This window comes from the organism of the source record quoted next, unplaced genomic scaffold, assembly GCF_019419815.1.
Source record: "Pyrus x bretschneideri cultivar Hongxiangsu unplaced genomic scaffold, Pyrus_bretschneideri_v1 Contig6, whole genome shotgun sequence".
In the NCBI taxonomy this organism is placed as follows: domain Eukaryota; kingdom Viridiplantae; phylum Streptophyta; class Magnoliopsida; order Rosales; family Rosaceae; genus Pyrus; species Pyrus x bretschneideri.
This window is the reverse complement of record NW_025999798.1, coordinates 9163366-9232604: the sequence shown is the minus strand read 5'-3', so window position 1 is coordinate 9232604 and position 69239 is coordinate 9163366. Positions and strand designations below refer to the sequence as shown.

The window sequence follows — 69239 nt, the reverse complement described above, 5'->3', positions numbered from 1 at the left end:
GATTCACATTATGGGGTACATTCTGTAAAGGTTCCAGACTCGTAATTAGCGACATATGAATTGGTTAGCACTCGAGCTCTACTGTATACAATAATACGCATTTCTTTTGCAAGAAAAGAAGCATTAAACAGAGAAAAGTATAACTTTATTCTTTTATTTTGTGTGCTTAGCATGGAAACTTTATTCCATCGAAGTCTAAAGAGCTGCCGTACAGAAGTGATTATATTTTGTTTATTTACGTTTTTTAATTCTCGTAATCTCATTTGATTTATTAATCTAATTTAAAGGCGAAAAATAAACAGGATGTGTAGTAGAAAGAAAATGAATGCGGAAATCAAATAAAGGATTCTTTGGCCCTTCCATGAGGCAATCCCAATGAAGGAAAAGAATGTAAGCCATTTCTTTGAAAAGACGCATATTAAAATTCAGAATATATAGTTCTGTAAGCTGAGCTCTTTAAGGGTGACAACATCTAGTTCTTCTCCTTCCATCTCTGAAAAAACTTCAAAGGCCATGGCTAATGGAGGGGCAAAATCTGCAGCATCAATTCTCCTAATTGTTAATCTTGTTCTGTATTTCGTTGTGATTGTCATTGCTTCTTGGGCTGTCAACCATGGAATCCAAAGGTCTCGCGAAACCGGTAATTATCGATTGGCATAGTCTTTCAATTACGTGAAATCTTCTGGCATGATCATCACATCACATGTGATTGAATTGTGGCAATCACACTGAACAATTTCTCGTCAATTACAACTTAATTGTGGTAACTAACAACATTTAATGTGCATGCATGCAGCATCTGTTTTGTCGATTCCTGCTCGGATATTTCCAATATATTTTCCATTTGGGAATACGGCAACTGGGTTCTTTGTGGTCTTCTCCCTCATTGCTGGAGTTGTTGGATTTGGGACCTCACTCACTGGACTCCACAACGTTGTCCAATGGGACAGCCCCAGCTTGCACACAGCTGCTGCTGCTTCTCTTGCTACTTGTTCACTCACCCTTCTTGCCATGGGGTGAATACTTCTGCTTCTTTTTGTTCTTCAGTAAATTAGGAAAAAACAAACGGCCCGACAACAATAAGTTTTATATAAAAACACTTCAAGAGCCCGATTCGAGGGAGAAAAATCTTTTTCTATCTACTTGTTATGCTCTAATTGATTTTTAGTTGTGAAATTATTTTGGTGTTCCAAAGTTGGGTTTTGATTTAAAGTACGAAGTTTGAAGCATTTTCTTTAAGTGTTATGTTATCAAATGCTTAATTGTGAATTTTTTTTTGGTACACTTGATCTGTTTGGTCTCCAATTCATACTTGTATTTTACCCCACTTTTTCTGTTTCAGATTGGCATGTAAAGAGATTGATCTTGGTTGGACAGATTCCAACTTGGTAAGTTGCTGCTCTTACACACACACACACATATATATTTGAAATATAAAACCAATGTAAGCGTAATTACCGTACTTGGCGAGGAAAACTTCCCTCTCACCGGTTGTATATACAATTATGTGTAATAATTCTTTCATATGTGACTAGTCATGTGACAAGAAAGACCGATACAATCAGTTTCACTTGCACCAAAGATTTCCTTGTACTAGGCATTGTGGCACACTACATTTAGTACTGGCAGCCTTTTTGCATAGATGCATATACGTTATCTTTTCACACATGACCCTCACCTACTCGTCTTCACATGATTAATGGCTATAAGACGGAAGTTGTATACACAATACATTCGTCACATATAAGAATCTACCGATGGCTCGTATAGCTAGGGAAAGAGCAAGTAGTAATAGTGTTGAAATTTTTATTGCAGAAACAAAAGAAGCTTAACTAATTACATGACTAATCACGGTGTTATGTGTTGTATTAACAGCGTACGTTGGAGACAATAACAATACTTGTAACTGCAACGCAGTTGTTTTCGACGTGTGTCATCCATGTTGGGGTTGAAGATGTTATTGCTCAAGAAAGGAGCCGCACTGGAAGAGTTTAATCGTCCTAATTAGTGTCATCTTTCACACTAATACACTGCTTGAATGTTGATTATTCATGTATGAATTGTTGTTAAATACCAACTAATCTTGAGAAATAAGCGTCTTGCATCTCAACTCACGTGCAACTAGAATACAAAAGTGCAATTAAACTGCCAATTACCAGTTAATGGATCAGTCCAGATCAATTCAAATCCGACATTATTAATAAGAAATGGGTTGAGCTATCCTTTGTACTATCTTATGATATTTTCAATAAATATCTAATATTTTAGAAAAAATATGTGTATATAAAGAATAATGTTGTCACTTCTATGTTTAATGTATATTGATCATCGGTTGCCTTCAACGGAAATTATGGAAGTTTGCAATGGAGAGGGTATATACTCCATTCATATTAGTCGAAAACTAGAGAAAAATTTCTCAAAAAAAAAAAAAAAAAAAAAAATTAGAAATCTGCAATGGATTATAAATATCGTTGCTATTCATTGATATGCACATATGTATGATAAATGTATGCATTAGTTATGGCAAAATTTATGAAGTAAATTGATAAATATCGTCGCTATTCATTGATTTTCTTATATTTTGCAGATGTAAAGTGAAGTTTGCATTTCACCATCCATTTTCATATCGATCCTTAATTTTTCAGATATTTCAACAGAAATATCAACAATTCCGTAGCTCTACATGTAATGTACTGGTTTGTATTTGGGGTAGACCTAAAAATATCTTCATTTAATGGTTACTAGCCAATAAGCACACAATCTGTGTATGTGAACAATTTCATTTTATTTTTTGTTTTTTATTAAGGAGTGATTAGTTTTTAAAAATTTAAAAAGAGTATGAAAAAACGATGGTGGAACAATTTCTCTTAATAAGTGCATATTTTATCTTAATATTACATAATTATTGTTTTGTCATTCTTATGTAAATATTGTGAATCAAAAGTGAGGGTAAAATAGGAAAAATAGGGATATGATTCTTATTTTTTCAAAAGATACAAAATTACTATTTTGCCCTCCTTATGTATGTATTGTGCATCAAAAGTGAGGGTAAAATAGGAAAAGTGGCAAAAGTGAGGGCAAAATAGAAAAAAAAAATGATAAAAAGTTGACAAATGGGGTTCTCTTAATAATAGTATATATAGATATTAACCTCCTATGCTAAAAGAAAAAAAAAAGCAAAATTTAGTTGTTTGAAATTACATTTATGTTTCATATTTCTTATTCATGTTCTATTTTAATTAAATTGTTTAACTGATAATTTTATAAAATTTTGATTGACGTTATATTAATTAATAGAGATATATAGATATTAACCTCCGATGCTGCAAAATTCTCTCATAAGTTGAGATAAACCGTTAAATTCCCGCCACTTTGGAAATTAACCGACTGTACAGAAACATCCCTAAAATCCTCCCTCTCTCCCACACTCAGCTTCACCCATGAGCTTCGCTTACCGTGCCGTCACAACGGTAACATTCCCCTCTTTCCCGCTGAACCCTAATCCCAAAACCCTAATTGCCTCAAATTTCACTCACCCGAGCTCACTGAACAAAACCCTTATACAAGCAAAGCCGAGATTAAGCCTCCAAATTCGAGCTGCGGCGAGCGATAGCAGCCAAAGCCCGTGGTGGGTGAACGTTTTGCCGACCAAAGCTTTCGGAGCCGAGAAATTCCTCAGGTTGATTTCAGGCGCGACTGCTAGCCCCATCTGCCAGTACGTCTCGGAACCCACCACCTTCCTTCATTCTGTGGACCCCAGAATCAAATTGGTATGCTTAATTTTGATGGGTATTTCCTGGTTTTTTTATGATAAATGGTGGGTTTGGTCTAATTTGGTACCGTATATTTAGCTGAAAGGGATGAATTGATGTATGGGTTTTGGGTTTCGATGGCATTTAAAGTTCAAGTTTTTATTTTTGATTTTAGGTATTTCAGTTTGCTTCGTATTGAGTTTCTAGTGTTATGTGTTTGATATGTATATGTTGCGGAGCAATTTGATAAGACTGATAAAAAAATGTTCCCTTTTCTTCTTCTTCCTGATTTTAATTGTGTTACAACATAGAACTTTAATATGAAAGAATGTTGTTGTTCACTTGTCTTTTCTTTTTTCCGTACCAGAGAGAGGGTTAGGGAACATTAAATGGTTGTTTCCGTGTCCAAGTTTCGACTTCGCCTGTCAACATTCGAGGTTTAGGAAGAACCGATTTGTATAGTGTAAGAAATTGCAACGGCAGTGCCCTTTAAAATTTTAGATGAGAGGAGTAGAATTCCATGCATATGATACACCTGAAATCTCCAACTATTATTGAAAGGCGGCGACTCTCAAACCTTAAGAGATGACATTTCTATTGAATATACTAGCTATTAGCTAAGTCAAGTAGAAACATCATATGGAATGAGATTCTTTTAGATCAACCAAAATTTTGAGCACAATCAAATGATTTTAAAGCGGAGGCTGTTTATGTTGTTAAATGCACTTAACAATCAAATGGTAATGATATCATTTTGCATCCTGGGCCTCTGTCTTTTGTTAAAGCATATTTGTAAATAACACCTCACTGTTGGTAAAGTTTGCATGATAAATTTTTTTTGGGATAGGGCATATATGCGGTTATGTAACTTCTGTTTTATTACCTTTTTTCATTTTGACCATGCAGGTTTGGCTTTTGGCTCTAGTTGTTTTACCAGCAAGGTCACATATAATACTGCGCTTTGGATTAGTAGTATACTTGGCCGTTTTGTCAATATGGATTCTTCCAAGACACACATGGATGGTAAATAACTAAGCACCAGCCTATGAGTCAGGAGCTAGTTTTAATTGTACTAACTTCTTAGTCTTTAGTATTTTATTAACAAGGCCTTAGTGATGCATCTGGTATTTTGTTATTCCTTCTTCCTTTGTTGTGAATCGATAATCAAGATACTAATGCAGGATATTTTCTTGGTTACAGGACCAACTGGGAAGAGTGTCCTTGATTTCTGGAATTTTATTCATTATGCTGGGGCTGGGTTCAGATGGTGTACCACCGCTTGTTCAGTTGAGAACCCCACCTTCTGCAATGATGGGATTATCAAATCTTCCTGCATCCCTGGAAGGTTACTCATATTTAATTATGAAGCTAGGTCCAATACAGTTTACAAGGAAGGGGTTGTCTGTAGCGAGCACAGCTGCTTGCTTAACCTTTACTGTAAGTTGCTTCTATCTCTGCTCGGTGCACCTTTTGCCTCTTATTAAATAACAATATGTTTGGGTGCCCATTGAAATCACATTATAAGGGTGTGTTTGTATATGTAGGGACACAAATTTTGAGATTAAAGTGATGTAACCATACAATTGATGAAGAAGCTTTTATTTATACTGATAATTAGGCTTTGTATTTTTGTGAAAGGTCTTTCAAAGTGCGAGCCTTTGCCTTACAACCACAACCCCTGAAGAACTTGCATTTGCTTTGCGGTGGTTTATGCTCCCTTTGACACATCTTGGTGTGCCAGTGGCTGAAATTATTCTTACCCTCATGCTTTCATTGAGGTTCATCAATCTGGTTTTTGATGAGGTATGGGGATTGGTCAATAAGATTTGTGTTCAGTGATTCCAAAATTTTCAGATGATTTTCTTGACAGAGGATTAGTGATGATTTAGCTCTAAAATCTACTCAAACTGATATCTACTCCTTTGGAATATACTTCTAATGTGTTTGTAGGTTCGGAATGTTGCATTGGGGATTGTATCTCGTAGGATAAACTGGGAACAGCTGACAATGGTGGAAACAATTGATCGTAAGCATGCATCCAACATATGAATTTTTGTGTTGTTATTGTTGGTCTTCTCGTCCTTAGCTACAAATGAATCTGAGTTGTAGGGTCCTCAAAGCAGGAAGAGTTTCTGCTATCTAAATTTTATCATATTTGTGTGTTGTTCACACTGTATAACGCTTATAGCCCCCTTTGTTTATGGATATTGTCTAGTTTGGTCTAGTAAATATCTTTTCAGCTTGACTGAGTAATCTTAACAATCTGATTCCTTCATCTTTTATGAATTCTGTGCTATGTTAAAGATGTTTCGTTGCCTACATGTAGAACTACCTCATGCTCTATCACTTTAGTGTAACTGTCAGCTTAGATGATGAGGGACAAACTGATATTAAACATTTATCTATTTTAACACTGTCTTATCACCTTTTTCTTGATTGTCATTGGCGACTTTCCTTTTATGATTTGGTTCTTACTTTTCAGTTTTATTTGCCTACTTCCGTCGGATCTTCACAAATATTTTTAGCCATGCAGAGCAGATTTCACAGGTTTGTGCATTAACTCACAGAAGTAAGAGAGAAAAAGTAATTCTGGTTTTGCATGTTTCACCAATGTTATGGCTTTTACAGGCAATGATTGTCAGAGGTTTTAGAGGGGACAGCAATGCTCATAAGATTTACTTGTTATCAGATCCATCCATCGGGACTGCAGATATCATTTCCCTGTTATGCCTGGTTGGTGTAATAGGTGCTTCCGTATGGTTTGGCTACTTTCTAGTCTGATCTGCTGTGAAACTTTTCATCGGTAATCCCCCCTTTTATTTCTCCGCCTATTTGTTTGGGACAGGTAGTTTTAGCTTTGCGCTTGTGTCTCTGATTCGATCAATATGTCCTACAGGGGAAAAATATTGTTGATGATATAGTACCATATACCGACACGCATATGAGCCGGCTGTAATTTTGGTAGAACTGTATTATCAGTAGATAGAGTTCTGCAGTCTATGGAAGAAAATTCATCAACGTTCCTACAAAGAAGCGGTGAAGGTACTTCCTGGTTTCTGGAATGCCAATCAAGAATTTACAGAGTTCTTAAAAGGATCGGAGATACCTCAAGGGTTCTGGCTGTCCCAACTAAACGAAAATCAACATCAAACTAACAGTGTGTTGGATGGTTGAAACTTAAAACTTTGGGATTAGCTTACCAACAATGTTTCCTGATAAAGCCTTCTTATGCATTGCACCTTTTGGTTATACATGATAAAAGAAAACAATGCAAAATCTCACTGATTTGTGCTGCCGAGGATAGTTGTTTGATTTCAAAGTAATTATTATCAGATACTGATTAAAAGCGATTAGTGAATAATCAGAAATACTTAAGATAAAACATAATTTTGAGTCATCGATCGCAGGACGGCATGTCCTGATGATAGTCAAGGTGACAAACTATTGAACTAAGAATTATTCGATAACCAAAAGTTTTGTATAAATGATCATGAGTACAATCATGAATTATTACCTATTTATTTCTCGTCTTAGTATTTCTATCAACAAGTGCCTCCTTAGTGAGTCTTTCTTCGTAAGTAATTTAATTGTGTTGGTGTGTCATCAGCTCCTCTAGATCTACAATTTGTTAGAATCATTTTCTTCGTTGACAGTGTTCGCACAAAATTCGTGTTGGTAGGAGACTAGTTGGTTTGTTGCCAGTTACTTTTCGGACTCGAAGTTGCTTGTTATCAAAGAGTGTCCTCTTGTTCATTATGTTCAAAGCTTTGTACGTAGAAGTTTTTATCAAGAGTGACATTTCTCTAGCTATGGAGTGCCATCTCAATCTTCTGAGTTTGGATGTGAATGATTTTGCCCTCAAACTCACGGGCACGGTGGTAATTAGCTTTGCCAAGTTGGCCTTTTATTTTATATTAAAGTTTTTTTAAATTAAGGATTTCTCTAATGTTATCTCGAATGCACTCTTTGATATTTGTGTCAATTCTTAATTTTATATTAAAAATGTGAATAAATAGAATATCGTAAGAAAATTCTATTCGCACGCGTGTTAGAAAAACATTTTCACGCATGCATGTCAATAATTAGGTTTTTGAACCCAAAATATTTTAATGCCTATATAAACGCATATGATCTTACTTTTTATCATATTTTCATCTTTTGTCGTAGGAAAATCTTAGATTAGTTGCAATCAATATGGCTCCAACTTGGCGCACGTTAGTGAAAGTTGTGGTTGTTCTCGCCATCATCACCACGGTGGCTGCCAGAGGCAGAGATGACTGTGGAGGCAGCGGAGGTGAAGGTGCCAGCGGCGGAGGAGATGGCAGTACTGGTGGTGGTGTGCCTAGCACTGGTGCAGGAGTGGGTCGTTTGGTACGTAACAATGCCATGATACCTGCGTATGGTATTGTCTGGTGCATAGCGTTTCATTACTTGCTGAATGCGTTGTGGCGGTGCTAATCATACTGCGGCGGACATGGACATGTTCATGTGTTGTTTCAAAGACGGCTTCTTTAATTCCAACTGTTACAATTTATATTATCATAGCAAATGTAGAAATTAATAATACGTAGTCTTATATTCGTGACACGGCATTATAAGTTAAATACTGATGAACGATCACCCTTTAATATAATTCTGAAACGCCAACGGTCCGTTTGATTGGTAATAGAATGAAAATTGTATAACTAAAAATACAACCTGAAAAATTGTTAAAACAGCTGCACAAACCCTAACAGTAAAAGAAATAAAACCGGAAAGTACAAAAATAATTCAAATATGTTTTGACCCACTGACGTTGTGATACTTTTTAGATAGTTCTTGATATTTTTGTTCTTTCAAATTGGTCCCTGTTGTGTGTTGCAAGCAAGTTTTTTCTTTCCTTACATCCAGTTTTTGCTATTGCTCCCTGGAATTTGACTACAAGATCACCTTGTTCATGAAACTTAAAATTTGGCACTTAATTTTTGAAACTCGATTTTTATTTCATTTTGCCTAGTTTTTAATTAGATTTTTTCTTTTATAAAGTTTTATTGATTAATAAATTATTAACGGTTGTTTTGACCAAAATATCCTTCCCCTTGTTTCCACACGCCACATAAGCAATTTTTTTTCCATGTCAGCAAAAGCCACGAAATAGATGAAATCTAGGCATTGTCGAACAAAAATCAACTGGTATAAATTCACTCTCTTAAGATTCTCTCTGATAACACAATCTATGTACACTTATTCTCTTGCGACTACTTAAGTCTTATATTACTTACTAACTTGACATAAAGATCAACAAATTGACTCATGGGATCTGAGCATTGGATTTAAGTCAACGGAGGTTTTTTGTGTCGTGTCCAAGGCCCATGGCCCACTCAAAAGTGGGTAACGCTAGATATTTCAACGATGGGTCACACCGGTCTAGCGGCCCATTGACCCTTGGCACTCCGTTACCATTTATTTTTCTTTTATTTTAATATTATTAATTAATTTGGAGGGCAAAATCGTCAGAGTAAAAAAAAAGTCAAACTTTAAATTATGGTTGCGACGACGAATCAAACCTGGGGCTTTTATATAGTGGATGGCAAACACACACACACACACACACACATACCTTCAATCTTCCCACTCTCTCCGCTGCGATCCCCACTCCACTCTCCTTTACTGTTTTATTTGATCGATTTTTCGAGAAAAACCCTACAAGTTCACTTCAAAAGTTTGGATTTTTATATTTATTTTTCAAGATATTCGGTTAAATAATTTTCCTTTTGTAGTGTTTGCAGGCCTCTATTTTTGCCTTGAGCTTCAGTTCAATTGGTGTTTGAATTTCATTAATTTATTTGGGTTGTGGTGGTTGGATAAAACCGAGAATTGGGGAACAGAGCAGTGAGCCAAAGGTACCAATTTTTGTGTTTTCACTTTCATGCATGACTTATATAATTTTTTTTATGATTTTTTTTCGCGTGTTGTTATTAATTGAGATTTTGTATTTAAGTAGTGAAATTTGGTCTTATTATTTGTTCTTGAATTGTTTTTAGGGTTTCCGAAACGTAGATTTGATTTGAGTGTGGTGAATTTACTGTTTGTGGGGTATATCCGTATATGTAAGTATAAGAGACAAGGGGGTGTGTGTTTGTGTGAAGTCAGAACTAAGAGCTTGTTTTCTGGGGTTGGGGTTGGTGTTTCTGTAGAATCTGACTTTGGCGAGGTAGTGACCGGAGAATTGAGACTTCGAGTTGATTCGGGTCTTTTTCGCTTGGGCCCGTGTAGTTGCTTCTAATCCTGATGCTGCCCCTGTTGTTGCTCTTTCTGCTGCTGCTGATGCTGACGAGCGACTCACAGCTCATTGCCTCCGGTACCTGGAATTGATCATGAATCGGTCAGGAATTGATGTAGCTGTGCTGTGTGCACCAGCTGCTGATTGTCTGTCTATTTAATCTAACAATTTATATATGATCTTGTTTGTTCAAATTTTGAAAATAAAAAACAAAAAATAGTGCTTTCTTTCAAGGTTTCTTGTTTCTTTCTATTCAGATGCAGTTTTCACTTTCATTTCTTCCAATATTTATTGATCTTCATATGTACACACATATGTTCATGAGCTTTGTAGTTAAGTTCATGCGTCTTTAACAAGTCACATTCGTAATTTATTTTCTGTGTCATAGCTAGTCATGAGCTTTGTGTGGTAAATTCTTGTGTCATAACTCGGCCGCCTCAGGGTGTAGATATTAGAGCATTTGAATCATGTGCCTGTTTCTGTACCTAGTGTTAATCGAGAAACTGTTGGACCCAAATGTAATGGAATGTCTGTTGGGCATACGAGGTGATTAATTTACGTTTATCTATTAATTGTTGTTTTCTTTTCTTTCTTCCTAGTTTCTTATCTCTGAAATGTTTCTTCTCAAAAACATTGGTCGACCAGCAGCCAGAAAACCATGGAACAGAAGAGGTCTACTTTTCACCTGCAACATCAACATTCCAAATGGTCTACATCACCCTAGTCTAAATTTAGGGGCCAACAAACAATCGCCTGAGGAAGCAGAGGAGAAAAGCCTCTCCTAGAAGCTTACCATGGTGTTCAAGGTAAGAATACCCTTGCTGCTTGTTTATTCAAATATCATTGCAAAGGAAATGTGAGAGAAAACTAAGATAAATGGTCTTTGCGTTTTTAAGGAACTAATTAGGCTAAGCAACAAGCATTTTCCTTAATAATCTTGGCTTCTCTGGATGGTGTTCTAATTTCCACTCTATTTTTGGACTGGTTGATAATCTAATCCAACCAAGGGTGTTTTCTAATCTCAAGTGCTTTAGGTGTTGCAATAAGTTTCATTGTGTTGTTATCTTGGTTACCCATCCCCCCACCCCTCCTCCCGCCTTGCATGAGTTATTGATAAGATGGAAAGTTATTGTGTCTAGATTCTAGAAGCAGGTTTCAATCATGCTTGTTATGTTCGACTGTACTCAGATACCATTCGTTTGGGATTTGAATAGAGTTTTCTTTAACATCTCCATTTCCTGATTTAAGCTGCATTCAACTTTAAAGCTTCATTACGGTTTTCTTTATTTTTAAGGCTATACAAGAGGTTTTAAAGCATGACAATGTTTGTTTAACGTGCAACAAACATCGATATCGTTGAGAAGTTGGTGGATATTTACTTTTCTTCTGATTTAAGCTGCATGAGTTATGGTTTTGTTGCTTTCTGTTTCTTCTAATTTGGTTCCATTTTATTGTTTTGAGTGTTTGTATGCATATGACATATAAGCTCCGATTTGGATGAGTAATGCCGTGGAGTACGGTATACGAATAGAAAGGAGGGAGAGCCATAAAAAAATATTGAAAGCTCACCCCAAGTAGGATCATCCAAGTAAATCCGCAAGTTACCCAAGGACAGAAAGAATGTGAACTCTCTGCTATTCACTACTAACAAAACTAGAGGCACCGCCCTTCCTTAGATTGGTTGACCATTAAGTTCCTCACTCTTTTTGCATCATCCCAATTAATTCCAAGATTAATATCTCAAAGGTTACATCAAGAAGGCCAATGCAGAAACAAAAGCCAATTGCTTCTCTTCTCCTAAGCAAACTTTGCTTCTTGTTTGTGGGCGTGCTAGTGAGTTCATTCATGCTGACGTTTAATTGAAATAAAAAATTTACAGGACCTTTCTACTCCACAACGGTTGGAGGACTGAGAAGCTCTGACAATCCTGAAAGTAAGATCACCCCTGTGCACGCTACTGATGAAGAGTTCTGGGGTGCAACATTTAAAGGTGATATGAAGCGACTATCTTTTTCTTTTATTAAGGGAATAAGTGACTAATTTATAAACACTAGTCAATACTATGGTTTATTGGCATGCTATGCCTGTGGGATTATAGGCATAGGATCTACGTTAATGGTTGAGATGTGTAGTATCGCGTCGCTAATGTAGAGGCTCTGTAAAGTTCCTTTTGGAGATGCGCCTTTGATTTTCTGTTTGGGGGATTGGGTCTAGTTTTATTTTCTGTTTTGCTCTCAGTGCATAGTGTCAGAAAAGCAAAGCTTAGCAATGGAACTGGTAAAAGCCTTAGTAGGATACAGTTTCAAATCATCAGATAAAACACTGCAAAAACTGCTGGTGTTGAGTTTTTGCTGCGAGTTAACTGATGATGTGAGAGTTGAAAGGCTTAAGCTTCCCCTCTGAGGAAACTATATCGCAAGCAAATCTGAAAATAACGGATGGACTTGAAACTCCAAATCAGATGCAAAGAAAGCATCAGAGCTGTGACGTTTAGCAAACTGGTGAGAGAATTTGCTCGTACATATCTTTCGAAGATGAAGTCCATACAACTTGAGAAACATGTACCAGATCTCTAGGAACATTGATGTCATGGACTCATGTGTGGCGAATGGCGGCGGAGATGGTTTCTGGTGAGGGCCAGGGATTTTGTTGAATGCAGATTGTCAGCATTTTGCCACAAACTAGAAGTTTTTTTTCCTGATAGAGGTGCGCCGTCGTCTTCAAAGTCTAAATTTAAATCTGCATCCGTTTCGGTGCGGGAGGTTGTATGGTGTTGGATGCAAGGCATGCATCAGGAGCCATGTACATACCCCAACACTCAAGTGACTGTTTGATAAGAGAATTTGATCTGTACAGCTATGCTTTTGTCCATCTATTTGATCTGAATCATATCGATGATCTTCCTGAGCCTGTATTGGTTGAAATCCTGTTTTCGACTTCCTTGCAATAAAGTATAGCGTTGTGCGGGTGTGGAATCATGACTTTCCAGGGAAAGTAGATCGGTTACTTCAAAGGTCTGGTCATGGACCGAACGATTTCGTTGAGATTGACCATTTTTATTCCGCAAGACACAGGGACATGATCCAACAAGTCTTCAACCAGTTCGTTATATTATTCATGGAATTCCTACAATCGCGAAAGAAATCACACTCTAAAAATTATGCAATATATATATATCCATCTTTTGAGAGTCTTTCGGTTTAATATAGAATTTTATCCTAAAATGATTTTTCTTCGGACTGGTATGCAGCCCACAACAAATGCAACACAGAAAAGTATAAAATGTTTTACATCAAGCAATCATGCATGTGCGTGAGTTGTCTCTCCTTCCTGACAGTTGATCATCGTACATCACCTACTCGTTGATAATACCATAAATTGTCTAGTCAAAATGACCCGTGCCCAATTCTATTTCTATAATTTTCTTTTCTGACGTGGAATCAGTCCTTGTAATTTCAGAAAAAGAAAGTGGGAACATAGGAGTCTTTGACCGTCATACCCCGACGTGTTCTTTTACAGATAAACGGATTTGAACACCTCCACCTTCTGTTGTCGTGCGCAAATTTAGTTTCAACAGTTATACATATATATAAATATATTTATACAATATGTTTCTTATTTTTATATGTACCTGTTTTTTCATGGCAAAACATAATTTTCTCTATTGATTTTGAATTTTTTTTATCTTTCAATATTTTCAATCCCACAAATTATAGCTTTTATTTAAAATATCATAAATATACACAACTACAAACTCCAATTTTAAGTTTGAAAAAAAATAAAATAACTAATATGGAAATAAATTAATATTAAAAGCCAAAGACTTCGATCAAAATTGAAAACCAATAAGTTTCAGTTAAATAACATTAGTAGCTAGGAACTGTGCGTCCAAATCTTTCTATTTTTAATAGAAGGGGTATTTGTAATCTAAACTACCATATGACCGATATTTGTATGAAAGTAAAAAACACAAAATTAAGCCGTCTCTTTTTTACCACCGCCCCATGGCATTTAGCAAGTAATGAAACGCTGTGTACCAAACGATCGTATTGCTAATACCATACGCAGGCACCCTGGCATTCTTATTAGATGAGCTACGCGGCGTGCTACGTTGACTGCCGCTATGTCCACTGCTGCGGCCAGTACTACCACCTCCACTGCCGCTACCACCACCACCTCCACTGCCGCCACGACCACCAACTCCACTGCCGCCTCTGCCAGGGACTACCACGGCTCCGCCTTTAGCAGGGACGACTGCGGCAGCCGCTGTGACTGTGGTGATGAAAACGAGCACAGCCACAACTTTCACTAACGTGCGCGAAGTTGGGGCCATAAGAATTGTAACTAATCTCAAATTTTCCTATGATAAAAGATGAAAATACGATCATGAGATATGCGTTTATATAGGCATCAAAATTTCTTGCGGTAAAAGGTAACCAAATTTTTCACAAAAAAAAAAAGGAAACCTAATTATTAACCCTCATGCGTAAATATGCGCGTTTTAAACAAGCGTGTGAATACAATTTTCTTACGATATTTATTACCTTTGATTATCTTGGGGTTTATTTTATGTTTATTGTTAGGGTTACATTGTCGGATTGGAGGTCAAAGAGGAAAGAAATCCTAATTAGGGGATACTGAAATAAGGCCTCATTTGGCAGCTCCTATAAGGAATTTGATAGGATTAATAATACGGACTCGAGTGTTTAGTGCGCTTATGTATAAAATAGTCGCCGAATTAATAAACGGTCCAAACTGTTTTATACGGTCAGATGCGGTAGTGGCAGTGTCAATAATTCAGACTCGGGTGTTTTCAGTATTGGTTATGGTTGATTATTAAGGAATCCTAGGCAGATGCGGTAAGGCGGTGTTAATTAGTTGTGACGACGTGGTGTGGACGGGAGTGAGCTACTTGCTGCATGGAGGGCTGTCTTATTTGTTCAGGAGTTATATGCAGGTGGTGTGGACGTGGTGTTTGAAGGGGCCTCTCTTATTAGTATTACACTTGCTGCTATGAATCGTCAAGAAGATGACAACGATATTCGAGCTTTTATTCAAGCGTTCTCCCAGCCAAAATTTAACCACGTTCGTAAGGAGGCAAACCAGGTTGCACAGAGGCTGTTGCTTGTGCAGGAATTGGGCGGCAACAGGAGGTGTCTTGGTTCGAGGAACCACCGGATCTAGACAGACATTTTGGTCGAGGATAGCTCCATTTGATTTGAATTTGCTAATTGATTGTATTTTCATTGAGGATAGTTAACTTTTTAAGTTGCTTGTGCGGGGGTTTTTATCGAGGCTCATTGTTGTGCACCCCATTCTCAAATCTGTACGTATTCCTTTTCGTATCGATGAATATCGTACATCTAACAAAATTTATTGCGATGACAAACAAATAGACAGAGACTCTGGTGAATTGAATTGAAGAGATTGAATCCATTTGTTTTAAGACCATGTGTTCAGAGAAGATGATTTGTTTAATTTCAAAACGTGGTTTCTTTACACGCATGACTACAACATAAACTGGGGACGCTTTTATTTAATGATCGATTTTGATACAATAATATACATTTATGAATAAGCAATCTGTTTGCCATGTCAGCATAAATCACAGAGTAGACGGAATTTAGACATTGTGGAATGAAAATCGAGTTTCAAGGGGTTAAGTTGCAAAATTTGATCCAGTGGGTAAAGCGAGATTGAAGTCAAATTCCAGGGGAAATAGCAAAAAAAAAAACGCCTGAATTGACATTAGACTTTCATACATTCCCAGTGAAGCTTCAATTACAGCAAATAAATAAATTTCTAACCACGGAGTAACCAATGGACTTGACAGCAAATACAGTGGAAGTCAAAGTCTCCAGGAAAATATGGCATTACATTAACTGGGAACAAAATATTTACATGACTCTGATCCACGCATCAACAGCAAATTATCCAAGGCAAATCAAGGACTAGCCACTTCTGCAGCTCAAAGACTTCAAAATCTATCCATACAGAGAAACCGAGATGACTGACTATTGTTCCCCACACGCTTACCTCTGCCAACAGAGTTTCCGTCCACCCTCTCGCATAATTTCATAGGCGAGCTTGTGCTTTTCGAGAGATGTTGCCCCAGCCTCTATGTATTTACACGCTGCTTCTCTCAAACTCCACACCATCAAGGTCTTCAGTTCTCGAGGATTTCCACCCAATTCAGATTCACAAGGAATACCATATTCTGCATTTCTAGTCCAACGGCGTAAGATATAGCAGGGGGGAACTTCTTTTATGTCCAAGATTTGGAAAACTCTCAACACATGCCTACATAATATACCTTCAAATTCAAACATTTGACAGCTACAGCTCACTTCGGGAATGGATGCACCGACAGTGACTACATATTTCTCGTCGTCATTCCCGCACTTGCGGACCAAATACCTGATGATAGCCCCTTCATCATAAATCTTAAATCCTAGATAACTATAGGATTGTAGAAGTTCTTTCTGAAATACACGGAATGTGTTCAGTGTATAAAGTCTTCTGCATTGTTCTTCAAATGGTTCTTTTGTCTGCAAGTAGGCTTTCAAGTTAAAAGAGTTAAAATCCTCTTTTATTTCTTCTTCAAGCCGTCGCTCGAGGCCTCTTTCATATTGTGAAACAAACTCCTTAAGTGAAGTTTGGGCATTGAAACGTGCACCAAAGAATGATTCTATACTTTCATTGAAGGGGATGCCAGCAAAGAATGTAGCTCGTAAGTATAACGGAACCCAACTCCTGCGCTTTTCATACATTGCTTTCAGCCAAGCGTTATCCTTCAACCCATACCTGCTGAGGAGTGCATTCCATGCGGTTTCAAATTCATCGGCTGTTTGACACTGATAAACGCACTTTTCATATTCATATTTAAAAGAACTATTCATTACACTTAGATGCTCACTTTCTTTTGCCTTGATCTGCCACAATGAGAAACGATGATGGGTTCCTGGAAAAACTTGCATGATGGCTTGCTGGATCATATCATCTTGGTCGGCTATTACTGACAGAGGATGACGCCCTGACATTGCCCTAAGCCATGTTTGAAACAACCAAGTAAAAGATTTCTCAGATTCATCGGCAACCAGGGCACAACCAAGAAGCACTGGTTGCTTGTGGTGGTTGATTCCAATGAAAGTGACAAATGGCACCAGATAAATACTTTTCCGATATGAGGTGTCGAAAATAATGGCATCACCAAACTGGCTGCATGAAAACCTAGACCTCCCATCAGCCCAGAAAATACTCATGCAACTACCATTATCAACTTCTACTGCATAGAAGAATCCTGTATCTTCGGCCTGTCTGGTTTGACAATAGTCAAACAGCACACTGTACCAATCGCTTCCAATGTGATTTTCTCTTCGTCTTTTGACAAGGTTTCCACAGTTTATGTCAACAATATCTTCAATTTCCAGCCCTCCAATCTCCTCTTCTATGAACTTTTTTGAAGAAAATAGATTTTTCTTTTGAACTTCCAGGTGAGACTCAAACTCATGGTTATGATTTTTATCAAAACGGTCCACTACCCACCTTCCAGAATCTTGTCTCTTAATCCTCATATATGCCCCACAACCAACTCTTGATGGATGCTGAAACCCTTCCTTTGAGCACACAAATCTCCGAGATGTAATTGACCCATCAAGCTTTGAACGAAACAATTGACCAATCCTGATTCTAAATCCTGCATTCTCAGCATACGCATGATAAAATTGGTATGCTTCATTGGCCGAATTGAACTGTAGACCTGCAGATAGATCAATTTCTGACTTAATTTCCTCTCCACCCCGTTTTAAGCGCTTGGCACTTATAACTGCAGATGGGCAATGTGGTTTATCCTCAATTGCCTTAATCAATTTGACTTTTGGCCTATGAGACACTTCAACAACAGTATTTGTCGGCATGGAACCCTTCTTCTGCAAAATCAGGGTATGATTTTCCTCTGTAGATGATTCAAGACCATGATTGTGATCCTTCAGGAAAAGGTCTACAACCCATTTCCCAGAATCGCGTCTCTGCACCCTGATTAATGCTGGACAGCCTGTCCGTGAACTAATCTGAAATCCTTCCTTGGAGCACACAAATCTTCGAGAAGAAACTGACCCATCTGTTCTCGAGCGATACAACTGACCAGTTCGAACTTTAAACCCCATCCGTGCTGCATAGAAAGTGTAAAAATCACGGGCAACATCTGCTGAATCAAACTCTAACCCCACATATGGTTCCGGTACACCAGACTCTCCTTCATCCTCTGCATCGACAGCATTCATCGGAGGCATCATTCCTAAAGGATATGCCTCTATAACTAAGTTGTTCCCACTGTCTTCAATCTTAGAATCGGTATCTAAGCTGCGTGTCACACAAAATAAAACGACATGAAAAATCACTACAAACTACAGCCTTAGCCACAACAACTTGATTAACAATCTGAAACGACATTAACTGATCCTCGAAAGCAAACTTACACAAAAACTAATCAATTAACACGGTCAGCAACTCAGCAGTCATGAATGTGAACATTGATTAGCAAAATAATAAAATAAAAACATAATTATCAAATCAATAAAAACAATTTCTCAGCAACCAAACACAGCATTATCCACTTAAAAAAAACTAAAGAAAAATATCCAACAAAAAAATCAAAAACACTCAATTCACAAATACAAAATGCATAACAAAGAATTAAGCTTGATTGGGTAGGACATAAATCAAATTGGGGAAAAATCGTACTTTGGGTTTAAGTTCCAAATTACCTTCTGATATTTGTGAAGTGGGTGGAGCTGGATTCCATGCCCATTTCGGAAGATTAACAACACTGCGAGTGGCGAGCGATGATTTCGAAGCTCAAGACGCCATTTGGGGGATTTCGTTTGCGTATTTTGGCGGGAAAATTGATTGGGGAAAAATTCAGAGGGCGCCCTTCAGAAATCTGACGAATTTGTGAAATGAATGAAATGTCAAGTGTATTGGGTTTTGGATCTCTCTACTCTGCTGGCGTTCTTGTGCTCCTTATTTCAGGGTTTGACCTAACTCGATTGTAATTTGGAGCCCATTAGTGCATCCACTGAAATCATCGTCATCCAATTTTTTATTGTTATAGGATTATTTTATCTTTTTGTTTTTGGGAATTTGCATGATCTCTGTGTTTTTTTCCCAGATCCATTTGTTTTTATTTTTCATAAAAATTAAAAGACAAAAGGAGACGCGGATAAATTATAAAAATCACATGTTTGATTTACATGAATGACAAATTTGATATTTAACTAAAACTGACATGTTGTTTAATTTTACTCAAATCTTCAACCCCACAGTATTCTTTATTTATTAAAAAACGTGAACGAACTTTGTGATGCTGGTAAATCTCCTTGGAGTTGAAGTTAAATGGTTCGTTCAATTGCTAATTGAATCCGTAGAAGAGGGTGTGACTGCCTGTGTCATGTACCTTGTGAAATCCGTGGTTAAGGTGCCAAACTAAGGTTTTTCTCATAAAGAGTACATTGAATGAGAGTTTTAATTATTATATTAAGTTATCACGAGTGCGTGGAAATATTAACAGAATGTCAACGACTATATTGGGGGATTAGGATTATCTCCCCTCCTCTTCCCATCCACTCCTCTCACATTCTCTTATTTTGTATTTCTCTTACCATAAAAAATAAATATAAGATATTGACGTGACTTAACCGTGATCATTCAAATAGGAGAAAAGGTAAGGAAAAGAAAAAAAAGAGGAAAGAGAATCCTACTCCATATTGGGGATAGCCAAAACAAGTATCAACATCCTTTTATGTGGACGCATGGATAAGCTAACACTAGTGATTTCGATGTCAACTTTTGACCCGACACCAACTTCCTATTTAGCTTCACATCAAACACCAGCCTTTATTTAGCAATTGTACCGGTATATGCTCTTCGTCATTTACACTACGAATTTCACCACTTCATGACGTTTAAGATAATTCACTTACAATTAAATAATCATGTTTTGATAAACTTTAGATTCTTTTTTGTGATGTACGATATTGCGATGAGTTTCATTATCTTAGATAATAACTTATTCACTCTATCATAGATGGCGTGTTACCGCAATAGCAGAATAAAATCATCGTGCTTATGCACCCTTGTGTGGTTCAATCCCACTAATTCTATTTCCCAACAACTAACTATACAAAGTTTCTCCCAAAGTTACGGGGCTATTTTGCTGAGTACCAAAGGACCGGGAATGACGCCTCTGGTGTACCAGTTATTGTGCCCACGGTAAATGTTGGGTAGCCAAGTACGAAGCAAATAACTGCTGAAAGCATCTAAGTAGTAACCCCACCCCAAGATGAGTGCTTTCTTATTCCGACTTCCCTAAAACCTTTACTACGTACTAGGGTTGGGCATTAAAAAAAATGACTGAACCGCCCGAACCGCACCGATGGGTTGGTTTGGTTTGGTTTGGTTTTTTTTTTTTTTTTTTTTTAATTTTCGATGGTTAAACCGAACCGCACCGATCTTAATCAGTTTGGCAAGCAATTTTTAAAATTATTCGGATGCGGTTAACCGAACCGACCCGCATATACTTACTTTATTTACGAGTTATTGTGGATACACCACATGAAAATAAAACCAAGTAGTTTAAAAGTCCCCTTCCCTTTCATTCAAAAAGCAAAAAGCAAAAAGAAAGGCAACCTTTATGTGCCTAAAAAGCAAATAGGAATGAAATTATGAAAGGAAAACAAGGTCACCATTTGGAGAAGGTAGTAGTTGTTCTTTGGTGCTCTCCTTGAGCTATATCATTTGTGTTTTTCTTTGAGCAATCACTCATATTAGTACTACGTTCTGTAGCATTTGGGAAATGAATTTGTTATGTATTTTCGTCTTCACACAAACCGAAAACAGACCCAAACTAACCCGCCACTGTCGGTTAACCGACCTTCTCAGTTTTAGACCTAGCTTGGTCTGTTTCGATTTGCAATTTGGCCCAACCGGCTAGGTCGGTTTGGTTTCAATTTTGGCCCAAAACTAACCCAAACCAACCCGTGTACACCTCTACTACGTACTATTGAAGAATTTTCTCATTTTGTCGTATTCTATTTTTATAATTTGGTTTTCAATCCTATGGCTTGAAAATCCCCCACCCAAATATATCGTGTCATAGTTTGTCAATGACATTTATCGGTTTTACCAAAGAAAGAATAGAGCAGTGGCCTTCAGATTGTAGCATTTAAAAGTCTAGTAGTATTCATTTTCACTTGTAAATGAATATTTAATATTATGAATTAACTTCGTTCATGACTCAATGGATAAGGGAGTTCTTCCTCATGATACTTAGTTTTTAATTCACGAAATTTTGTATTAATGATCAAAACCGTTCAAATACTTTGTAAAGGTCATATCTAACAAAATTAATAAAATATGAAATCATTTAGTCATTCAACTATATGAAAATAAATGAGTAAAAACATTATGAACTATCTATTTATTTGTCACATTTGATTGATTATATTGACATGTAGCACCCAATCATTGTCCATATAGGTGCCACATCATTAGTCAACGACTGATTTAACATTAACCTTAACAGATGTATGAAAGTGTCCCTAAATTATGACTTCAGGTATCGTTATGGGATGAAAAAAATTTGATGTACCAAATGTTAAAAACCAAGAAACTTGAGGGTAGTAAACTAAGATTAGGTATTATGAACTGTCTATTTATTTGTTATAGGTAATTGATTAAAAGACCATATAGATTTTATCCAACTTTATGCATGCACTACAAGTCAACAAATATTGTATTTTATGAACTAATAATTTCCAAGGACCAAGACTTTAAATTACTAAGTCATGAAGTCAATAGGAAACTTTAATTGTTGTATAATTAAAAATGTGGCTACGTTTTGGTCACCTGTTGAATTGCCTCTAATAGTTACTTGTAGGCCCACCTTTGTTTGTAGCGTGTTTGAGATGAAATGGAAAATGCATTGGAGAAGAAGAACCATTGGTTATTTTGTTGTACAAAGATTTCCACAAGTATTGAATAGTCTATTTTCAATTTTGTCCATTCATTTCGTATCATTCATGATTGAGTACTATTGAAAAAATTTCTCATTTTGCGGTATTCTTTTTTTATAATTTGGTTTTCAATCATGGCTTGAAAATCCCCCACGCAAATATACCGTGTCATAGATTGTAAGTGACATTTATCGATTTTACCAAAGAAAGAATACAAAGAAACATGAGAAAGGGGCAAAGGAAAGAAATTTTGTTGCGAGTGGAAAATAAATGGAAAAAGTTCAAATTTATGTGGCTGCAAGATCCGTTTCTAACAAGATCCGTTTCTAATGGCTAATATTGTCCACACAGGTGTTATGAAAGTTTGCATGAGCATACACAGGTAAAGTTAATAGACTTATTAAATGTGAAAAGACTCTGTGATAGCACCAAATTTCAACCCACCTATAGAGGTAGGTTCAAAAAATCAAAAAAAAAAAAAAAAAAAAAAAACCTAACCGAATGAAACCAAACCCACTCATACCCACTTGCACAGTTGAACGGTTGAACGAAAAAACTCGGGATATTGACTTTTCAAAACTAGACTTAACAGGGGCAAAGGCAATGCACTCTTGATTAATTGTGTTTCTGCCTCTTGATTGTAGTTGTTTTTTAAGATGGGGGAATTATTGTGCTTTTGGCATTTTACTATTAATCATCATCCTACCTGTGAATATTTTTCACATAGGGATGCTAACATGACGATGAGGTGCACAGAGGACGAAATTGCAAGCCAACTGGAGAAGTAGAACCCGGATTCGACTGAAATAATTAAGTAAGTCTACTTCTCGTACCGTGTTTGAGACGAAATAACATCCAAATTTAGCTGAGATGACTAAGAACCCAAAGAAATTCGCCATCATGTAAAATCAATATGACTGTGAATACAAGTCCACCATACCTTGTAGCAGATATTTTTGCTCCTCAATTTTTTTCTCTTTAAATTTGCAGAGGCATTTTCTAGTCTATAAATCTGATGCAAATTTGTATGTTGAGATGTAAACTACTTCCACGTGCATGCTTTGGTTGTGCTCCAGCTTAGGCATTGAGTACTCTGTGAACCAAGTGTCACAAAATTTGGATGATCAAAATTCGAAAATGTTCTCTTGGTTATTGGGTAACCAAGAAATATATGGTCATTCACTATTGGATTTGATATTAATTACGGAGAAAAAATGGATCTCATTTTAGGTTAACACAAACCACAAATCACCCACAATAACAAACGGATAATGCTAGAGAGACCAAATTTTTTAACCAAATTTATCAACCAAATGACATGATTGTTAATTATTAGTTAAGTGTTGATTAACATGCTTATCTCTGATCAATGAAATGTCATTTGGTTTCAAATTTGGTTAAAATTTAAATAAAGTTACATTTACCACCTAGTTTTACCATCACTCTAATAGAGGTAAGGCCCGCCAACGCATATGAGTTCCATCTCTAACAAAAGATGGTACAACTAAGTGGCAAAAATAGTGTTTTTGTTAAAAATTTGGTCTCCCTAACATTATCTATAACAAAAACAAATGAGAAATTTTAAGACTTGCTTTTATAAAAAGCAGACCTAAGCGTTTAATGAATATTTTTTATTCTTATAATACCCTCATTAAGGAAAACTGACCTTATTTATCATTCTACGTATATTTTCGACCTCAGAGAACAAAGAACGCCACCACCTACCACTACAACGACTAATCTTATATCACCACCACCATTACCACCACCACAATTGTCACTACAACTGCTGCTACCTCTACACCCTAACCACCACACCCTATTATTGTCACAACCACCAAACCCCCACATTTGCCTCTGCCATCACCGCCACTACCCCCACCACTGCTGTCGTTGCCACCAACCCCACAACTATGCCTAGCTTGTCATTATATACAGTGGCATCATTTTTTTCATTAAATTAACTTCCTCAAGATACTTTTCAATTCAAGAAAGTTCGTATTTATAATCGAAACCGTTCATATTATAAAATACTTTGTAAGGATTATATCTAAAAAAATTAATAAAATATGAAAGCATTAAGTCATTCAACTATATAAAAACAAATGAGTAAAAGCATTATGAACTGTCTATTTATTTGCCACAGTTGATTGACTAAACGATTTTATAGATTTTGTCCAACTTTATGCATGCACTACAAGTAAATCACACACATGCCAAAGGGCTAAGGCAAGCAACATTTAAAACAAGTAATAAATCCTGAGTATATAGATTTTATCCAACTTTATGCAGGCACTACATGTCAACAAAGATTTGTATTTTCTCAACTAATAATTCCAAGGACCAAGACTTAAAATTACTAAGTCATGAAGTCAATACATTCCCACTTAAATTGTGTAAACTTTAATTTATGTATAAAGATGTGGCTGTGTTTTGGTCACCTATTGAATTGTCTCTAATGGTTACTTATAGGCCTACCTTTCTTTGTAGCATGTTTGAGATGAAATGACAGATGAGTTGGAGAAAGTGGTGGCAGATTGGATCTGGGAGTTTCTGAAAGTGGCGCCCCGGTTGGCCCAGATTGAAAGTGGTCCTCAGGGGATTTGGATCCTCTCCTGAGCTAATGGAGAGGATCCTCCTGACCAATCATCGTGGGCCGTTGCATAAAAATCCAACGGCTACAAACAGGGGGGGTCCCTTTAAAGTTATAATGATTATAGCCGTTGGATAAAAATCCAACAGCCCACAATGATTGATCAGGAGGATCCCCTCCATTAGTCCAAGGGCCAAAATGAATTGGTAAGTCGGATTCGAGTACCCCCCACCCCCCAATGTCTTGGGGTCCTGGGAAAGCATAGGAGTTGAGAAGAGTAAACATTTCTAACCAAAAACAAAAGAGATAAGAAAAAACCTATTCAAAACAAAATAAATTATTGAGCGTAGGGCCCATATTTATTATTTTCAAGTTTTATTTTTTAATTTTTTTAATTTTTTAATATTCATGTGGGGCCTATAGTGACACGTTACGCTTAGTTATTATCTAAGTGGACGTCATGTCATTGATCAACGGTTGATTTAACATTAACTTAACAGATGTATGAAAGTATCCCTGAATTATGACTTCAAGTACCATTTTGGAATGAAAAAAAATTCAATGTACCAAATGTTAAAAACCAAAAAACTTGAGGGTTATAAACTAAGATTAAGTAATATAATATGTTTATTTATTTACTACAGCTAATTAATTAAATGACCACATAAATTTTATCCAACTTTATGCATGCACTACAAGTCAACAAGTATTGTAGAGAAATGCCATGTAGACTTACCTTCATCCACAGTAGGCTCACTATATCACATGGAAACATTGAAATTAAGAAGCAACAGATTTATAGGAGAGTTGCCTTCATCCTTCAAGAATTGCATCACTAATTTGTTATTCAAGAATTCCACCAATTAAGAAGCAATGGTAACTAAATGTTATTTTATTTTTTCTTTCTGAAAATGAGCAATATGCATGCATCTCTTTGTAAAGTCTCCCTTATTAATTTGGTTGTTTTTTTCAAAACTTAATTATGAGTGCTTGTTTATTTTTATCTTTAGCGTCTTTTGAGACATCGATGACTTCACTAGAAGAGCTTCCACATGCCATTATCTATACAAGTTTTCAAGTATTAGGTTGTCATATCAAGAACTTTACTATTAAATCTCCTTCGCAGATGATTTCTTAGTGTAAATTGTTTGTAAGAAATTTACTGCTACATTTACTTTATCAAGACCTTTCTGCAGTATAAGTTATGAACCATGATATTTACTAAATAAATTCAGTTAATTCTAAACTACATATGACTGTTTTGTTCGTCACAAATTTTAGTTCAAATGATTGGTTGCACTCCTGTGCAAAATCCTGTCAAATTTACTAAAGGGTTAACTTTTATTTATTTATTTATTTATCCAAGTAGTAATTTATATCTATGTCTAACAACGATGCCACGACATTTAACAAACTAATTACTATTTATTTCATCATAAATAATACATTGACAATCCTATATGCTTTTTGTACACAAATTACAGAAAATTTCATGAAAAATAATTGAAGATATATAGAGGTTGTGAAGGGTGAAAGTGGGGTGAGGAGAGAATTTAATAGAAAAATTAGTATATGGGCACACAAAGTGTGTGAAATTTTTTATTTTTGTTTTTAAAATTGAAGGAGAGATAAATGGGGAGAGAGTGAGAGAGTGAGAGAGTGAGAGAGGTTCAATTTTTAATTTTTTTTAATTAAAGGTGTTAAAATCACATATAGGTGAGACTTAAACAAAAAACAACAAAATTTTGTTTTGTGAAATTACGTATGTAAATACACCAGTAAATATTAAATAAACTGACACCAAACGAACCCCTGGTACCAACAAACTCATTAGCAATTTAGCATTACTATGGCTTCCCTGTTTACCGAGTCTTGGTCTAAAGTTGTCATTATCTTCCTACTGATTCTCCCATTTTTGGTTTCAAGATCGTGCGCCGGGCGCATTGTGGTTTACTGGGGCCAAAATGGAGGGAGGGCGCACTAACAGCAACATGTAACACAGGAAGATACCGGATTGTAAACATAGCATTCCTCTCACAGTTTGGCAATGGCCAAACCCCTCAAATCAACTTAGCCGGCCACTGTGATCCGGCGTCTAACGGCTGTCAAAAAGTGAGCACCGGCATCAGAATCTGCCAGAACCAAGGCATTAAGGTCCTGCTTTCGATTGGTGGCAGCTTGGGGAGTTACACGCTATCATCTGTAGATGATGCTAGAGGTGTAGCGGACTACATATGGAATAACTTCTTAGGGGGGCAATCAAACTCGAGGCCTCTAGGAGACGCCGTATTGGATGGCGTGGACTTCGATATCGAGAGAGGTGAGATTCACTAAGCTGCACTTGCTAGGAGGCTGTCTGAGTATAGCCAGAGAGGCAGAAAAGTGTCCTTAAGTGCAGCACCGCAATGTCCGTTTCCTGACCAGAAACTCAATGGTGCACTAACCACTGGCCTATTTGACTATGTTTGGGTTCAATTCTACAATAATCCAGTGTGAATTCACCTCTAGCAATCCAGATGCCTTCAAGAACTCATGGAACAAATGGACCTCCTCAATACACGCTGATCAGTTCTTCGTGGGCCTCCCTGCTGCGTGGGCCCGCTGCTGGCACTGGCTACGTGCCTTCAAATGATCTGATAAACCAAGTTTTGCCTTTTGTTAAGAAATCTGCGAAGTATGGAGGTGTCATGTTGTATGATAAGTTCAATGATGACAAGAGTGGCTATGGTTCAAAGTTTCAAGGGAGCGTGTGATTTAAGCCCCAACTAAAAAATGGCTTAAAAAGTAAGTAAAATAGATAAGTCGTGCTTTTTCATCAGTTTATCGTTTCCTTTGATAATAAAGTGAATGCTTTACACACACACACACACACACAGGCTGTTCAAATCTTTAAGTTTATGATGTCTAATAAATTCTTATTTATGTTGAAATCCCAAGTTTATAATTCAAATTTTATGAATTAGAAATTCAAGAGCTAGTAAGGAAAACTGTACATGGCAAAATTGCCGGGATCACCTTTGACACATGCATTCAAGATAACTTATACTTATGGGAGGGGAATCAGTAATCCAATGTATTGTATAAATGTAGAGGCTCGGAATCCGCTTTATTTATTTATTTATTTTTATTTATTTATCAATGGTTAGGTGGGGTTTTGATAGAGTAGGGAGAAAGAGGGTGGAGGAGCATCGAACCTGAGTGAGAAGGGTCACATGAGTGCTTAATTTTCACTATAACACTAATCCTCATTGTCTTGCTGTTCTTTTTGAAATGCCATATTATGAATCCAAATAGGAATCTGTAACGTAAATCCAACAACTTTATATGTGAAACTTGACAAAACAAGATTAGAAATCTATTGTTGCCTAAATTCAAAGATTTTTTTGGCTTAAATGTTCTAAAAAAACTAAGAAAATGTCGACAAAATAAGCACAAAAATTTCTAATGAAAATAAAGTTTTGTCACTTAGTACAATAATCTAGTCGTATTTCTCTTCACTTGTAAGAGAAACCTCCCACTCAAAATAGAGTTTTTCCGCTTAATATTACGGTCTTGTTGTATATAACAATTGAAGACCTAGATGCTAACTATCCCTAATCATGTACAACTGTGACCGATATTAGCGTGAGACCGTTAGCAAGGGCCTCTTTAAGTTGTGCATCATTTCTGAATAATTATCTCCTTTTGAATTTTGAGTATGGTCTCCTTGGAGTGTTGTTTACTTGTGTCCTGCACTTACTTGAAGCAGATGAAAGATTAGGACGAAAATCACACACATGCCAAAGGGCTAAGGCAAACAACATTTAAAAAGAACAAAAACTGTGAAAACAAATATAATGTGTTCTGAACTTCTAATTCCAAGAGCCAACAAAGGTTGGTTCTGTTGGTAAGATCTTTGTTTTGTGTTTCGTCCCATCAAGGTTCGAGTCTCATTGTCAGCAATCCTCGTTGGTGCACGATTGGTAAATTCTTATGTAAATCCATACCGGTAGTAGCTGACAGTTACGTGCCACGTGTAAGTCTTTCTAGCTCGAGATTGTAGGTATGTCTTGATGCTGGTGGTGAGAGTAACCAATCTCATCGAAATTTTTGACGATTGAATCCAAGGACCAAGAATTTAAATTACTAATTCAAGTCAATACATTCCCACTTGAATTTTGGCAACTTTATCTTGGATAAAGAGTGGCTATGTTTTGGTTCAAGAAAGTTGATGCTCCACCATAAAACCAGTTGGCAATATGAGGAGTAGGCAACCTCTTATAAGCCTTTACAAGGTTTTTCCTTTCACCAATTTGTAGATGAATTGGTGAAAGAGAACCCAAATTTAGGGACTCTCTCAGTTTTAATAATAATAAAAAAAAATTCTTACTTTCTTTAAACTTTATATAAAATATTGAGTTGGAAATTTGAGAAATGTTATAGATAAAAGTGGACGCACATTAATCAAAATTTGAAGTGTTAAAAAAATATAAAATTTGAGCGCTTAAATTTATTTTTTCTCATGAATATATATCATTGTAAGAATAATAAAAAACATAGAAACAATTTTCCGTTGAAAAGATAAGTCAATCCCGAGGAAAAGAAAGCAATAATATTAACACTTATGCACTCCACTCTCAAGCATTGATTCTTCCGGTTCCAAATTCCCACAAGTAACCTCCCCAATTCAACGAAATTCATATTTGCACTGAAAAAAAATTCCACAAGTAATCTCCACAATTCAACGAAATTCTTATTTGCACTCAAAGAAACAAAAAAAGTGAAAATTTTGAAATAATAAAAACCCAGATGAAATCTTGCCCATTTTTGAGTTTAATCACCACACATCAACAAAATCAAGGAACAGGTAAGCCAAAACTCAAATAATGTCTCCTATCGTGATTTGAGTTTGATCTGCCACCTTTGGTTTTCTGTTTGAAATCTGCTTGATACTAATTGTAGGTGGGGATGGAAAAAGAGTACCGTTTGAAATTTGCTTGATATTGATCAGAGGTGGGGATGGAGAAAGAGGGAGGAAAAGAATTTCTTAAGAAGTTGGTGATGTGTAGAGCAGATGGCGAGATGGCTTGGAGAAAAGCTGTGAGTTTTTGTTTCCGTGAATCCAACTAAATAATACCAAGGTTTTGAACGAGATAAACAAGTGGGTGTAAGGGAGACAAAATAGGTGTGGCCGGATTAATAATCCGATGCTTATTTAGCATGAAAGCTCACCAAACACCTGTGCCTTTTAAAAGTTATAATACTTTTAACTGTTGAATTAAATTTCAAAGACTCGAATTAGATGATTAAGTGAATTTGATGGAAGAGATCCGAAGAGGATCCCTTCCCTGCCACTTGACCTAATAAAATGTTAACGCATTTTTAACCATTTAATTAAGTCTCTATTAAATTATGTTATTTTAATCATTATCATGGTCATAAATCAAAGACGCGTCTTCGAATCCATCGACCATAAAATGCAGCGTCACAGTCCAAAAAAGACCCGCCACTAACTCTATCAAAACCGCCAGAAAGACCAATAGAATCATCCACCAACAAAAAGAAACATACACCCATCATTCCACAACAACGCTTTCCCCTCTCCCTCCCAATTTTCCCGAGAAAATTCCTCTGGTAGAGAAAGTTCTCGAGGAAGAGCGAGAAAATCATGAACAAGATGCACGGGTACACGGAGGTGGGTACGAATAGCGGCAAGGTGGCGGAGGTAGACATAGAGTCGGGGGAGTTGTTGTACCCAGGTCTGAGCAAAGGCGAGAACCAGCTCCGATGGGGATTCATCCGCAAGGTGTACGGAATCCTGGCCGCCCAGATGGTTTTGACCACTCTGGTCTCCTTCGTCACCGTACTCTACGCTCCGATCAACGATCTCCTCAAGGGCAGCCCTGGAATTCTCCTCTTCTTCGCCATCCTTCCCCTAATCTGTACGTAACCCTAAACTCAAAACCTCTAGTTTTTTGCATTAGTTATGGTAATTGTTTTTATACATATTGATTTTAGATCTGAGATTTGGATTTTGGATTCAAAGATGGAGGCTTTTTCGTTGATTTGGGGTTTTGTTGGGTGATTATTTGGTACTAGATTTAAAAGTGCTTCAGATTTGAGTATTCTGTGGGCGATCTTGGTCTTTTTAAATGGTGGTCGAATTTGGTTATTGTTTGGTTTATCTAGTTTCTTATCTGTGATGCGGTTACACTGTTACAAATACTTGGAAAATTTGAGATTTTATCGTGTCGGTGATATGATCGTATTGATGTGTAACTCGAAAAATGCCTGCTTTCTAAGGAAGATTTGCGCTCGTTGTATTGAATTAATCAGTGAACCAATTGCTTGTTGGGTGTTTCACATGTAAGTTCTTGATAACATTACATTTGGGGGAAATATTTCTTTAGAGACGTTACATTAGAAGGGGGACCGAAGGAATTTCCCGACTAAGAATGAATTAGAGCGTTTCGAGTGGATAGGTGAGGGGTTTTTTTGAGTTCTTGAAGTGATTTCCTCTAAAACGTATAGTTTCGATGTCCACTTATGGGTCCTGTTTTCATCATTATTTTGCTTCATCTTATTAACCTGTGAATGTTGCTGCAGTGTTGTGGCCCCTGCATGTGTATCAGCAGAAGCATCCCCTCAATTTTGTCTTCCTCGGACTTTTCACTCTGAGTTTGAGTGTCACAGTTGGCGTGGCCGTTGCGAATACAGACGGTTAGTTTTAGTTCCCTACATTTTGAATGTTTTACTGATATCTTGCAATCTGGAAAAGATTGTAGGGTTTATTTCGGTTGCTGATTTTTCATCTGATTATGTTTGTGGTTTCAGGAGCAATTGTGCTTGAAGCCTTAATTCTAACTTCGGCTGTGGTTGCATCCTTGACTGCATACACCTTCTGGGCTTCGAGGAAGGGCAAGGACTTCAGCTTCCTCGGACCAGTCTTGTTCACTGGCCTCATTGTCCTCCTCCTAACTGGTTTCATGCAGGTCGGATTGTCTTTCTATTACTTTGTTTGGCCGACTCTTTGAGTCTAATTAGTCAAATACATGCGTATACTATACCCAAAACACTTGAAATATCGATCTGACTTGGTGATCTTGTGCCCTTGTGTAGATGTTCTTCCCTCTTGGCCCTACAACTAATGCCGTATATGGTGCCATTGGCGCTATCATTTTCTCTGGGTACATTGTCTATGACACCGACAACCTGATCAAGCGCTTCACATACGATGAGTACATTTGGGCCTCCATCACTCTTTATCTTGACATTCTGAACCTGTTCCTGACTATATTGCGGATGCTGAGGGAAAGCAACAATTAGTCATGCCGAGTACTGACTACCGACTCAACTCTCTGCAGTCTGGTTTTGGCTCATTGTGGACATAGTCTATAGTCCAAGCCTGAACATAATCATTGTGGATGTAGAGTATATGTTTCCTTTTTACTCTTTAAACAGTTCGAATACCAAGCGATTCGTTTTCATTTATGCGATTCATTTTCCATTTTATGGATTTGGTTGCTCGACTTGTTCGAACACCGGATTTTCTTATTTCGCTAGACATGTTTGTGTTTTGATCAGAAGAGAAATTATGACACGCCATATCGAATTAGGTATCAAATTAGGGTGCAAGGAACTCCATTGAACATATAGCAAAGGAAACCCGGGTTTCTAATTTAAGTGAACCACAAGATGTGACATAAATGTGAATGTAAATCACTTATACTTCAAGGTAACAGCTAAGTAAGAGAACATATTTACGTTGTGTAACAACCAAATAAACAATTATCTTCACATACCATTTGCGATTTTCTTGCGACCACAGTTTCATTGTGATTTTATAGCGCCATCTTCTTCATCATCATCGATATCCCAGCTCAAATCCTCCTCCTCCTCCTCTGCTGCGCTAAGCCGCTTGTGCAAATCAGCTCCGTTCGATCTGCTCCCCGTTGCATCCCCTTTGTTCTCGTCTATGCTTCCTAAATCTTCAATCTCATCCCACCCAAGATCCTCTTCCTCAGGCATTGAGGGCTGGCTCGAAACAATCGATACATCACTCTCTTTGCAAGAATCACCACCATCCGTCTTCCCCTCCGACACTCCATCAAATTTGGATTCCGCCTTATCCCCACCATCACTACTTACTGATTCCCTTGCAGCAACTTCAACACTCTCAACATCATCACCCTCCCTTGCAGCAACCTCACAAGAAGCTTCCTTTTGCTTCTCCAACTCTACATTCCCACTCGAACCCACCTTCGAATCTGACCCATTACCCTCTTCCTTCCCTACATCTTCTTCATCATCATCATCATCATCAAAATCCCAACTCAAATCCTCCTCATCACCTGAAATTGCACGATTCACGAGCTTAGTTCTCGCCTCCTCGACTTCCTTCAGCTTATGCACCCTATAAAAGTACCTAGCCCAGAAGCTCTCATTGTCAACCTTACCAGGCACAATCTCCCCATGAATCTCACCAATCACTCCATTTTCCCTCATCAAATTCTCGACTTCCTCCGCCTTCTCGTCCAGCACAAACCCTAATTTCCAGCTACCATAGCTCTCCAAATCCTCCGGTTCCTCCAAATAAGTACTCAAATTACTCTGAACCGCACGCACCTGAGCTTCAAACCTACTGTACTTTCTCATATCACTACCACTGCTACTTAATCTCTTATCATCACCACTAATCTCACGATTATCACTAACATTATCATACAAATTATCAGATTCAACATCATCATCAGCTAAGATTGCGTCCCTACCGTGAGAGATGATCTCCGCCGTCGATTTCCAGACGGTGCTTCCGATATCATCGATCGCCTGCCCCACCGTCTCCAGCGACTCCTGAGCCACCGACGCGCCGACCTCGAGCGAACCAGGAAGATCCTTGACGGCGCGCGAAGCCACCTCTCGAATCACCGCCGTCTCCTTCTTCAACCCGGACCCGAACTCCTTGAGATCGCGGCGGTAGTTCTGGATGACAGACTCGGACTTCGTCGCCAGCGTCGTGATCAGACCTCCGAAGCTCCACGCCCCGGCGCCGTAATTCAGACGCGGACTGCGGTCCGGTTCCCAGTCCGGGTTCGGGTCGACGCCGTCGTTTTGGGAGTCCGGGTGCAGATCGTCGGAGGGAAGGGGGTCGTCGGAGAAGACCGACTTGAAGAAATCCATGAGTGAGAGGAGGAGAGGTTGGGACTTTCGAGATTTGCGGGAATTTTCTGGGATTTGGGGGGATAGAGATTTTCTGAAATCGGATTCGGAGTCGGAGATGAACCGGGACTCTGTATCCGTATCGAGTAAATACTCTTTACAATAATAGCGACGAGGTAGCGTAATCGTAACTTTTAATATTTCGAAAGGAAAATGTGAATTAAATATCCCTTTAAATGCTAAATTAGATTTTTTTTTTTTTTTTTTTTTTTTTAATTCTTCTACACAAGATGTATCTGGTACCATGTATGACGCACCAAAATTGCAAAATAAGTAAACAATTTTAAATACAGTATCCATCGGAATATTCTCACTAGGCAATCATTAACTAAATCAGTTGATCAAGACTGTATTTCTTTACTTAAGTCCGGTCTCTCTTTGTAAACAGAGTTGTTTAAAGGGGTGTTTTGATATAGTTAAAAAAATAACTTGGAAAGATGAGTTAGGGTTTAAGGCTAGACAAATCATTTATGAACAAAACGTTGGACTTATCACGCCCAACTTGTTTATTTAACAAATTGATTGCGCCAACATTTTGGTTTTTTTAAAGGGAGTTTTAATGATACACTTTAGGTACGGTTCATTTTAACGAAAAATGACATTTTATTCTAAAAAGTCACTCTTGCTACAATTCACTTACAACACATTTTTGTCATTTTGATTGAATTCAAAGTTTTCAAGCTCTTTTCATTATTATTATTTTTTTTTTAAAAAAAAGATGACCCTAAACGAGGATAAATAAGGTCCTTATCTGTCATTTTACAAATAACAAACTTGTAATTGAAAATTTCTTTAAAAAGTAAATGGGAAGATAAGATACTAGTAGAAATAAAAGCACTCGTATCTTATTAAGTGTCAGACCAAGTCCTAATTTGATCATAAAAATTCTAATCATTATATACCAAATTAACTTTTATTCTCTATTTGTTTATATAAATAATATAGAGAGAGGGAGACTTGACTCTTTGTGTAAAGGTAAGGGTATTATTCTTCGTTTGTAAGTGAAAATGAAAGCCCGTATCTTGTAAATAGCAGCATTTGATACCAAATTATTATAGCCACCAAAAATAGTCAACTAACATCTCCAAGTCAATCATGAGTTGAGGAAACAAATGCTTCTAAGAATCAAATTCCAAAAGATTATGGGCAACTTCTGAGCAAACTAGTTTGAAAATTCTTCTCTCAATCATTACCATGTAGAACTCTCCAATCTGTAGGAGTTTGATCAATCAAGCAAACACAAAACCTTTATAAGATGGCAAACCCACAGACGAACAAATATACAAGACACAAGTGCTCATGAGCACTGAAAAACAACCATTTTTACATAATTTTTCGGAAATTTTACGACATGTATCAAAACAATTTTCTTCTCTTTTTGTAGTTCAACAAAGATTACAAGGGCATACAGTTGTTGATACACACGACTCCGGACGGCATTATACTCCATTCAAACTATTTTCCCTTTTCTTTGGCACATGGCGTTTTGTCGGACGATAATTGCAGAAAATCGGATATCAGAACAAGCACGACAAGCAGATGTGAGAGGTATTCTACAGATTAACTAGCTGATATACTCTTTCGATTTCCTTGATGATCAGCTCCTTTTCCTCTTCGAATTGCTCGTCTTCATCGCCTGTAATGAGACTATAAATCAGCGGGGATAAATATGACATTAAAGTTAAAAATATTTTTAGAAGCACCATCATTCTTTCACAAGCCAATTCCTGCAAAGAGTTGAATGGCCAGAAAAGTAGAAAGTTAAGAACCTTTTCCAGCAGAAAGATTCTGAAGCAAGTCCGTCAACTTTTCATGGTTTTTAGCCAGGATTAGTTTTACTTCCCGTGGCTTATTAGGATTCGCAACAAAGACCTGCATTTAGAACACAAATATAGAATAATCAGTATTAAACGAAATGCAAAAAATTGAGAAACATGAATGGGAATCGAAGTAATCTCAGACTTTTATTTATGAAGTTGACAAACTTGAAGTTATGGATCAATATCAGACGGCCGGTCAACATTCCCATCCTACAAAGTCGATTAATTCGTAGGCTATATGCATCTTTACATTGTTCCAACCCACATCCCTCACTGCATGAAGTTCAAAAAGCAGCGTACAAAATGCACTGCATATTCTAATCACATTCATACAAACACACACACATCCAGGGAGCAGGAGAGGAAAAATGAGCAGGGGACGCACCTTGAAGATGTGGAAGGCAGAGATTTGGATGTTTTTACTTGAATCCTGCTCATATTAAAAAAGATATTAAACAGCATGCTAAATGCACGAAGTAACAATATTTACGCACACTTCAACGCAGAACCCATAATTTGTTCCTCATAGTCCTAGATAGAAATAGCAATAGTAAATTCAATACCTTAAGCAACGTCATCATGACTTTCAAGTACCGAACTTCTAAGATGTAGCGCTTCATTATATGTGAATTTGGAGTCTCCAAGAGGAATTCAGAGAGAAGCTAAAATCCATATACAATTTATCCTTTAGTGCATCTCATGGACCAAAAGAATAATAGACAGAAGCTGCAAAGTTAGATAACCAGAACCAACCTTCAAAGATTGCCTCCTGGTCACATAATTTGGAGATGTCAAGAGATTCTCATATAGATCAAAGAACTGGAACAACAATTTCTTACCAGATAAGCTCAAAATAATATACACTACAATCTACCAATACACTAGTGAAAACGCATCTTAGTCGAGCAGATATCGTAGGTGAAAAAAATATTCAATCAACATAAACATATGACAAAGTCACACCGCTACAATTGCCGCTGACTATATTTGTACAGAAAAGTATAATAAGATAAAGATTGAGCAAACCTCATCATAGCGAGCAGTCAAAAATTCAGATACTACCGTTCCATGTTTAGTAAGTAGATCCTGCCAAATTCAGGGACATATTATGAAAGAACAGATAGGACCATAAAAGCTCAGCAATGTATACAAGGGTCCAACATCCTTGAAGATTGTGGTTCTGACCTTAAAGGTAGAGAACGCATCAGAAGCAACATCAAAGTTAGGCAGCTCCACAAATTTAAAAAACAACTCAAAGCTCGCAGACTCCAGTATGTATCTGAAAAATACTACACAAATCAAACGTGTGAATAAAAGAAACTTGCTTGCTATTTTGAAGGAAAATAGAAATATTTAAAGATAAAAAGAACGAACAAAAGAGGGTAGCAGCTCTATTGCACCCACATATTAGTTAATCCAAAAATTTCCTGTTTTGCGATCGTTAACAATCTTCTAATGAAAAGTAACAGAGCAGCTCCTTTTCCAAAATAAGATCTACTTTAGACTCATCGACCTGCAATAACCATTAGGGGAAAAAATGGTGAAAAGTTTAAATGTCTTACTTTGCAAGTGCAGGGAATCTAATGCAATCCCTCAACATACTTCCACAATTCAAAGCAATTTCCTTGTTATCATAGCTGCTTGAAAAAGAAACCAATAAGTGTCGTGCAATTATTAATTTACCAGTTGAAAAAGTATGACGACAAGTATAATTTATAAAACATTAGGGACAATGTCCCATTAGTCATAGCTGATGGTGAAATTTACACCTAGCTACGTGCACGAGTCTGTCGTTCACTTACTTAAACTTTAAGTAAAGAAACTGCAAGACGACATCAGCAGAATTTAGACAAGACAACTCTGGTCGTGCAAAATGTTTTATAAACAAATTTTAAAACAGTCGAATTATGAATGGAAAAATACATGCACTCGTGAAACAGAATTATGAATGCAAAATGTTTATTGCATAGATAGAGAACATGATGTCTGCAGTCAAAATATGACATGACAGTAAACAAAGAGACCTTGCCAATTCACAATATAATAATTGATGATTGATTAGCAAACTGGCTGTAGTATTCTTGCGGGTATGTTGCTTTAGAGTCATCATGATTATACCATTGACGTAGTTCTAGTATCCTAACACTTCAGATATACTTCTAGTATCCAACACTTCAGATATACTTCTAGTATCCAACACTTCATATGCCTTCTTCCACCAAATGTCTCACAAGAGCATCATCATTATTATCCTGTCACTACACAACAATATGATATAGTTGCTATACAGGTCACATGTTTTCATTCTGATATACTTCCCTCAAATAAACCCTATCTTTAACAGACACACTGGATTCGAATTCTCCTAAAAGTGAAGGAGAAAGGGAAAGATCAAATTAAACTTACACACACCTCAAACATGGGAAACAACATGTTAGGAAAAGACCAAGGAAAGAATATATATTTTACACAGAAGTACTTAAAAAAACATTAAATAAACTTACCACACGACAAGAAAGTCTAATAATTCCAAATGATTCTCCATGTATTCTGCACAGCAATAAGTCGATTCAACCTTTTGCTTCATCAATATGGACCAACAATGGACCAAATCCTTTCTTGCCTGAAATGAAAACAATTTATCATTGCGTGTAACCAATGCTTCATATGCCAGACATTACGACACAAATGACCGTAACTTACTTCCCATCCCAGTATAGGTAACTTGTGAATTAGAAGATCAAAAACACCCTCCTTACAAATCTCGAGCGCAAGCTGCGAAACTTGATCCATATTTGGTTCGGTCTCCCCATCTCCGGAAAGCAAGCATTTCATTGTTGTGAAATTCTTTTCAACTTCTTCCAAAGCCTATAATAAAGTAGAGCAGCATCATACTAAAAGAACTAGCAAATCATTAATCAAAGAAATATATCACGGCATTAATCTTCGTAATGCAACTGTATATCTAGCAATTAAGCTTCGTAATGCCAAGTGCCAACGAAATTGGGGAAACAAAAGCTAGTAACTTTGCTTACTCACGCGCGATATTCGACTCGAAAAGCACTTCTACACTTGCAAATTTGCTTGTACTAATCAAATTTCTTGGATTTAGGTCCATATAAATCAACCCGATTAACAGTTTCCCATTGATAAATGCAATGCTGCAGGCACACACACCCACAAAGCAAAACCAAGCAAAGATCTTGCCCCCAAATGTATAACCAAATTACAAATGCAAGTTTGGGATTTTGGAACAAGAACAATTAATCAAAAGCCCTAGAAATTGAGAGAGGGGACCTTTTCGAGGGCTTTGACTTCGACGACGGTCTGGGTGTCGAGGGCTGAGAGGCTGTCGTTGATGGCCTTGGCCACCTCCTGTGGGGTTTTGGGCCTCGACGGCTTGAAGAACGAGAACGACATGATCGACGGTGTCGTTCAATTCTCCTCTCTCAATCTCTCGAAGAAGAATTCAGGGAAATACAGCGGAGCTTTCGTCAATGGCGATTGAGAAAAGCCAGTCTCTTTTGGCTCAGTGCGAATCTCAACTTTTTATTTTCGCGACGTAAACAAAAAAATTATTTATGTTTTTGCTTTTATGAGATAAAACGCGGGTATGTAAAAATGAAAGTGAAATAATATGTACCTACTTTGGCCAAAAATAAAAAAATATAAATAAATAAATAAAGTAAAATAAAATAAAGAAAAAGGTAAAACAAAAATACAGTTGACATTTCTTACTTATATCATGATTGAATAATGTCTTTAATGGGACAAATATTGAGCATTTATTGTTTACCTAAACCTGAGGTGTCGAGAGTACAAGAAAGTTTCACGGTAAGAAAATCTTCATAGTGTTATAAAAGGGTTAAAGTTTGAGAGATAACCTTTTTAAGTGGTAGGTGCAAGGTAGATGTAAAATGCCACACTAAAATTATAGCACAGGCAGATAACAAATAAAAGGCAGAGGAATAGATGATGTTACTGATATTTTTCTCTAGTTTTCTTTCTTCTTCTTATTTTCTTTGTAACTTACAAACATGCGGAGTGCTCTATTTATAGAGCGTCTCCAAACTGATGCAGTTAATGCATCCTGAAATTTAAAACGTATCATCTGACATTACAATTCACTTTCCAATTTCACTTTGCATGAGCATTGAAAACTTTGCTCATGCAGAAGACTTTTGCTTTGTGGGCATTCATTGTCATCAGACATTAGACTTTTCAACACTCCCCCTTGGATGCCCACATATCAACATGAGTTGCCTCGTTAAAACCTTGCTTGGAAAAACCCAGTGGGAAAAAACCATAGCGAAAGAAAAAGAGTACAACTTTTCTTGGATCGTTGATATAGTGTCAAGTATGCTTATGTTGCCTCGTTAAAACCTTGATAGGAAAAACCCAGTGGGAAAAATCCTAATCGAAGGAAAAATAGTACAACAAGCATGTATCATGGATACTCCCCCTGATATGTATCTCCCCCTGATTCCGCATTCTCCAAATTTAGTTGTTTGGTAAGTCGACGTAATCCGATGCCTTGCACTAACTTCTGAAATGTGCACTTTGGTAAAGATTTGGTGAACAAGTCTGCCAGATTTTCATTTGAACGGATTTGTCTGACTTCAATAACTTTAGCCTTCTGAAGCTCATGTGCACTGAAAAACTTTGGAGATATGTGTTTAGTCTTATCGCCCTTGATAAATCCTTCCTTCATTTGGGCAACACAGGCTGCATTATCTTCATGGATGACAGTTGGATTGTCTGTCTTCGAAGTTAGACCACATGAATTTCGGATATGATGGATCATTGATCTTAACCAAGAACATTCACGACTTGCTTCATGTAAAACAAGTATTTCTGAATGATTTAAAGATGTAGCAACTAATGTTTGCTTGGTTGAGCGCCATGAGATTGCTGTATCTCCATTCTTAAACACATATCCAGTTTGTGAGCGTGCTTTATGCGGATCAGAGAGGAAACCAGCATCTGCATATCCAACAAGGACCTGGTCATCTGTGGAGTTCTTTGAGTAGAAGAGACCCATGTCTGTTGTCCCACGAAGGTATCGCAATACATCTTTGATACCCTTCCAATGGCGAATTGTTGGAGCAGAGCTATACCTTGCTAACAAATTAACTGAAAAAGCTATATCTGGTCTAGTACATTGTGCTAAATACAACAAAGCACCTACTGCACTCAGATATGGTACTTCTGGACCAAGGACCAGCTCATCATCTTCTTTTGGACGAAATGGATCTTTCTTAATGTTCAAAGAACGAACGACCATTGGCGTGTTTAGTGGATAAGCCTTGTCCATACCAAATCGCTTCAGAATTTTTTCAATGTAAGCTGATTGGTGGATCAAAATTCCACTAGCACAATGCTCGATCTGCAGGCCGAGACAATATTTTGTTTTTCCAAGGTCTTTCATTTCAAATTCGATTTTCAGATATTCAGCAGTTTTATTGAGCTCTTCAGGAGTCCCAACTAGATTCATATCATCAACATATACTGCCACTATAGCGAATCCAGAATTGGATTTCTTAATGAACACACAAGGGCAAATAACATTGTTGATATACCCTTCTTTGATCAAATACTCACTGAGACGATTATACCACATTCGTCCAGATTGCTTCAGACCATACAATGATCGCTTTAATTTGATCGAGAGCATACCTCGTGGTTTATTACTTGTTTCAGGCAACTTAAGTCCTTCAGGGACTTTCATATAGATGTCAGTATCTAATTCTCCATATAGATAGGCAGTGATGACATCCATAAGTCGCATGTCAAGTCTTTCTGAAACCACTAAACTTATTAAGTAACGGAACGTAATTGCGTCCATTACAGGAGAGTATGTCTCCTCATAATCAATTTCAGGTCTTTGAGAAAAACCTTGTGCAACGAGTCGTGCTTTGTATCTTGCGATCTCGTTTTTCTCATTGCGTTTCCTTGTGAATACCCATTTGTAACCCACGGGGTTTACACTAGGCGGGGTTTGGACTACTGGTCCAAAAACATTCCGCTTTTCCAAGGAATTTAATTCTGCCTGGATTGCATCTTTCCACTTAGGCCAATCCTGTCTCTGTTTGCATTCATCAACAGAACGGGGCTCAATATCATCACTTAAGATGATTTCAGTGGCTACTGCAAATGCAAACATATCATCGATGATTATTTCATTTCGATCCCACAATTCATTTGTACATGCATAATTTATGGAGATTTCTTTGCTTTCATGTACTTCTGTCTCTTCAGGGACAGATGTCTCATCAAGGACATTTTCTTTTTCTGGAAGTCCAGAATGATGAATTGTGGATGTATCATTCATTTTCTCTTCCTGAATGATTTCATTTGGATTCAGTTGTGCCCTCGACTTTCTCTTTCGAGGAGCTGAATCTTTTGAACCTTGGGGTCTACCACGCTTCAGGCGTGCACCAGATGAATCATTTGCTGCCACTTTATTTTGTCCAACAGGGACATCAATTTTTGCAGGTGCATTTGCAGCTGGTATATGTGATTTTGTCACTTTCATAGCATCATTAAATGCATCTGGCATTTGATTAGCAATGCTTTGAAGATGAACGATCCTTCTCACTTCATTTTCACATTGAATGTTGTGAGGATCAAAATGAGACAAGGTGGGAACAACCCATGTCAGCTCTTTCCGTTCTTTTGGAACGGTCTTTTCTCCCCCTAACGACGGGAAAATTGTCTCATCAAAGTGACAATCAGCAAAATGAGCTGTAAACATATCACCTGTCAAGGGTTCCAAATATCTAATGATAGATGGTGAATCAAAACCCACGTAAATTCCCAGTCTACGCTGAGGTCCCATTTTAGTGCGTTGCAGCGGTGCAATAGGCACATAAACAGCACAACCAAAAACTCGTAAATGGGAAATGTTTGGCTGATGTCCAAACACGAGTTGTACTGAAGAGTATTGATGGTTGGCTACAGATCTTAATCGAACCAATGATGCAGCATGTAAGATGGCATGTCCCCATGCAGAGACTGGCAATTTGGTTTTCATAAGCAGAGTGCGAGCTATTAACTGAAGCCGCTTGATCAATGCTTCTGCTAAACCATTTTGAGTATGGACATGAGGAACAGGGTGTTCAACATCAATGCCCAATGTCATGCAATAATCATCAAAGGTTTGAGACGTAAATTCACCAGCATTATCAAGTCGGATTGACTTAATGGGATAATCTGGGAACTGTGCTCATAACTTAATTATTTGAGCAAGAAGTCTCGCAAAGGCTACATTCCGAGTAGACAAGAGACAAACATGTGACCATCGGGTAGATGCATCAACCAAAACCATAAAATATCGAAATGGTCCACATAATGGTTGAATAGGCCCACAAATATCCCCTTGAATTCTTTGCAGAAATGATGGGGATTCAGCATCAACCTTTAGTTGAGATGGTCTAATTACCAACTTCCCTTGAGAACAAGCTTTGCAAGGGTTATCATTTAAGGCAGCAATGTGTCTGCTCACTAATGGATGTCCATTAGAGTTGGTAATGATTCTACGCATCATGGTAGATCCTGGATGACCAAGACAGTCATGCCAAAGCATGTAAACCTTTGAATCAATGAACTTCTGGTTCATGACAGTATGTGATTCAATTGTCCTTATGTATGTATAATATAATCCACTCGACATACCATGCAACTTCTCCAATATACGCTTCTGGGTATCATTGGAGGTAATGCATAGATACTCCACATTTTCTGCACTTTTTGTTTCAATGTGGTATCCATTTAGACGTATGTCTTTGAAACTCAACAAATTTTGAGTAAATCGAGTAGCATACAATGCATTCTGTATGGACAATATTGTTCCATTTGGTAACATAATCTGGGCTTTCCCTGAACCTTGAATTACATCTGAAGGTCCTGATATTGTTGTTACCCCTACTCTTGTAGGTATTAATCTTGAGAAATACTTTCGATCACGAAGTATTGTATGTGTGGTTGCACTGTCTGCAAGACAAATATCTCCGTCATTTCTCATGGTCTGAGAATAATCACAATTTTTATCCATGCTCTCTGAGTAAGAGAATCAGAATTAAAAGCAAGTTATAACAAGAAATTTACATGCCACTTTTATTGAATCTGAAAATACTACAAGTTCAGCATAATAAAAGTACATTAATGATTCAATCGGACCGATATACTTCATTTCCCCTTTCCACAATATAGTCTGAAACATCTAGATGAGTTGTGTTCAACTGCCCCGATAAGTCAAACACTGGATCAGGTATATCCATTGGTCTAGCCTGGTCGAGAAAGTTGGTCTCGACACCCTTCTCCTTGAGGGAGGCTTGATACAGATCCACTAGATGTTTTGGGGTACGACAAGTACGCGCCCAATGCCCATTGCCACCACACCTATGGCAGGCTCCTTCAGGGTTTCTAGGAGCATTATTCATATGAGCTTTGCCTTTGTGGTGACTCGCATTTTTGAAGCTCGGGCCTGAATTATGCCTCGAAACCTGGTTGTGAAACTGAACTCCATGGTTCTTGCCTTTCCTATTCCATCGATCTCGCTTGTGGCCACGTCCTCGTTTATGATTATCACCACCAGAGGATGTGGCGTTCACTTCAAGGGAAGCAGCATTCACTTCTGGGAATGGTGCAGATCCAGTAGGTCGGGAATGATGGTTTTTCATTAGGAGCTCATCATTCTGTTCAGCTACTAAGAGCACAGATATCAGCTGGTTGTACTCAGTGTAGCCTCGCGCTCTATACTGCTGCTGCAGGAGCACGTTGGATGCATGAAATGTGCTGAGAGTCTTTTCCAGCATATGCTCCTCAGTAATAATATCCCCACAGAGCTTCATCTGAGAGGTAATTCTGAACAATGCAGAATTGTATTCTGCCACTGACTTGAAATCTTGGATCCTCAGATGAGTCCACTCATAGCGGGCCCTTGGAAGAATCACCGTTGTCTGGTGATTGTATCTGTTTCTCAAGGCATTCCAGAGAGCTAACGGATCTTCAACCGTTAAGTACTTGCTCTTTAGCGCCTCATCAAGATGGCGGCGAATGAAAATCATGGCCTTTGCCCGATCTTGAGAGGATGAGTTGTTCTCTTCCCTGATGGTATCTCCAAGATTCCCTGCTTCCAGATGGATCTTGGTATCCAGTACCCAGGTCAGGTAATTCTTCCTGGTAATATCCAGGGCAGCAAATTCAAGCTTCGCCAAGTTCGCCATTTTATTTTCTGAAAGAAAATGAGATGTGTAAGAACTTGCAATAATATGTATTCCTGAAGGAATATGATGTTAGAACTTCTGGTTCTTACAAATTTTTCATTTTCATTTTGATCTTCAGGCCAAAATGATAAGCACTCGAAACTTCTGGCTCGAGATTTTCAGGGTGAATGAGAAGGGCGATCGTATCGCACCATTCTCATTGAAATAATGTAATATAGAATGGGCGATTATTCTGCACCACTCAAGTAACAGGAAAATTAAATATGCAGAGCAGCGTGGGCGATTATACCGCACCACATAAAATTGCAATGAAATTAAACACCAGGTAAATTCAAATATGCAGGGTAGGGTGTGCGATTATACCGCTCCACCTAAAAATTGCAGTAAAATTAAATCTGCAGTCCAAGATAGGCGATGATACCGCACCGTCTTGGATCGCAGTAAGAATAAATTTGCAGTTCAAGATGGGCGATTGTACCGCACCATCTTGGATTGCAGTAGAATTAACATAAATAAATACTGAGTTAGTAATCAATCTCTACACCAAACAAGTAATCAAAGATGTATATAACCGTTAGTTGGAGAACTAAGAGCAGGCATGGAGCAAACAACTCGTCGCGAGGGTACACGGCGTAGTTGAGGCAGAGGAAGAAGATGAACAGTAAAAACCTTAAAGGAAACATTTTTTCTTTCTTTCGTTCTTTCGGCGAAGGGAGATGAGAGAATAATTATATATAGAGACTCGTGCTGATAACGTGTTATAAAAGGGTTAAAGTTTGAGAGATAACCTTTTTAAGTGGTAGGTGCAAGGTAGATGTAAAATGTCACACTAAAATTATAGCACAGGCAGATAACAAATAAAAGGCAGAGGAATAGATGATGTTACTGATATTTTTCTCTAGTTTTCTTTCTTCTTCTTATTTTCTTTGTAACTTACAAACATGCGGAGTGCTCTATTTATAGAGCGCCTCCAAACTGATGCAGTTAATGCATCCTGAAATTTAAAACGTATCATCTGACATTACAATTCACTTTCCAATTTCACTTTGCATGGGCATTGAAAACTTTGCCCATGCAGAAGGCTTTTGCTTTGTGGGCATTCATTGCCATCAGACATTAGACTTTTCAACACATAGATCATTTTCAAATTATTAAGGTTAGCCTATCACAACATGTTTAGAAGTGATTAAGAGATGATTGAGACTTCTCATTCGAAGTAAATTTGGTTCCCTAAAAATTACTCTCGGTTTCCTGTATTTGTGTTATGAAATTCTTATATCATGTCATGTTCGAAGTTATCACTTTCAAAAATAGTAAATGTCAAAAAACGATCGATTTGTTAACGAATAATAACCCAACCCGTTTGGTAATTTACACTAGAGATATGAGATATAGCTTGATTTAAGTTTTTTTTTTTTTTTTTTAATCCTTCTCTAAATTAAAAATTCGTTTTTTTTTTTTTTTTTAAGTACATTGATATCTTTGTAGTAAAAAAAGGAGAGATTCGGTTAAGTCACACAATAAACAACTTAATTTAGTATCGAATTCACTCAGAAAAAAAAACCTAAAAATATACTGAAATTGACAGGCCACTCAAACAAGGGAAAGCAAAGTATGTTTCAGGTGGAGGCTAAGGAAGAACGAAAGTACGAAAATGGGCCAAAACAAAAGTAGAAAGTACGAAATCTTGTGTTGGAATCCCGGCAGTTATGTCGAACAATCAGGGGCATTATCGACAAAGAAGCTCGCATCTTGACCGCCGACTCCACCGATCCCCTCCACAAACCGCTTTTCATTGATTTATCTATCCATTTCGATCGCCAAAACCTGCTCTCTCCCCCCATCAGCTCATCAGCTCACCTCAAGAATCTCGAATCCCTATGCGATGCGAGGCCACGATCGGATCAACACGTGTCTCCCCGACGAGCTGATCGTCGAGGTCTTCCGGTGGCTCGACTCCAAGACCAGCCGCGACGCCTGCTCCCTTGTCTGCAAGCGCTGGCTCGCCCTAGAGCGCCTCAGCCGCAGCACCCTCCGCATCGGCGCCACCGGCAGCCCCGACCTCGTCGTCGACCTCCTCGCCCGCCGATTCCGCAACGTCCACACCGTACACATTGACGAGCGCCTCAACATTTCGCTCCCTACTCACCCTGTAACCACTCAACCAATTCGATCGATCCCCAGTTCGATACAAATCGGGTTTTTATAATTCGTCGAAACAAACAGGGCCTTAACGATTTTTCTTTTGTTTTTTTGAAGGGGAGGAGGCGCGGGACGGATATTGCGGCGGTTTTGTCGGTGAGGCTGCATTCTGCCAATGGCTCCGACGACGGCGTGCTTGATTCGAACAGCTTATCGGACGCCGGTATGACTGCTATCGGAGACGGATTCCCCAAGCTCGAAAAGTTGAGCTTAATCTGGTGCTCCCATGTCTCCAGTATCGGTCTAATTTCGCTTGCTGATAAGTGTAAAATGTTGAAATCATTGGATTTGCAGGTGAGTTTTTGCGTAATTGGCTTTTAATCTCGTCTATTATTGCTTTGTTAAGGTTAAATTTTAATGCTTGAAGTCTACAATTCTTCGTTTGAATACTTAAGTGGAAATTATTGGTACATTCCTACATGGAGTTTCTTTTGAGGTGCTGTCTTGCAGTCTTGCTTTCGTTAAAGATACCATCTTTTCCGTGAGCATTGGAAATAAATGTTATCCTGCACTCCTTGTAAAAACATAGGAGAGAAATTGCACTTTAGCGGTGTGCGATGACTTTTTTGGAGTGCCAATAACTGTTCCTGATAATTTTAAAATCATATATTTGCTATTTGATATACATGGCAAGTCCATGACATGAAGCATCAGGTAACCTTAATTTTCTGTTTATGAAGGGTTGCTATGTTGGGGATCAGGGCCTAGCTGCCGTGGGACAGTGTTGCAAGCAGCTCGAAGATTTGAATTTGCGGTTTTGTGAGGGATTGACTGACGTATGTGTGGTTGAATTAGCCCGTGGTGTTGGGAATTCATTAAAGTCTCTTGGTATCACTGCGTGTGCAAAGATAACTGATACTGCAATGGAAGCAGTGGGGCTGCACTGCAAGTCTCTCGAAAACTTGTCGTTGGATGCAGAGTGCATACACAACAAAGGGGTGGTTTCTGTGGCCCAAGGATGTCCTGCTTTGAAATCTTTGAAGCTACAATGTATTAATGTCACAGATGAGGCTTTGACTGCTGTTGGAACTTCTTGTTCGTCGCTGGAGGTGTTGGCTTTATACAGCTTCCAGAAATTTACTGATAAGTGAGTACTCATTATTCTCTTTGTTCCTTATTTGTTTCTTATTGGCTTCTTTCCAATAAGAAACTTCTTTTTGGAGCGAGTCACTACAGTTTCTCACTCAACTTCAGATTGTGCCTGTACACATTATTTTATAAGATTACGGAAAAAATAAAAAGTTTTGAGCTTGTCTGTTTCATTTTATTAATTCAGCTCCTGCAGTTAAATGACTATCTCTTTGTTTTCGTGTCTGCGACATTTCAGAGGTTTACGGGCTATTGGGAAAGGATGTAAGAAGTTAAAAAATCTTATTGTTAGTGACTGCTACTTTCTGAGTGACAATGCTTTGGAATCAATTGCAACTGGCTGCAAGGAACTTACACATCTTGAAGTGAATGGTTGTCACAATATTGGAACATTGGGTCTGGAATCCATTGGAAAATCTTGCCCGTATGTTCCTCTTTTGGTTTAACTTAACTTCGTAATTTTGCTGGTAATAATTATATGGATGGTTTGAGTGGTTCTCATGTTTAGCTTATTGATGCTGCTAAACTGTGGAAGAATTCCATTAAGCTACAGGCTTTCACTAGTATTTTTCTTTGAATGGGTTATAGGATACATTTAGCATGGATGTTTAGCTGTCAGTTTTGCCCGTCGATGGAAAACTATGTACATTCAGAATTTGTATCCTTGGAACGGGTTACATTGAGCTCAGTTGGAAGATTTGATGATTGTGTTAGTTAATATAATTTCTTGCATTCATATGGTAATACCTAGTTGGTGTTACATTCATGTTAAGTATGTATTCATTTGTCTGTTGATGGTTGGTTAATCTGAAGAATTTGAAAATGTGCAGGCGTCTTACTGAGTTAGCATTATTGTATTGCCAAAGGATAGGCAACTTTGCACTTAGTGAGGTTGGACGAGGCTGTCAGTTCTTGCAGTCTCTTCATCTGGTAGATTGCTCAAGCATTGGAGATGAAGCCATTTGTAATATAGCTAAAGGCTGTAGAAATTTGAAGAAACTTCATATTCGTCGATGTTATGAGGTTCTCTCAAACTTAACAATGATTTATTCACCACCATATTTATTCTTCATTTGCAGAATATGATTATAGCTATTTTTGCGAAAGTTTGCTATTATTTGATATTTCCTTTAGTTTGGAGGAGCGGAATAATATGCAGGAACAAGAAAATGCAATGCTTTGTCCTACATTTGAGTCGTATCATCCTTTTTGAAATGTTATCTTTAACCATAAATGTGTTTTTGTATGTTGAACAGATTCATTTGCTATCTGACTTCTGTAAAAAATTCCTTGTTCGTTACCTATTTGGATAATATCTGCTGCCTTTTGGTATAGATTGGAAACAAGGGAGTTGTAGCAGTTGGAGACTATTGTAGGTCTCTCACAGGCCTTAGCCTCCGGTTTTGTGATAGGTAAAGTTTCTTCTCATCTTCCGTATCTTTCTCTTTAGCTTTCTTGAACCGCACCACTTCTTTGCAAGTCAGATGCTTATGTTCTATCTGCTCAGTTGAGAATGTGCTGTTTCAAACATTCAATCAAATTTTTTTCAATTTTTTGTGGTCGGAATCTACATCCTCGATTATTTAAAGATGTCTTTAACGTTGTATATCACTTGAGATATATCCTAATCTTACCTTTTACTACTAGAGTGGGGGACCAGGCCCTTATTGCTGTTGCTAAATGTAGCTCCCTACAATATCTGAATGTCAGTGGATGCCACCAAATTGGTGATACTGGATTGATAGCGATTGCTAGAGGGTGCCCGCAACTTAGTTACCTAGACGTGAGTGTTCTGCAGGTGTGTTCTCTCTTCCTTTCTCCTCTCCCCTCCCCACCCCACCTCCCTCTCCCACGCACCCCTCACCAACAAACACATGCTTCTGGTGGCTTATATCTGAAGCACCGGATGCACCCTTGTTACATTTGATAGAAATGGTAGAAGTTTTTCATGTTCATATTGATGCACACGCAACCTAGCATGAATGCGTTTTTCCAATCCTTGTTCAATCTAACATGATTTTCGCTTTGAAAAGAATTTGGGGGACATGGCAATGGCTGAACTAGGAGAAGGCTGTCCAAACCTGAAGGACATTGTGCTGTCACATTGCCGTCAGTTAACAGATGTTGGTATAAACCATCTTGTTAAAAGTTGCACAATGCTTACATCCTGCCACATGGTTTATTGCCCGGGCATAACTTCTGCCGGGGTAGCCACTGTGGTTTCGAGTTGCCCAAACATAAAGAAGGTCCTGGTTGAGAAATGTAAGGTTAGCCCGAGGACCAAACGGAGAGCAGCCTCTGTCATTTCCTATCTTTGCGTGGACCTCTAGGCTGTAATGTCTGCAGTCCGCTTACATTTATGTGCATTCCCACAGCTTGCTTAATTCAGAACAGCAATATGTGGAAGACAAAATCTGGAGGCACAACCTCCCTTAGGCGGACTTACATGAAACGCATTCAACGCCACCGTGGTATCCCGTTCCATGTAAAAGCCAGTTATGTACGCATGCCCAAGATCTTTTGTTTCCTTTTTTAAAGTTATTTTTTGTTTGTTGTTTATTTTTGTGGCCATATCTGTAATATTAGCAATAAATGTTTGTAATGTTTTTGTAATAAACTAATAATACAAGTATTCAGAGTGTTGGAGAAAGAAATAAAAGAAGTAAATGTTCTGATGGTGTAACTATCTGGCCAATTTTCTCTAGTCTTTTCTTTGTCACACATTTTCTTACAACGAGACTCAAACCTAAAATATTAAACTTGTGCCTCCTCAAGCGAATGTCTTTTGAGCTGAAGCTATGGGGGAAAATAACATGGGTTTGTAGTTTTAATGGTTAAAAATATTTCTCGTTACACAAACTTTTGAAATACGACTACGTGTTAAATTCACATTATGAGTAAACATTGAATTTTCATCATATTTTTTTTTAATCTATTACGCATTCTTTTTAATTTTCGAACGTCAGACCAAATAAATTAAAGAATATTAAAAGATAAAAATTACAAAGTGTAAGAGGTAAAAAATAATATGTGGATATCACCACCGATTTTGTAATGCATCATTGTGTGGAGCCCAGGCATTTGAAGGCATTTGAAGGTAAGTTACCTTCAGTATGGTATGTTTGTATAAATTGAATCTACTGTGTAAATGGCATGTGTGACTTTCTTTAAAGACATTAAGCGGTTCTTTTTCTTTTTCGTTTTCCCCTGGTGCTTTCATGGTGGCACATGCTATTGGTGACATAATAACTGGTGATGTGGTGGAACCTGAAGTGGTCGTAAGTGCATCCCCATCTGTCGGAGGATTGTTAGACTCACTAACCGGCAGCATAGGAATATCAAGCATCTCCTCAAGGGCGAAACCTGTAGCTGCACGAGTTGCATCCTCAACCCCTTCCGGCATTGCGGCAACAGGAACTGTTACATCGGATGCTCACAAGACTGGTTCTAGGCCTTTAGATAAAGATGCTTTCCGAAATTTCATAAGTAGCTCAATGCCATTTGGTTGGTACTTCTTACTTAATGGAAGATTGTCATGGGTGGGAGGGCCCTCACCAAAAGTATTGAGGCAACTTTCCCTGGGAAAGTTCAGTTTGCACCATGGAAACCTCAAAAATCACCTATCTAGTTCAGCCTTTGGAAGCATAGCTGATGAAGATAGCAATATTGAGACAGATGGTAACAACAATAATATGGTAAATGTAGATGAGTTCCTAACGGAAAAAATGAGCAAGGATCTTCATCCAGCTGATTTGGAGGAGGCATTTTCCTGGCATGCATACAATTACGCCAAGGTACCTGCTTCCTCATTGTTTTTTATTTCTTCTCAAAAATCAGTTGGGATGTCTTGCAACAGAGAGCGATGTATTATCCAAAAAAGTCCGTTAGAAATTGGAGATATGGCTTCCATTCTATTGGTCGTATATTGGAAATTAGATTTGTATTCAGTCTCTGTTATTGTTATTGCCAGTGTCTGTGAATTGAATACTAAAATAGTAATGATAATACAAATTATGTCGAGTGTATATTTTTTCTGTGTCAGTCAAGCACACTTCTGGACGTTAAAGTGTTTAAGCATTTATCGAAGATCAAGCTTTAACAGAGGATGGCGTTTTCTGAGTCATGTGTATAGGTGTCGGTCAAGATTGTTGGAGCTTCATTGTCTGGAATGTCATTGGATCCAAAATCTGTAAGTTTTGCTTCCTCTAATTCTCCTCTCATGGCCTAGTTCGTTACATGCATGTGAGCGTTTATCCAACTGTTAAAGCACCAGTGGAGTTCTCCACTCAGGTGGGTTTTTCATCAGAGTTCTCTATCTTCGAGCTTGATATACTTTTCTTAGCTCTGACAGTGCATGCTGCGGAAAAATTGTTAGAAAATGTGCCGCCATCATTGTGTGCATCAGATATAGAACTTGCATAAGTGTATGCTACAGATAATCTACAAAATATCTGTTAATGTTTTCGACCAATGATGGCTTCATAACCTATGAAAGTAAAATTCTCCTTGGTTTCTTGTTTCTTCTAATGGTAACAATTTCGTTGTTTAAATGTGAAAGTTAGAGTACCCTTGTCAGTCCATATTGTTTCTTTTCATTTGGTGAACAGATTACTTCTGGCGATTATATTTTGTGGAACACGTTGGGTTGATGCCCGTCTGCTTCTGTAGCAAAAGTATAGGGGATGCATATCGATGGCAACTCAGGAAATATAAAATGTAAATTCAGGGAGCAAGAATGCTCTCTTTGTGCAATCCGAATACACCAGATCTCTGTTTTAAAGTAGGATGCGTGTTTGGGGGAGGTCAAGTTTTATGGTCTGGTTTGTTATGAAATGGCTTTCGGAAATTGAAGTTTCTGAATAGATCATTCGTGTAATTTTAGTTAGTGTTGGAAGTGAGAAGCCAATCAACGCGGTCGGCTGAGAACTGACCGGTTTTTTTTCGCTTACTTGATTTTGCTTAAACTGTCATTCCTTTACATTTGTTCCTTGAAAGTTGAAACACAAGAATATACGGGTTTCCAACCATACAAAGAAGCCTTCAAATGGCCATTTACAAGTTGGATGGTCTACTCTTGGCAACAAAATTTAGCCTAGAGTACCATCCAGGCCCCAGCTTCTTCGCAGGAGAACCTGACATCCCATCGCGAAGTCTGCCTCCTCGGAACACAATTGCCATTCAAGGGCTGTGTTATGATGTGCGTAGTTCATGAGTGTGCATTTTATCTCCTTCATTGCATGCTCTCTGTCTCTTCGCGGTTCACTTTCTTCACTTTTATTCTTCCAGAAAGTGTCTCGCCGAATGGTAGAGATCGTACGGTGCCCAGAGATGATCGACGGTGCATGGCTTCCGGGCGTCCAACCTCAACCATGGCTTACCCTTCCCGCTCCAGTGCAGAAGACTAATGGGACCAGGGTGGAGGTTCCTACACCTTCCTTCAAAGTTGTCACCTCCTAACCCATGCTGGTTCCACCGGTGATCCACACCCTTGATGTTTCCGGCCAAAACCAGCAGAAAGGGCGGCAAAGACCCTAAATGGTATAGCCTCCTTCGCTTTTGCAAAGCCATCCACTCCTCAACCTTCTGTGTATACCCTCCTTTCCTCCATTTATCCACATCCACCACCATCACTCCTGTGTTGAAATAACACGGGTTTCTTCCTTGGAACGTCTTCGACAAATCCGGGTCGGACCAAAATGCGTCAGTGAAATACTGTGAGAAATTTGCCCGACAATATTCCGGTGCAGCCACCACCTTGTCTTCCATGTCCACGCTCCATAGCTTGGCAATGTCGTCCACCACAATGAGGTCCGAGTCCAAGTATATAACACGCCTCATATCGGTCGGAAGGATGTCAGCAAGATAGATTCTAGCATAATTAATTGGCTGATCCAATGCTTGCCTTATAGATTTTGATATCTTCCAGCGAACCCGGTTCGAATCAAAGGCATATGTCTTGAAGTTCAAGTAAGGGAACGTAGACTTTATGCTGGAAAAGAACTCTGGCGCAATACGCGCGGAGAGGAAGTGAAAATAGAGATTTTCAGGGCACGTCGAGTGTTGCAACAAGGAGAACACGGCAGCCATTGTGCCGCGGATGTAATTGGCATCTAGAGTCATAGCAACGTGGATGGCATCCGTGTTTTCGGAGCCACATTGCTCCCCGTTTCGGAAGGCGGGCGCTTCACGGAAGACAGGGAGGTGAGGGGAGGGACGGCGAAGGATGCCTAGGCGAATGCCGGAGGTGGTGGTGATGGGGTGGAAGAGGAGGATGGACAGGAGGCCAAGGAGTATGGGGAGAGGGGTCGGCGTACTCAACAAGGCCATCCTGTCGTGTTTTGGTATTAGTTTTTGGAGACTTTTGGGAGGTTGTCTCTAATTGCAAAGGCAACCGAATCCATTTGAATTGGGGGGTTTTGGATGTGGGAAAGTTGGGATGTTTTAGTAGAGAGGGAAAGGAAGTAAAATTGTGAGGAAGACAAAAAAGGTCGGAAAAATCTCCGGGTATTTTGGGTTGCCGAAAAGTCAAAAAGAGGTATTTTCCTTTTCTAATTGTGTTCCTGCAAACTTGGATGATCATATTTGGAGTATTAGTTTGTTCAGAATTCTGTTTGGGTGTTGACAATGTAACAAAATAAAACAAGTATATGTTTTACTGTCCTAATCATAGTACGAGAATTGTTGAAACCGGAAATGTCATATAGTTTAAGGTAGTTACTTGGGCTTATTTTGTTTCACATTCTGCATGCTTGTTTTCACTTTCGACGCTCCTTTTGTTAATTCTACCATTTGATTTTTTTAATTTTTTATTATTTAACTTAATAGCCAGAATGGAAGGAAAAAATATGTGGACCATAATTTTCGCACAATCGAACCAAGGCGGGGAAATCTATGAAGACTGGACCTTGGAGGAACTCGCGGGGCTCTGGAAAGAATAGTTTGGATCCAATTCCGGACCCTCTACCTCAAATGATCAGATCAATAAGGTTCCAATAATTTACATGATCCGATCGGATCATTTAAGGTACTATCGAAAAAAATCAATCCGACAACGACCAGAACGGTTGATAAGGTATACCCTTATCGAGAATGACCTATTTAGCCCTCAAGAAACGTATGTATGATGATACTCTAATTAGGAAAGAATCTTGAGAATTTCAATTATCATGGGAATTGGTGTGCACCCTAGTAATTACTGACCTAATAGGAAAGGATCTCTTTCTAGATTTCTTATTATGATTTTTTATATAAGGATTCTCATCCTCATAAGAACGATCATTAAACATTATATATACGTTCTTCTAGGGTTTAAAGAAGATATGATCTCTCTTATATTATATCTAATCCAATGATATATTTCATATCTCAAGAGAGGATCTCATATCTCAGAAGATCATACATCTCATTCAACACATATGTGCATACTCAATGCATCCCGTTTGCTCATATCACCACATGCTCATGTAAGGAACTACACATGCTTTGATTTTCCCTCTTCGAGATATGTAGGAAATTCTTTCCGGATTCAATCACACCTCCCAAACAATCTCCTATTCCTCGATGTTCATGAGATTCTGGCGATTGTTTATATAATACGGTTGTGCACGAATTTTCAACAATATACAAATGTAAGAAGTGAAAGATGGTGCATAAATAATTCTTTTTTTTATATTAATTTTTTTGACGACCACAAGAGAGTTCAATATCATATTAGTGCACAATCGGCCACATTTTAGGCCCAAGAAATGCAAGTGTTGGGCCAATGATAAAGCTCAATGGCCTCACGGCCCATATATCATTCTTAAATAAAAACAAAATTATGGCAAGTATATTTTACATTAAAAAAATTAATAAACAAGGATATCCACCAAGCAAATATTTTCGTTCCTAGAAAAAAATAAAAACACACACACACGCTATAGTTTGTTGAAGCTAACTTGGAAGGGGAGCCACATTTTTTTGTCAAAAATGAAAATTTTGTTATAAACTTTTCTAGTTTAAGTGTGATTGTGTAAATCCTAAATTATATTTGATTCTAGTTATTCTTTCCTATATGAATTTGCATTCCTTGGGGATGAAGAATTTCATGAGTTTTTTATTCGAATTTGATTGAATTCCTCGGATTCCCACCCTGACGTTAAGATTACACCTCCATCGACAAAAAATGGTTCTCCGATAAACCATGGCTTGCACCTACCACGGAAACACTGCATGAAGCAATGTCGTCGACTAGTTCCGACGGATCCCCACACCGAGCGCCGTTAGGGTGGCCTGAAGATCCCACCTGAGCCCTAACAAGCCTCAGTTTCCATTAGGTCCATTAGCATAGAACCCTCGTTATTTGGGTCTGCTTGTGTTGAGTGTTTCAACCCACATCACCAGCCCTTTGGGCTTTGGTGATAACCTGGCTCAAGAACCAGTTGAGCCCATATGGGCTCATGCCGTTTCTCCCATGCACCGTGTCACACGAGATCCCAGCTTATGCTAGTATATGTGTGTGCTGCATCGAATCCCAGCTTCACCGGAGTATCCATGCTCTCATATCTGCATCACAGCTGATTCATGCCCTTCATGGGCCTCTATCTTGGGCTTGCGCATACAGCCCACTTACTTTGTGATGCATAGGCCAACATGCATGCTCGGCCCGAGACCTAACCTACCTAATATTTGGGCCTGGGACGCACAACATTTATCTGATTAGCCCACCCGTGGGCTTTGGTCCATGTTTTTGGGCCTCGAGTTTAATTGCCTAATTTTTTTAAGTCCAATGGGTTTTATATTTTTTCACCCACACTTTAAATTTGGCCCAAAGTCCAAATAATTAATTCAATTATAATTATAGACCTGAAGTTCTATTTGCATATTTTCTTGTTGCACATTTCTATGTATATATTTGCGTTTGTCTGCAGGAACATATAAACCTGAAGTTCATAATTATTTCGAAACCTGAAGATTCTTAAAACATGCCTTATTTGAAAACCTGAAGTTTTCTTGAAAAACATAACCCATGAAAACCCTAAGAAAGACAAGAAAATAATATAAAAAATATATAATAATAAAAGAATTGCTTAAAAAACTCATGGGCTGAGTGTTATACATGCGAGTCTTAAGAAATGGAGTAATTCCTCTTAGCCAGAGTGTGATCCTTTTTTGACAAAAGAACTTGTCTTTTCCTGTATAAAAGGGCAGCCCGTTGTATCCCGTCTTAATGAACAGCTTTCTTCACCAAGTTTTTTCATGCGAATTTTAACCAATACATGTCTATTAGAACCTGAATGTTCTACTCTTATGTGAATGGATTAATTCTCTTTCTCCATTACACTAATCACATCTTGTCCCTTATTTTTTGATAGGAACATGTCGACTTTGAACAAACTCGACTTCACCTCTTTAAAGGTATCTAGAAGGAACTACCTCATGTGGGTCCAAGATGTGAAGCTCCACCTCACTACAAAGAATTTGCGTCCCGCCATTGAAAATAAGACGGACAACCTTGTTAGCGAAGCTGAGAAAGCCACTGCCATGATCTTCATCCGAAGACATATTCATGACGCACTGCAAACTGAGTACCTTGCTAAGGAGGATCCACGAGCACTATGAGTCGCTTTGGCTGATCACTCTGATCACTTACATTGACTGGATCAAATATTTCCAAATCCCGAAACGTGTTCTCAATTCGGCTAAGGCATTCGATCTACGGTTTGAAGCAATTCTAAAGAATGTGGTATAACCGTCTGAGTGAGTATTTGACTAGTCAGGGATATGTGAACAATGAACTATGCCATTATGTGTTCATTAAGAAGTCACATTCCGATTTTACAATTGTTGCAGTATATGTTGATGACATGAATCTTATCGGAACTCCTGAAGAGCTCGCGAGAACCGCCGCACACCTAAAGTCGGAATTTGAGATGAATGATCTAGGAAAGATTCAATACTATCTCGGTCTCGGGATAAAGCACCATTCAAATGAAATCTTAGTACATCAAACGAACTAAACCCAAAAGGTGTTGCGCCACTTTAATGAGGATAAAGCGAAACCCTCGAGTACTCCTATGGTCGTTCGATCGCTAGATGCAAAACAAGATCTCTTCCGTCCGAAGGAAGATGATGAAGAGATTTTGGAGCCTGAAGTTCCTTATCTAAGTGCGATAGACGCTTTATTGTACTTAGCTTAATGCACTAGACCCGACATCTCCTTCGTTGTTAATCTTTTGGCAAGATACAGTAATGTACCATCACGTAGACACAAGAATGGTATTAAAGACATTTTCCACTACCTTAAGGGTACTCCGGATTTGGGCTTGTTTTATCTCTACGGATCCTCGAGTGATGCTGCACCCTCGCTTCCCAAGTCGACTCTCGCCTTGTTGGGAGTGCATGATATTTATCTGATCCGCACAAGGCGCGTTCTCAAATGGGTTATGTCTTTACCATTGAAGGCACCGTAATTTCTTAGAGGTCAACTAAACAGACCTTAGTTGCCACTTCGTCTAACCATGCTGAAGTTTTTGCATTACATGAAGCAACTCGGGAATGCTTTTGGTTGAGAACAGTTGTGAGCCATATTCGAAGCTCCTGCAATCTTTACCCCATCGTGGATGTCCCAACGATGATTTATGAAGATAACGCATCATGCATCGAACAACTCAAGAAGGGTTACATCAAATGAGATAACACCAAGCACATTGCGCCAAAGTTATTCCTTTCACATCAACAACAAGAGCATCAGAAGATTGAAGTCACGCAAATCCATTCACAGATAATCCGACCGACCTCTTCACCAAATCACTGAAGGCTATGTTGCATAAACTTGTTTCTGGAATTGGTTTGCGTAAACTTTCTGAGTTGTAACATTGCTAGTTCTCTTTGGAATTGTGTCAAACTCAGGAGGAGTATCCTGAAGTATACTTGCTTGATCTTAATCTACTCTTTTTCTTTACGATTATGATCATTTTTTCCACTGGGTTTTCGCTACCTAACTAGGTTTTAACGAGGCACCCACCTTGAGCTAATTATATCCCTAATGACGTCTCATAGACGTTTCATTTGACTTTGCATTTCTCACACATTTTTCCTTAGACTATGGATTTTGTCCCTACTCAGGTTTTTGCCATAGACTTAGGGTTTTTTAGTGAGACTTACTTCTTTATGCAAGTTCATACCTTATTGAGAATAACGTTGTTCCCAGAATCAGTGTCGACGAGTCGACTTCCCTAACTTTTACATGATGCTGAATCTACCTTGAATATTTACACACTTAAAGGGAGTGTTATAAACTTTCCTAGTTTAAGTGTGATTGTGTAAATCCTAAATTAGATTTGATTCTAGTTATTCTTTCCAATATGAACTTGTATTCCATGGGGATGAAGGACTTGTTCTCCCTCTTATTCCTATAAATAAAGGCACTACGTAGGAGGGAATAACACACACATTCCTCTCTAAAATTCTACAAACACATCTCTCCCTCAATCTCTCCTTGCCGCCGGCCCCCCTTCCCTTAGTCAGATAAAATAGGCTAAAACAAATTTTTATTTTCGCGAAATATTTTCCGTGAGCATGAAGGAAAATTTTATAAATTTGTTGTTCAATAAATCATAAAACCGCTTCCAAATGCCTTATAAAGTTTTCTTTAATGCTCACGGAAAACCTTTTGCAAAAAGAAAAAAATATTTGCATTTTTCACAAAAAAAGTGGGTTGACACTCACGGTTTTTAGTCGGTTTTGCAAATTCGTACATAAATCGTCGTTCAAACTGTTTATTTTCACCTTTGCCTCATCTTGAAGTTTTGAAAATTATAAGACTTTTCGTTAATATTCTTGAGCATGGAACTCCATTTTAACAATGTTTTGGGCCTCATTAGAGTATTTTTCTCTTTTTTTTAGTTTTTGACCTAAATATCCTACTAAATATACATTTGTTGCTCAATAAATCATAAAAAAATACCTTATAAAGTTTTCCTTAATGCTCACGGAAAACTTTCGCGAAAATAAAGAATTTGTATTTTTCACAAAAAACATGGTTAAGGTTTTTAGTCGGTTTTACAAATTTGTACATAAATCATTGTTCAATCTTATTTATTTTCACCTCGCCCTACCATGAAGTTTTGAAAATTAAGGTAAGACTTTCCGTTGATATTCTTGAGCGTGGAACCCCATTTTAACAATGTTTTGGACCTCACTAGTATATTTTTCATTTATTTTTTAGTTTTTCGGGTTAAATATCCTACTAAATATATATTTGTTGCAAAATTAATCACAAAACCGCTTCCAAATGCCTTATAAAGTTTTCTTTAATGCTAACGGAAAACCTTTCGTGAAAATAAAAAATTTACATTTTTCACAAAAAGCATGGGTTAACACTCACGATTTTTAGTTGGTTTTGAAAAATTTGTACATAAATTGACGTTCAAACTGTTTATTTTCACGCTCGCCTCACCATGAAGTTTTGAAAATTAACGTTAAGACTTTCCGTTGATATTCTTGAGGGTGGAGCTCCATGTTAACAGTGTTTTGGGCCTAACTACTATATTTTTCACATATTTTCTTATTTTTCAACTTAAATATTCTACTAAATATACATTTGTTGCTCAATAAACCGTAAAACTGCTTCTAAATGCCTTATAAAGATTTCCTTAACACTCACGGAAAATATTCCGCAAAAATAAAAATTTAAAATTTTAACAAAAAAACGTGGGTGTTAGCAGGCTTGATGCACGCAAAACAAGGCAGACTGCCGTACAAACGAGGCAAACCTGGGTGCAAGGAAAGTGACGTGTAATCCATCCACACAAAATGAGGCGAGCTCCACTCACTGAAAACACGATGGGCTTTGTGCACGCAAAACAAGGCAAGATCCGTCGTGCTTACTGAGGCAGGTTCAATGCACAAAAAATGCAGCACGCAAAACAAGGTGGTCAAGCGTATGGATAACAAGAATATAAATCTGAATCTAAATAAAGTAACATAGGAAGAAAAAAAATTCAAGGATTGTTGCTGGTGAGGTAGCAACTGCTTTTGTAACAATCACTAATGTCGTACCGATCCCCCCTTTTATTTTTTTTAAATTTCTTGCTAATGTTTTTTTTATTTCTCTTTCCATAACACAAGCTATTGTATTTATGTTCTTCAAAATATATTTTTCCATAAAAAAAAAAAATCTTGAAGAAGAAGAAAAAAAGTCGGTGGCTTAGAGAAAAGGAAAGTTTTATTAATTATTTGAATTGATTACAAAGGAAATTCAGCTATGTATAGCACACTTAGCTTAATGAGTAAGCAACCTTCTAACTATCTAACAACGTAGGTTTACTGGATCATTATGCCACATGTACAACATAAGATTATGCCACTTGTCATTACACCAATCTACTTGAACTAACGGCAAATACGGTTAACTTCTGTTAGCCATTTCTTTCCAAAATTTTAAAAACTTAATTTTAGTTAAAATTAAACTTAATTATATGTGTCATGCACTGAATCGTTGAAATATTATAATGGTGTAAATTTAGTAAAATACACATAAATGCGTGAAACCTAGATGTAGAAATTCATAATATGCTACACTGACAGATTGTCCTCTATCTTAAAAACCTAAATATTAAAAGATTTTGCTAAAGCCAGTTGCTTGTGGAAGCACAAGAGATATTCAACACGTAGCTCCATCATGAGACCTTGTGCACCTTCGAATAAGAACTGATGGCGTGAGTGGCTGTGCTACAAATTTCTCTAAGCTAGCTAATGGTATACGCGGGTGCCAACTACCTGAGTTCATATCTAATCTTATATTAATGACCATGCTTATTTAATAGTTGACTATATAAGGTTTTGGGTTTGGATACAATAGTACAGGCAAACAAGAAATTAAAGTCGCATTAGATGCTTCACACCACCACGATATCTTTATAAATATATGCTAGCTAAAGGTAATTAATCATAGGTGATAGACTGATTAGTCCAATAAGGATCTTGTTTACTGCCTCTAGACACTTATTAAAGCCAGGATTAAGAGTTCCAAAAGCCAAAGAACACTTTCCATTCTTACTCATTGGTAAAAGTAAAATATTAATCAAAAGTTGCAAAATCCAAACCCTAAAAGGGGGTTCGAGTCAGAAACGTAGAAAGTAGGTCGGTTTAAACGGGAAGGGATCCTATCTGGATCACTTCCTCGTAATCCACCAAATCAGGTAATCTGTGCTATTAAAATTTGATTCAATGACTAAAGTTATATAATCTTTAAAGTGAACCCCTATTTGTAGTTGTTTGATTAAATTTCAATGGCACGGATTACCTGATTTTGTGGATTAGGAGGAAGGGATCCGAAGAGGATCCCTTTCCGGTTTAACCAACAACAAAAGAGAACTTATTAATAATTATATAACTTTTGGAGAGGACAGAGAGGTTGGAGCAGAGGGAACACGATGGCCTCCATGCCTACAAATCCATGCTTGTAAGTGCCTGACTTTCCCTCACTCACTCAGACACTATCAATGGCTTCATTTAAGAAAGAGGCATGGGAAATGGAGTCACTCAATGACATGAATCTCTCTTGAAACTTCACCTCCCCACCTCCCAAAACTTTTCTCTTCTCCTAAGGGTCCACTACGTACCACTGCCATTTACTGAACTGGACTTCACTGACTCAGTAGCTACGATTTCGCCCAATCTGGATCAGACCTAAATTTCTTGCGGCCAACACCTCGGGAATTCATGTTTTTAGGAATTGTATGGAGTTGAAATATAAGTATTGCCTAAAATTAGTGGATTATCTTCTTAACTACATAGATGCGTTCTAAGATAATAGTGGTGAAGCATGCTACACTCTAACCATAGCTCACCTTGGAATATACATGATGTTATTGAGTTTAGAATAATATATATAGATGTGAGATGAGCATAAAAATAAAAATAAAAAATAAAAAAAGTTGACCTGTGAACACATTTGTTATTAATGGGAATGGAATTTGAATCTTCCAACAATATCGTAGAGATTAAAATTCAGTAAACTAAAATGAATTTACAACTAACTATAATACTATAGAGAATATAAGTGTGAGTAAAATAAAATGTATTAAAATGTGAGAATCCAACTTAAATTTAGTTGGCGGCATACCATAAAGACCAAATGTCAGTAAACTAAAATATATTAGAATGTAAGCTTCTAACCTAAAAGTAATTAGCAACTCTCTGATCATATTAGAACCAAACTTCTAACTAAAAATCAATTGGCAATAAGAGACCGAAGATTATTCAAACTACTTGAGCATAAACTCATTTTGCGATGGGAAACAACTCGCAACAAAATGGTCATGGAAAACCAATCCAAAACCTACTCCTAAATTTGTAATTTGAATTGATTTCAACCTATTCAATTTTCAATAATCCTATTTAGATACACAAGACTGACATTCTTTAATATAGGTGAATCCTATCATTGTATGTAGGCTCCACTTGTATTAGAAAGTGTGTCAGGAAATGTGTTTAGTTTTGCGTCCCTAAGTAGCATTACTCAAAAAATTCATATATCAAGTTAAAATCAGAGAACTCGTGTATACAGTGACCAAATATATTAGTATCAAATTGAATAATAGTATATTAATCAATTTAAACTTGCTAATTTTGCGTAAGCTTAGAATTAATGGATGAGAAAGAGATCATCCATAATTTATCTTCTATTTAAAATGGATAAGAACTGCTCTGCTGTTATGTACTTGAGTGAGGCCTTTGGCTAAGGAAGGAAAGTAAGTGAATAAGACAGCCGAGGCAATGGTGACTGGTGAGCCGGCAGAAAGAAAAAACATGTGAAAGGCTTACAATACAAAGTCACATAGCAGAATGAATTGATACTTGCGTGGAGCAATTGAGAGAGATTCCGACTATGAGAGAGAGAGGATTTCTGAATGAAAAAAGCGCGAGAGGAATGATGTGGCGTGTATGGAGGATTAGGATATTGCTCTCTCTCTCTCTCTCTCTCTCTCTCTCTCTCTCTCTCTCTCTCTCTCTCTCTCTAACCCCATCTCCCATGCTTCGAGATAGATTTTGCATTTTGTTCTGGAAGGGCTCGAGGACTTGGAGACTCTGTTTGAAAGGGGAAAGATTATTATTATTTGGTCACTTGGGTGAGGCTTTGTTTGTTTGTTTTTGGAGTGTATTTTTGCTCACCACTTTGAAGCGGTGATAATATTTAATACCCTATTTGTTATCATTTGATGAGTTTAAATTTTAATTTATGTCTATCTACTACACAGATCTTGAAAATTAAACTCATTCAATGTAATAAGTAAGGTGGTAAGCATTACCACTTGAGGGTGGTGAGAAAAATATTCCCTTTGCTTTTGTGAATATGTGGGGGCAGTGTGTGACTTGGAAGATTATGGCCACTTAAAACTTCCTAACATGCTTTGTTTGCTTCAGAACTCATGATCTTCATCACCTAGTAGGATGTATCATGTCATTCTTTGGTGGGAACCATCACTCATTCACTAGATTAGGGTTCGTTAGATTTTTCTGCTAAGGATAATACTAGGAAGATTAAATTTTTTAAACTAAATTTACAAATCAAATAATGTGTCACAATAACAAAGAAGCACATTAATCGATACCTAGTTAGTAATTAATCATCAATAACCACATCATTTGGTTTACAAATTTGGCCTCCCTAACATTATCATTTCTGTTAATTTTGGGGTTTTGTTGGTCATCTAGCCACTTAGGATTTTTTTTTTTTCATGTATACTCTTATTTATTCATGATGAGAATTAAAAGTTAAAAATAACAGCAAGTGAGAAAAAAAATTTAAAAATTTAAAAATAAATTAAACACCCAAAAAAAAAAAAGAATTAGGTGTTTTTCTTCTTCTCTGTGGCTTGTTAATTAATTACGAATCACGAGTGTAGAGACTCAAACTTAGGATAACCCTTGTGATTGCCTAAGTGGCTAGATAGGTTTAAATAAAATGAAGATAACAAGTAAACTCTTTTACTGATATAAAAAGAAAATTAATTAGGCATGGCCACCACCACTTGAGAATTTGATTGGCCTTTTGAGGCTGTAATCATCAAGGTTCTTCTAACATGTGGTTGACTTGTTATTTACAAATTTGGTTTAGGTTTATGGGTAATGCTAGGGAGATTAAAATTTTAAACTAAATTTGTAACCAAATGATGTGGTTATTGATAATTAGATTATTACCTAAGTGTTGATTAATGTACTTATGTCTTATATATTAGTGACGCATTATTTGGATTGCAAATTTGATGTACCTAGTATTATCCTAGGTTTTTATAATTTTGCACCATTCTCAATGCACAATGGGTGAAGATTAATGCTAGGGAGACCAAATTTTGTAAACTATATAATGCAGTTGTTGATAATTCGATTATGGGTAATGCTAGGGAGACAAAATTTGCAAACTAAATGATGTGTCACCAATAAAAATAAGCGCGTTTATCAAAGCTTAAGTAATAAACCAATCATGAACTTCCATATCCTTTAGTTTTCAAAATTTAGTCTACAAATTTAGTATCCCTAGCATGTCACATCCCGGCCCAGGGTCCACCACATCCCAACCCGCTTCACCACCGTAACACGATATTGTCCGCTTTGGGCCCCGACCACGCCCTTACGGTTTTGTTTTTGGGAACTCACATGAGAACTTCCCAGGATGGGTGACCCACTGGGAAGTTCTCTTGTGAGTTCCCAGAAACAAAATCGTGAGGGTGTGCTGGGGGGCCTAAAGCGGACAATATCGTGTTACGGTGGAGTCGGGTTCGGGAAGTGGTCCCGCCCGAGCCAGAATGTGACATAGCACATTACTTTTGGATTATTATGCGAGTAATGCTAGGAAGACCAAATTTTTTAAACCAAATGATATGTCACCAATAAGCAACAAGCACGTTAGTCGACACTTAATTAATAATCCAATCATCTCCAACCACATCATTTAGTTTGCAAATTGGTATAAAAAAATTTGGTCTCCTAGCATTACTCTTATTATGCAAACGTTGATTAACGTGCTTATTTTTTATTGGTGACACGTCATTTGGTTTGCAAATCTAATTTAAAATTTTGGTCTCCATAGGGTTGAATAGACCTGACAATTTCTTACACGACCTGTTAACATGACACGTAAACGACACGAAAATAACAGGTTTCGGGTCAACACGATAACTAATCGGGTCAACACGATAACTAATCGGGTCACACGATAATAACCCGTTAATAACGGGTCCTTAACAAGTTTACACGAGAGTGACACGTGGGTAACCTGTTTCAACACGATAAGAAAAAAGTTATTTTGATGATTTTAATTTTTTAAACTACTAAAAAAAACTTACTATAAAATACAATAGATATAATGAATATGTGTATATTGTTTATTAATTATTATTCTATATAAATTTTAAAATTTTAAGTTTTATTTATTTATTTATTTTTATAGTATATTATAGGCAAAGATTGAGATTAAAAATCATAAAACACATTAAAAATAAAAATATTAAGTAATTTAAAAATACCAAACACATTAAAAAATTATAATAATTAATTTACATGCGCGAAAAATATGAAAAAATATGCAATCGCTCGTAGTCACATCATCTACGCTTATATGATTGTTTGAATTTTTAAAACCATACAAACTCTCATGAATAGTATTTTAAAGGGAGTTCAAAATAAGGAAAATTCATAATCATTAATGGATAAGTCTGAAAGATGTGAAAGCATAATAAACGTTTATAATTGCATCTTCAACGCTTTGACGATGGTTACATGGTCGTTTAGATTTTTAAAACCCTCCAAATCTCATGAATAGTGTTTTTTATTTGAGTGCAAAATTAATAATAATTATTGTAGAAGTGTGAAAAATGTAATCATTCATAATGAAAAGATTTACAATTTTTATGAAGGGGTCAACTCCGAAATTTAGTATTATGTTTTACATTTTTTTGGGTCAAATTATGTTTTTCATTTTCATTTTTATTGATTTAAAATATATTTTTCTTAACAGGTAACAGGTCGAGGCATATTACCTGATAATATTAATGGGTTAATTTCGGGTCGGGTCATATTACCCGTTTACTTTAACGGGTATTACACGATATGACCTATTAAGCTATCGAGTATGACACGAAAACGACATGAACACGAGAAACACGACACAAATGCCATGAATAATTGAAAGTTAACATTCTATTAGGTTAATTAACATGTGAAGAAGTAACTTTGTATTAGTGATTAATTATCTATCATATACTTAAAATCATCTCTAAACTTTTGAAGATCAATATTCTCATTACGTGTGTCAGTATAATTCCTCTCTAGAGATAATAGAATACAATCTAATATATCCACTGTTTTTAATCATGGTGTACGTAGTAGTATCACTACACTCTACTTAGTATCATGTGGTTAGGGTTGCATTTTTTGCACTTAGCAAAGAACTAATGGCAAGGAAACTCAACGTTTGTTAGAGGTGACTCATAGTACGATTTCTTTGCAGACGACTACAAGATCATCATAGGGTGCTGCCATCCTTTCCTCGCGGTGCCTTTAGGCCTTCGGTTTTGCAAGTTTTAGTCCTCGTGACTAGGGTTTAGGGTTTAGGACTAAAGGTCCTCTGTGACTAAGGATTTGTATTCTATTTTGATGAGTTTGTGATTGTGGAGTTGTGTGTGATGTGTTGTAAAGACCACATTTGACTTGCCCCATCTTATGTACGTTCTTAAATATTCTTAATGAAATTAATATCTAAAAATCAAGGCCAAACTCGCTATTCAACACAATGTTATATTAATATACTAACTGTTTACATTTGTAAACTTATTCATGCATGAGAATCATAATATATCAAGTCTAAGCTTTACACTTTCAAGAGATCTGATTGACAATGTGGTAATATATTCGAATTTTTTTTATTAGTTTATTTGTGAAGTTTCCAAACCAGTAGTACGTTGCCAAAAATTGTTTGAGAATACAAATAACTCGTGCATAATACATCCATGTATTGTTGGCACTAGCAAACGTTTAAAATTCATAAGAATGAAAGTCAAAGAATGAGAATAGGACATCAAACCGATTCAATCCTTTTTAGTACATGAGCTTGATCTCCATAAACCAAAAGGAACTAAAAAGCTTTGAGAGTGAAAACCCGGCCATGAACTTGATCATGATGAAACTGAGAAGCAACGTTTTCCAAGATTTCAATTCTTAGTTTCTTCTGCTCAGCTGTGCACTAAAAACATTGACACATCATCAGATGGCACTCCAAGTGAGAGTGGTGGGCACCTCCATACAATACATGATATACATTAAAGGCAAATTCTGCGAGCGTGGAACAGTAGCACTCACGACTGCTCTTCTCCAGATATATGTTGCTTCAAGAAAATACTCACCATATATAAACACCAACACCCTTTTACGTGCACCGCATATATATATATATATATATATATATATATATATATATCAAACCAAATCCTTACGTAAATTTCCAGAAGTTCCTTAAAAATCCATTCATCAGTTCTTATGCTAAGAAAACATCATTGATAATATGAAGAAAGAAAAATAGTAAGAAGAGGTGAAAAAAAAAACAAAGAGATATATTTCATCCACTACTTTGTAAAGTTATTCGCCTCATCTCATACTCTTATCACTTCAAATGTCGCCCAATACTAGCTATAACAGTTAAACAAGGTTCATTCGTGGCAAAGTATGCGCGGCATAGGAAGTACTATGTACATATATGGTATGAAAATTCTATCCGCACTAGTGCCCGCCGAGAGACTAGTTATCGTTCATACAAACCGAACATTGGAATTCCAATTAATACATGTGTGTAAATATGTAATGTGCGCGTGAAAGTATGGCATATGACTCATCAGTCATGACATGACGGCTAGATAATTAAGCCCTCCCTCTCGTTCATTCTCAATGATTAGTTTCATCCCAACAATTGCAAATGGTGCAACCATGGAGGGGCTCGTAGGGCTAACGTGTCTTCAAACTGAAATACATGGAGGCCCGAGGGGAGGGGTGGGACCAATTGTGCCAAGGAGTTGGGACACAAGCTAGATGATGTGTCGCTTTGTAG

General features: G+C 37.5%; 9 protein-coding genes, 1 long non-coding RNA gene and 1 pseudogene across 16 annotated transcripts; 7 read left to right on the top strand and 4 right to left on the bottom strand.

Moving 5' to 3' along the window:
• The first annotated feature begins 427 nt into the window (after positions 1-427).
• Positions 428-2232, top strand: LOC103943556 (membrane protein PM19L-like). Of its 2 annotated transcripts, none has more exons than XM_048572354.1 (4): positions 428-640; positions 797-1016; positions 1343-1388; positions 1918-2232. In XM_048572354.1, exons 1-4 carry the CDS (start codon positions 514-516, stop codon positions 1993-1995), a joined length of 471 nt encoding a protein of 156 aa, XP_048428311.1. In that variant the 5' UTR covers positions 428-513; the 3' UTR covers positions 1996-2232. The 2 variants fall into 2 exon arrangements, with proteins under 2 accessions (XP_048428311.1, XP_048428310.1); XM_048572353.1 differs by having other exon boundaries at positions 430-640; positions 1876-2232.
• A 1103-nt stretch (positions 2233-3335) lies between these two features.
• On the top strand, positions 3336-7113 carry LOC103943558 (protein ABCI12, chloroplastic). 2 transcript variants are annotated; one of them, XR_007253550.1, is made up of 8 exons: positions 3336-3770; positions 4659-4775; positions 4953-5189; positions 5391-5555; positions 5703-5778; positions 6235-6299; positions 6442-6555; positions 6649-7113. XR_007253550.1 is itself a non-coding variant. In XM_009353863.3 (8 exons), exons 1-7 carry the CDS (start codon positions 3441-3443, stop codon positions 6531-6533), a joined length of 1143 nt encoding a protein of 380 aa, XP_009352138.1. In that variant the 5' UTR covers positions 3338-3440; the 3' UTR covers positions 6534-6555; positions 6649-7113. The 2 variants fall into 2 exon arrangements, 1 of the variants encoding a protein (XP_009352138.1); XM_009353863.3 differs by having other exon boundaries at positions 3338-3770; positions 6381-6555.
• A 2215-nt stretch (positions 7114-9328) lies between these two features.
• Positions 9329-12924, top strand: LOC125471607. 2 transcript variants are annotated; one of them, XR_007253725.1, is made up of 3 exons: positions 9329-9634; positions 9929-10820; positions 11894-12924. It is a non-coding gene; the product is annotated as an uncharacterized LOC125471607 (long non-coding RNA). The 2 variants fall into 2 exon arrangements; XR_007253724.1 differs by having other exon boundaries at positions 9329-10820.
• A 2809-nt stretch (positions 12925-15733) lies between these two features.
• On the bottom strand, positions 15734-19310 carry LOC103943559 (protein FAR1-RELATED SEQUENCE 7-like). Its single transcript, XM_009353864.3, has 2 exons — positions 18780-19310; positions 15734-18375 (listed from the first exon to the last, which is right to left on the bottom strand). Exons 1-2 carry the CDS (start codon positions 18821-18823, stop codon positions 16047-16049), a joined length of 2373 nt encoding a protein of 790 aa, XP_009352139.2. The 5' UTR covers positions 18824-19310; the 3' UTR covers positions 15734-16046.
• Positions 19311-26467: 7157 nt separating this feature from the next.
• Positions 26468-27487, top strand: LOC103943699 (annotated as a pseudogene).
• Positions 27488-30100: 2613 nt separating this feature from the next.
• Positions 30101-32151, top strand: LOC103943562 (BI1-like protein). Its single transcript, XM_009353869.3, has 4 exons — positions 30101-30539; positions 31204-31317; positions 31432-31589; positions 31717-32151. The coding sequence occupies exons 1-4, from the start codon at positions 30266-30268 to the stop codon at positions 31921-31923; spliced, it is 753 nt and encodes a 250-aa protein (XP_009352144.2). The 5' UTR covers positions 30101-30265; the 3' UTR covers positions 31924-32151.
• A 124-nt stretch (positions 32152-32275) lies between these two features.
• LOC103943561 (protein DOS2-like) lies at positions 32276-33953 on the bottom strand. Its single transcript, XM_009353867.3, has one exon. It carries the CDS (start codon positions 33775-33777, stop codon positions 32428-32430), a length of 1350 nt encoding a protein of 449 aa, XP_009352142.2. The 5' UTR covers positions 33778-33953; the 3' UTR covers positions 32276-32427.
• Positions 33954-35043: 1090 nt separating this feature from the next.
• LOC103943560 (calcium-binding protein 39) lies at positions 35044-39220 on the bottom strand. 3 transcript variants are annotated; one of them, XM_009353865.3, is made up of 11 exons: positions 38934-39218; positions 38340-38504; positions 38141-38259; positions 37199-37273; positions 36822-36915; positions 36663-36722; positions 36390-36455; positions 36200-36298; positions 36022-36066; positions 35586-35688; positions 35044-35452 (listed from the first exon to the last, which is right to left on the bottom strand). In XM_009353865.3, the coding sequence occupies exons 1-11, from the start codon at positions 39054-39056 to the stop codon at positions 35370-35372; spliced, it is 1032 nt and encodes a 343-aa protein (XP_009352140.2). In that variant the 5' UTR covers positions 39057-39218; the 3' UTR covers positions 35044-35369. The 3 variants fall into 3 exon arrangements, 1 of the variants encoding a protein (XP_009352140.2); XR_007253716.1 differs by having other exon boundaries at positions 35405-35452; positions 35586-35909; XR_007253715.1 differs by having other exon boundaries at positions 35405-35452; positions 35586-36066; positions 38934-39220.
• Positions 39221-46635: 7415 nt separating this feature from the next.
• Positions 46636-50837, top strand: LOC103943563 (F-box/LRR-repeat protein 4). Of its 2 annotated transcripts, XM_048572070.1 has the most exons (9): positions 46636-47015; positions 47123-47359; positions 47746-47824; positions 48071-48152; positions 48393-48578; positions 48985-49177; positions 49490-49566; positions 49802-49952; positions 50188-50837. In XM_048572070.1, the coding sequence occupies exons 1-9, from the start codon at positions 46749-46751 to the stop codon at positions 50482-50484; spliced, it is 1569 nt and encodes a 522-aa protein (XP_048428027.1). In that variant the 5' UTR covers positions 46636-46748; the 3' UTR covers positions 50485-50837. The 2 variants fall into 2 exon arrangements, with proteins under 2 accessions (XP_048428027.1, XP_009352146.2); XM_009353871.3 differs by having other exon boundaries at positions 46637-47015; positions 47746-48152.
• Positions 50838-51321: 484 nt separating this feature from the next.
• Positions 51322-52366, top strand: LOC103943700 (the record flags this gene model as incomplete). Its single annotated transcript, XM_048572279.1, has 1 exon — positions 51322-52366. A coding segment is annotated over one exon (1026 nt), but the record flags the coding sequence as incomplete, so codon positions are not given.
• Positions 52367-53428: 1062 nt separating this feature from the next.
• LOC103943564 (probable galacturonosyltransferase-like 4) lies at positions 53429-54838 on the bottom strand. Its single transcript, XM_009353872.3, has one exon. The coding sequence runs from the start codon at positions 54479-54481 to the stop codon at positions 53429-53431; it is 1053 nt and encodes a 350-aa protein (XP_009352147.2). The 5' UTR covers positions 54482-54838.
• Positions 54839-69239: the final 14401 nt, after the last annotated feature.

Bases quoted from the DNA above. Each gene is read 5' to 3' on its own strand.
- LOC103943556 (XM_048572353.1), top strand. From the start codon at position 514: ATGGCTAATGGAGGGGCAAAATCTGCAGCATCAATTCTCCTAATTGTT. The intron at 641-796 runs GTAATTATCGAT...GCATGCATGCAG, and splicing joins CCAAAGGTCTCGCGAAACCG to CATCTGTTTTGTCGATTCCT. The intron at 1,017-1,342 runs GTGAATACTTCT...TTTCTGTTTCAG, and splicing joins CTCACCCTTCTTGCCATGGG to ATTGGCATGTAAAGAGATTG.
- LOC103943558 (XM_009353863.3), top strand. From the start codon at position 3,441: ATGAGCTTCGCTTACCGTGCCGTCACAACGGTAACATTCCCCTCTTTC. The intron at 3,771-4,658 runs GTATGCTTAATT...TTGACCATGCAG, and splicing joins TGGACCCCAGAATCAAATTG to GTTTGGCTTTTGGCTCTAGT. The intron at 5,779-6,234 runs GTAAGCATGCAT...CTTACTTTTCAG, and splicing joins AATGGTGGAAACAATTGATC to TTTTATTTGCCTACTTCCGT.
- LOC103943559 (XM_009353864.3), bottom strand. From the start codon at position 18,823: ATGGGCATGGAATCCAGCTCCACCCACTTCACAAATATCAGAAG. The intron at 18,376-18,779 runs GTAATTTGGAAC...TGTGACACGCAG, and splicing joins CACTTCACAAATATCAGAAG to CTTAGATACCGATTCTAAGA.
- LOC103943562 (XM_009353869.3), top strand. From the start codon at position 30,266: ATGAACAAGATGCACGGGTACACGGAGGTGGGTACGAATAGCGGCAAG. The intron at 30,540-31,203 runs GTACGTAACCCT...ATGTTGCTGCAG, and splicing joins CGCCATCCTTCCCCTAATCT to TGTTGTGGCCCCTGCATGTG. The intron at 31,590-31,716 runs GTCGGATTGTCT...GCCCTTGTGTAG, and splicing joins TCCTAACTGGTTTCATGCAG to ATGTTCTTCCCTCTTGGCCC.
- LOC103943561 (XM_009353867.3), bottom strand. From the start codon at position 33,777: ATGGATTTCTTCAAGTCGGTCTTCTCCGACGACCCCCTTCCCTCCGAC.
- LOC103943560 (XM_009353865.3), bottom strand. From the start codon at position 39,056: ATGTCGTTCTCGTTCTTCAAGCCGTCGAGGCCCAAAACCCCACAGGAG. The intron at 36,723-36,821 runs GTCAGAACCACA...TGAATTTGGCAG, and splicing joins ATGCGTTCTCTACCTTTAAG to GATCTACTTACTAAACATGG. The intron at 36,299-36,389 runs GTTGGTTCTGGT...TATGGATTTTAG, and splicing joins CCAGGAGGCAATCTTTGAAG to CTTCTCTCTGAATTCCTCTT.
- LOC103943563 (XM_009353871.3), top strand. From the start codon at position 46,749: ATGCGAGGCCACGATCGGATCAACACGTGTCTCCCCGACGAGCTGATC. The intron at 47,360-47,745 runs GTGAGTTTTTGC...CTGTTTATGAAG, and splicing joins TGAAATCATTGGATTTGCAG to GGTTGCTATGTTGGGGATCA. The intron at 49,567-49,801 runs GTAAAGTTTCTT...TTTTACTACTAG, and splicing joins AGCCTCCGGTTTTGTGATAG to AGTGGGGGACCAGGCCCTTA.
- LOC103943564 (XM_009353872.3), bottom strand. From the start codon at position 54,481: ATGGCCTTGTTGAGTACGCCGACCCCTCTCCCCATACTCCTTGGCCTC.